The sequence below is a fragment of the Lathyrus oleraceus genome, chromosome 5 (genome assembly GCF_024323335.1).
Source record: "Lathyrus oleraceus cultivar Zhongwan6 chromosome 5, CAAS_Psat_ZW6_1.0, whole genome shotgun sequence".
Lineage (NCBI taxonomy): Eukaryota > Viridiplantae > Streptophyta > Magnoliopsida > Fabales > Fabaceae > Lathyrus > Lathyrus oleraceus.
The window spans coordinates 60,846,851-60,918,939 of record NC_066583.1 but is presented as its reverse complement, the minus strand read 5'-3'; the positions used below and the strand labels follow the sequence as shown (position 1 = coordinate 60,918,939).

The window sequence follows — 72,089 nt, the reverse complement described above, 5'->3', positions numbered from 1 at the left end:
CAACTATGTTGATGATACCAACTCCGTTGGGAATACTGCAGGGAAACATGAAACTTCTGCAGGGAAACAATCACAGACACAATCCACCGTACCACAAATCTACTGGCGAATTATCTGAGGAAGAGAAGGAGAGCTGGGGATCAACCACCAAATGTTGAACCTTCCAAGAAGAAACTACTCACTGCTGAGGGGGAAATAATCACTGCTCTGCTGAAGGGATAAGAGGTGAAAACCTCAACAAGCACGCTGGTGGGGAGATATAGCATAAATAAAGTATATCATGTCAACAACTCCGTTGGCGACTGTACTGAGGAAACAACCGAAGTACCGGGATGTCAACCCACCAACTACCGAATCTTCCAAAAGGAAAACACCCATGCTGAGGAGAGAATATTGCTGGAGAGGAAAACTGAAGTTTCCAACAAACACTCTGCTCTGGGAACAAAATCTCAACAGAAGCTCTGCTTAGGGAAAAACCCTAACAAAAATCTGGATAAAAGAGGATACAACCAATGCCAGGAATATGAACAAATGTCTTACCTTGTTGGAAATCATGCCACCCTTGGGAGAGCACTGAGAAATTCTTAAGTATCCTTTTATCATTGTGAATGTTCACTTTGTTTAAAACAATTTTATGAAAAATTTGTTTAAAACAATGACATTTTATCAATTAAAATATGCAAAACATTTGTCGAATTGAAACAAATAAGAGTGCAAATAATTGGATAAAAGCTCAAATTGATTTGATGGAATGGTAGCCTGCAAATGGCGAGACTCCATAGATCTGTACAAGTTTGAAATCAGTGATATATATTGGAAGAGGGCTACATTGAACATAATGACCCTTTCTCGACCAATTTGAATCCGATGTATTTGAAGCTTCAGTTGACGACGAATCAAAAATCTCTGACGAACAGACGGCTTCAGAACAGAAAGTCTTGTCAGGATGCAGTTACTTGCCAAATCCCTAATTTTTGCCTAGATTGTCCCAGGGTGAGGTACTCAATCTAGCGGGATGCAAATTCATTTTTATTTTATGTCTCTAATTTTTTCCTGGATAGCCCTTTCGGGTTTTCCACCGAGACGCTCATTTTTGCCTAAGCCGTCCTTTCGGGTTTTCAACTTAGCGAGCTATTCTGTTTTTCTTTTTAGGCAAAGTATTTCTTGACTGCATCTGAATTCACAGGACGAGTGAACTCCTCCCCATCCATTGTTGTAAGCATCAAAGCACCGCCTGAAAAGGCTCTCTTAACAACATATGGACCTTCATAGTTTGGAGTCCACTTGCCCCTGGAATCGGGCGCGAAAGACAAGACTTTCTTGAGCACGAGGTCACCTTCTTGGAACACACGAGGCTTGACCTTCTTATCGAATGCTTTCTTCATTCTCTGCTGATATAACTGACCATGGCACATGGCAGTCAATCGCTTCTCTTCAATCAAATTCAACTGGTCGTAACGACTCTGAATCCATTCAGCATCAGTCAACTTGGCTTCCATCAAGACTCTCATTGATGGGATCTCCACCTCTACTGGGAGAACAACCTCAATGCCGTAAACAAGAGAAAAAGGGGTTGCCCCTGTTGAAGTGCGGACAGATGTACGATATCCATGCAAAGCAAATGGCAGCATCTCATGCCAATCTTTGTACGTAACAACCATCTTCTGGATAATCTTCTTGATATTCTTGTTAGCAGCTTCAACAGCCCCATTCATCTTTGGTCTATAAGGAGAGGAATTATGGTGTGCAATCTTGAACTCAGCGCACAACTCTTCCATCATCTTATTATTCAGATTAGGTCCATTATCAGTGATGATCTTATTTGGCACACCATAACGGCAAATAAGCTGATTCTTGACAAACTTCACGACCACCTGCCTAGTCACATTCGCATACGATGCGGCTTCAACCCACTTGGTGAAGTAGTCAATTGCTACGAGAATAAACCTGTGTCCATTGGACGCTTTCGGTTCAATCATGCCGATCATGTCAATTCCCCACATAGAGAAAGGCCATGGTGATGAAATCACATTCAGAAGTGTCGGAGGAATATGAATCTTATCCGCATAAATTTGACACTTGTGGCATTTCTTCACATATTTGCAACAGTCAGACTCCATTGTCAGCCAATAGTAGCCTGCTCTCAGCATCTTTCTAGCCATGGCGTGTCCATTGGAATGAGTACCAAATGAACCCTCATGGACCTCAATCATCAATAGGTTTGCTTCGTGTCTATCCACGCATCTGAGCAAAACCATGTCAAAATTTCTCTTATAAAGCACTTCACCACTGAGGTAGAAACTGCCTGACAACCTTCTTAAAGTTTTCCTATCTTTCACAGATGCCCCAGGCGGATAGACCTGGTTCTGGAGGAATTCTTGATATCAAAATACCAAGGCTTGTCATCATTCATTTCTTCAACTGCAAACACGTGAGCTGGTCTATCCAAGCGCATCACGGTGATATTGGGAACTTCATTCCAATACTTGACTACAATCATCGAAGCAAGTGTAGCAAGTGCATCTGCCATCCGATTATCTTCTCGAGGGATATGATGAAAGTCAACTTCTGTAAAGAACGTTGAAATCCTTCTCGCATAATCTCTATATGGAATGAGACCCAGCTGATTTGTCTCCCATTCACCCTTGATCTGATTGACAACCAAGGCCGAATCACCATACACATCAAGATGCTTGATTCTCAAATCAATACATTCTTCCAGTCCCATAATACAAGCTTCATACTCAGCCATATTATTCGTGCATTTGAAAGTTAGCCTTGCTGTAAACGGAATATGTGTGCCATGAGGAGTAATGATTACTGCCCCAATACCATTTCCGTACTGATTTACAGCGCCATCAAACACCATCGTCCATCTGGAACCAGGTTCCGGACCTTCATCAAGTGTAGGCTCATCGCAATCTTTCATTTTCAAATACAGAATCTCCTCGTCAGGGAAGTCGTACTGAACAAATTGATGATCTTCAATCGGCTGGTGTGCTAAATGGTCAGCCAAGATACTACCTTTGATAGCTTTCTGAGCTCGATACTCGATATCATACTCAGACAACAACATCTGCCAACGGGCAATCCTCCCAGTTAAAGCAGGTTTCTCGAAGATATACTTGATTGGATCCATTCGGGATATCAACCAAGTTGTATGATTTATCATGTACTGGCGTAAACGCTTAGCAGCCCAAGCCAAAGCACAACACGTCTTCTCAAGCATAGAGTATCGAGACTCACAATCAGTAAACTTCTTACTGAGGTAGTAGATAGCAGATTCTTTCTTCCCTGATTCGTCTTGTTGACCGAGTACACAACCCATCGAGTCTTCAAGCACAGTCAGATACATGATCAGAGGTCTTCCTTCTACAGGCAGAGACAAGATCGGAGGTTCAGACAGATACTCTTTAATACTGTCGAAAGCTTTATGGCAATCCTCGGTCCAATCATGAGATTGATCTTTCCGGAGGAGCTTGAATATCGGCGCACATGTGGCAGTCATGTGGGATATAAATATGGAAATATAGTTCAAGCGGCCAAGAAAACCTCAGACTTGCTTCTCAGTTTTGGGTGCAGGCATCTCTTGTATTGCTTTGACCTTTGCAGGATCAACCTCAATACCTCTCTCGCTGACAACAAAACCCAACAACTTGCCAGAACGGACTCCAAATGTACATTTGTTCGGATTCAGACGAAGCTTGTACTTCCTCAAATGCTGAAAAAGCTTCAACAAATGTTCAACATGTTCAACTTCCGTTCGGCATTTAGCAATCATATCATCAACATAGACCTCTATCTCCTTGTGCATCATATCATGAAACAAGGTAGCCATAGCACGTTGATACGTGGCTCCGGCGTTCTTCAAACCGAAGGGCATCACTCGATAACAGAATGTTCCCCAAGGTGTGATGAATGTTGTCTTCTCCATATCCTCGGGTGCCATCTTGATTTGGTTATAACCGGAAAATCCGTCCATTAAGGAAAAGACTTTGAATTTAGCTGTATTGTCTACCAACATATCAATGTGTGGTAGAGGGAAATCATCTTTCGGACTAGCTTTATTCAAATCTCTGTAATCAACACACATACAGACTTTTCCGTCTTTCTTAGGCACTGGCACAATATTGGCCACCCATTGAGGATATGTAGAAGTCACCAGAAACCCTGCATCAATTTGCTTCTGAACTTCCTCTTTGATCTTCACTGCCATATCTGGATGAGTTCTTCTGAGCTTCTGCTTCACAGGCACGCACTCAGGCTTCAAAGGTAGGAAATGTTGCACAATATCTGTATCTAGACCTGGCATGTCTTCATACGACCAAGCGAAGATATCAGAATATTCTCGTAGCAAGCTGATCAACCCCTTCTTGACAGACTCTACAAGGAGTGCCCCAATCTTCACCATACGAACACAATCTTCAGACCCCAAGTTGATTGTTTCCAGATCTTCGAGATGCGGTTGAATGATCTTCTTCTCGTGCTCAAGGCGACGGGTAATCTCGTCAGGAATCCCTTCAACATCATCTTCCTCTGCCTCAAATACAGGGAATTCAAAATTGGGAGATGACGTTGGATCATTATGTTCAATGGGTTTTAGAATCAACCTGCATAATGATTTTGGATAATGAAAAACTTTAGAATTTAAACAAACAAATCATTATGCAGATGAAAAGATTGCTTTTATTCTTGTTTTTTAGGGTTTTTTGTGATCACTGATTTCATGCAAAAGCAAAAAGTGAAAACAAATGTTTAACAATGCATTGATTGAATGAAAATATCATTGTATATATGATGCCGACAATGTCATCACTTCTCCTTTTGTCATGGGAGAAGGGTTTCTGAACAAAGTGAACAAATTACGATGACTTATGAATGACTGTAGGAACATCCACAACGACCCAATTATGGCAGACACCGCCAGGGATAACAAAGTTGCTCAAATCCTCTGCATCCTCTTCCAGAATAGCAGCAGTTTCCTCAGCTCGATCAGCATGGATGAAACCTCCACTCTTGAACAGCCCTTGCTCGTTGAATGCCCCAGAAGAATAGCCAATGCCAGCCCGGGACTTGTTATCTTCAAGCTCAATCATCTTCCCTAAACCAGCAACTGCACCACATTCAATGGCCAGTTTTGCATCACGATAGGAAGCAAATGAAGGAGACTTCTTCTCAATTGGCTCAGCAACAGACAAAGCTTGGAAAGGCGTTCCAACTTCATCTTCAGCATCAATATATGAGAAAGAAGACAAGTGGCTAACCATGAGAGCCTTTTCTCCCCCTACCACAACCAGTTTCTTATTCTTGACGAATTTCAGCTTCTGGTGTAGGGTGGATGTCACGGCGCCAGCCTCGTGAATCCATGGTCTGCCAAGGAGACAACTATAAGATGGATGGATATCCATAACCTGAAAGGTAACTTGGAAATCACTTGGTCCAATCTTGATTGGGAGATCAACTTCCCCAATCACGGTCATACGCGACCCATCGAAAGCTTTCACAACAACACCACTTTGCCTCATGGGAGGCCCCTGATATGACAATCTCGAAAGAGTGGTCTTCGGCAATACATTCAAAGATGACCCAGTGTCCACCAGCACGTTGGACATGGCATCAGTCTTGCAATTCATGGAAATATGTAAAGCCATGTTGTGGTCTCTTCCCTCCTTAGGGAGATCAGCGTCACAGAAACTCAAAGTGTTGCAAGCAGTAATGTTTGCAATTATACTGTCAAACTGTTCAATAGTGACGTCGTGATCGACATAAGCCACGTCCAATACTTTCTGCAGAGCCTCCCTATGGGGTTCTGAATTCAGAAGCAAAGATAGCACGGAGATCTTGGACGGCGTTTGTAGAATCTGGTCTACAACATTGTACTCACTTTTCTTGATGAGCCTCAGCATCTCATCACAGTCTTCATTCACAATGCCACTCGGGCCAACAGAAGAAGCAGGAGTTTTTTGTACAGAGGAGGGTTTAGCAACAGCAAGTGCCGGGTTCGGAACATTCACTACAGTCTCAACCGGACGCTCAGCAGAATCAGAAACAACATGAGGCTTCGGGGGTGCAGAAAATACACGACCACTACGGGTCAACCCGCTCACATCAGCAATATTTACCACAGAAGTTGAAGGCAAAGGCACTTCTTTCCCATCTTCAACAGCAACTGGATTATAGCGGAAGGGAATTGCTCTATCTGAAGATAAGGCACAGAGCCTGCAGGTTTAATCACCAAGGAAGGAGAGACCTTCGGCTTGCTACCATCATAACGGATGACAGCAGGCTCAGGAATCTTGAACACAGGAGAAATCACATTTACTTATGGTTCGTCTTCACCAACATTTCTGTTTTGAAGAATCTCAATAGTCCCATCATCCAACAGCTCTTGCAGCTCTCTGCGCACTTGGCGACAACCCAGACGATTGACAGAGCAGATACACATTTGTCATGGTCGTGCTCCATATGACTGTAATCACACAGCAGACGATGCAACTCAACCAATGACTGTCGAATATGGCTTACATATTTGACCTTATATTTGCCAGGGCAACCCTGGACCATGTTAACCGACTTCCCATGCTCGGGCAATGGGTTCTTCGTAACGTTGGGGCCTGAGTCCTCAAAGCTCAGAATGCCGCATTTCATAAGGTCTTGCACCTTAGTCTTCAACGGATAGCAGTTTTCTATATTGTGACCGGGAGCACCGGAATAATAAACACAATGCTGGTCGGGCTTGTACCACCACTGCGGGTTAGCAGGTACAGCCGGAGGATCTCTCGGGGTAATCAGTTTCCGCTCTATTAAAGAGGGATATAGATCAGCGTATGACATAGGAATGGGATCGAAAGTGATCTTCTTCCTATCATAATTCAAATTAGCCTGATTACTGTTGCCACGAGGCTGGTAAGCTTGTTGCTGTGGGCGATGTTGCTGTTGATACTGAGGTTGTTGCTGATTATGCTAATTGTTGTCTCTGAAGATAGGTGCTATGTGAGCCACTTGATGCTGATTGCTGGCATGACGCACAGGCTTCCTCTTGGCAGAGGGTCTTCTGGGTTTAACATGGGATTGCACAGCATGTGCCTCCCCATCTTTCTTCTTAAACGCCCCATATCGTTTAGAAGAGCCTTCATCCTTAGATAACCGTCCTTCCCGGACTCCTTCCTCCAATCGCATCCCCATGTTCAACATCTCGGTGAAATCAGAGGGAGCACTAGCGACCATCCGCTCATAATAAAATGAACTAAGAGTTTTCAGAAAGATCTTAGTCATCTCCTTCTCTTCCAGCGGAGGAGTAATCTGAGCTGCCAGCTCTCGCCACCTCTGGGCGTACTCTTTAAATGTCTCTTTGTCCTTCTGGGACATAGCTCTGAGTTGATCACGGTCAGGAGCCATATCCACATTATATTTGTACTGCTTGACAAAGGCTTCGCCAAGATCGTTGAAGGAACGGATGTTTGCACTATCAAGGCTCATATACCAACGAAGAGCTGCACCATACAAACTATCCTGGAAATAATGAATCAGCAACTGATCATTATCTGTTTGAGTAGACATTTTCCTGGCATACATAACCAGGTGACTGAGAGGGCAGATGTTCCCCTTATACTTCTCAAAGTCAGGGACTTTGAATTTGACGGGTATCTTAACACCGGGAACCAAGCACAATTCAGCAGCAGACTTGCCGAACAAATCTTTCCCTCAGAGGGTCTTCAATTCCTTGTGGAGCTCAAGGAATTGGTCATTCATCACATCCATCTTTTCATTAACATCTGGGCCCTCAGACGGCTCAGAATGATAGATGGTGTCGTCTACCCTGGGAATGGTATGAACGACAGGAGAAGGCATCGTAAGGACCGGGATAGATGCCGGCATGGAAGCAAATGTAGGAGCTGGAATATCAGGCATAAAACCAGGAGGCATACCCCACGTAAACCCGGCTGGCATGGCATTCGACATAAAGTGGGCACTGGCAGGTGGCACAGTCGAGGAGACAATCTCTGAAATCACAGTCCTCTGGGGAGGAGTTGCAGGAGGTGGAGATGGTTGATTCTTGGCAGCCAAGAATTGCTCCATCAGAGCGCTCAGTCTGGCGACCTCTTCTTTCAGCTCACGGTTCTCTTGCTCAAGTTGATCCATCACTCTTGCAGAATTAGCTCGGGTGTAGTACCGATGAGTCAGCTTGTCTTCAAAATAAATGAAGATCACAGAGTTAGGCCACAGACAAGAAGACCAGAACAACACCTGCTTATGCAAAATGATGCATGCAATGCTTGTGCATATGCTTTGTTTTTATTTCAAGGAACTTTTAGGGTTCTATTTGCAATTTTGAAGTTTAAAACATTTAATCGCATATGGAAAATATCTCATCAAATATATTCGAGACAAAGAAGTACAACATTGTTGATCATATTACAAGGGAAAAGGAAAATAAACATCCTATGGATCCCTAGAAGCTCGAGATGCTGGAAGACGAGATACACAAAGCCTCTTGATCTCTCTCTCATATGCTGCTTCCATATCCGCTTTCTCCTTAGCAAGTCGATCATGCTTCCTCTTCCAGAATTTGGAAGACTGAGGAAGTAGATAAGTCCAGGTATCATTCGGATCATCTATCACCTGATGCTCGAGAAACTCGATCAGAGCGTCTTTCTCCTTAAGCTGTTGAAGCAACTCTTCTCTTTCACGGATCCAGGCACGTGAAAGGTCTTCTTCTCTCAACTCCTCTACGCCTTGGTTAGGGAGGGTTGAAGGTCCGGCCACATCCAAAGGTGTAGGTCTCGGATGATCATATGGCATAAGATACTCAGATGCTCTCTGTCTGACCCAAGAAGTATACGACTCCAAAGCAATGCAGTTCTTCGGCCCCAACTTATTTCTACCCTTCTTGTGAATCTTGCGCCAAGCGCGGACCATCCTGGCTTTTAGGCCTTGGGGATCTTTACCCTCCTGAAAGAACACATCTTCTAACAGAATGTTATGAGGTTTATCCTTTAGGGGGAACCCAAGCTGACGACGTGCTAAGATAGGGTTGTAGCTGATCCCACCACATGTACCAAGAAGAGGCACATTAGGGAATTCACCACAATAATCAATGATCTGAACTGTATCGTACACGCGATCATACCAAGAGATATCATCATTAGTGAGAGACATAAGTCTCGTAGACCACCGTAGACATCCCTTGTTCTCCTTGAAAGCGACCGTCTGCGGTAAGTGAGAAATAAACCACTTATACAGCAGAGGCAAACAGCACACAATAGCTCCTCCACCCTTTGCATTCCTCAGATGCAAAGAGAAGTAGGTATCACCCAACAGAGTTGGAACGGGATTAAGAACAGAAAAGATCCTAATGGCGTTCACATCCATAAATTTGTCGATGTTGGGGAACAATACTAAACCATAGATGAGCAGCACGAATATGGTCTCAAAGGCATCTTCACTCATGGCCTTCCCATAAACGGTAGCTTGAGCGATGAGGAAATCAGAAGGAAGACCCTGAATTCCACCTTTGGTGGTCATATGCGCTTCAATAAGGGATTCATCTATGTGCAACAAGTCTGCGATCTCTCGAGAAGTCGGAATACTCTCTAAGCCACTGAACGGCACCTGATCCATAATAGGAATACCCACAAGATGAGCATACTCCTCAAGCATAGGCAACGACTGAAAGTCTGGAAAAGAGAAGCAGTGATACAGAGGATCATAGAACTGCGCCAAAGTACTCATCAACCCTTCATCAACCTGAGTAGTCAAAAGAGGCAGAAGCTTCCCATAACGAGCTTTGAAACCCAAGGGATCTAATACATAAGATGTCAGATTCCTTAACTCTTTCAGATCGGGCTGTCGAAAGCTGTACTTCTTTGTATGCCTTTTTGGTCTTTCCATGTCTGAAAATTTTGCAAATAAACCCTTTAAATTCCTTGAAAATTTTCTCATTTTTCTGATGACATGAATGCAGATGAATGCATGAATGTATGAATGCAGCAATCACACTCAAGGATCAAGCAAAACACACCAGACAAAGGTCATGGGAAAGTTCATAGTATCCTTAATATCAATCATCCATTTTGGTGGATTATGGTTTTCACCTTATCGACACCCAAGTTCCATTGATATTAACGATACATGAACCGGCTCAATCATCCTTAATATCAATCATCCATTTTGGTGGATTATGGTTTTCACCTTATCGACACCTAAGTTCCATTGATATTAAGGATGTCTGAACGACTCAACCACGAATCACGGGTTTGTTGAGAGTCACGAGCATGGAGTCTCGGTTAAGAACCACCTAAAGGGAGTGTACTAGGGTTTAAACCTTTCGAACATGTTCTACAAAAGGTTCCCATAGTCATCATCCCATCTTTCGAATATTATCGGAGGAACGAATACTCGTATTCCAAAAATATTCTCAAGAGAGACTCTTATGAGTGTAGTATCGCGTAACAATCGCATCAGATCTTACATCTAAACGACCTTCGCACTACGTCCTAAAATAGGCCAAGATGGGCTTGGTAAACTAAGGTCCTTGGCTTCTAAGGCACATGATTGAAAGAATAATGCCTAACCACAAATAACTTGTGTGACATTATTAATCCAACATGACCTCCACCAAGTGAATGGACTCGCAAGTCAACTTGCTAAGGAATACTCCACACAAGTCGACGAGACTATGCCATTCTCCTATCCTAAGGTGCACTCGAGTTCGGGTATAGAACTCATCTCACAGAGATCATCAAGCAAACAGCAATTGTATATCAAGCAATTCAAACATTACAATCAATACAGTAATCCCAAATTGTACAAAAATATGTCATATAACAGATAAACAATATCATACAACAAGGGTGAAAAGTAGGCAAAACCACCAAAGAGATTTTCTCCCCAGCAGAGTCGCCATTTTTCTGTAGCGGTGTATTCGTCACTTTATGATTTATTGATTAAATCAAAAGCAAAGCATACAAAGAATCGAGTCGCCACCACACTTTTATTTATCCAAAGGAATGGCTAAAAAGCGAACAAAAGCCTAAGAAGTTTTACACATAGAAAACTAATGAAAAGATCAGAGATCTGGGTAAGGGGTTAATTACGCAATGGGAAGGTGTTAGGCACCCAAAACGTCCTAGGTACTCCTAGGGAGCCCTTTTCACAACTTGTTGTACGAAATGTTATTTGTTTATGAAATATTTATTGTGCAAACATGGATTGAAGGGATGAGAAAAAGAATATACAAGTTATTATTTTTGTGTTTGAACGGATGAACCCGTTGCCTACGTACCTTTCCATGGAAGGTAAGGATCAAAACGCCGTAGTTCGGCTAAAAGATTTCCAAAATATGAGTGGGTTCATTTTTAAAATAAAAGCCCTAAGGTCTTTCGTTATCCACGGGAGAAAACTCAACCTTATACAGACAACAAGTCCACCATGTGAGAAAAGCTTCAGCTTGCTAGTGAGGGGTTAACCCTATAATAAGCAAGGAAGTCTTACAATTCAATCACTAAGGACAAAAGGTGAGCTTAACATCAACCAACTAGGATAAATCAAACCTATGGCTAATGTATGAAAACTTATCAAGAAAGTGGACTAAGCCACAAAACAATTGAATGAGTGAAATTAACTAATTAGGATTTATTCACAAAAGTGGTCAAGATATGATTAGAATTCAATTCAAAAGAAGTATTATGAAAATGAAGTTTGAAAAATCAAAGGCTTAAGGCCTAGGTTTCTAATTTGAAAAGAAGTGAAAATGTTCGCACAATAATTTTCAGGTTTTGGGTTAACATGAAAATGGAGGTTTAAAGAAACAAAATGTGGGAGGGTGAGGAAGTAAAACTTCTTAGATGTTCACCTCTTGAGATCATATGTAGATGATTCAAGTGATTCCTTTGGAATAGGCAACAATGCAAATAACAGATGAACAAAGTAAATGGATACGGGATGCCAATCAATGGACTTATTCCAATCTCCTAAAACAAAGATGGATACCGGATGCCAATCAATGGACTTACACCAATCTCCCAAAAGCAACATGAAACATGGATACCAGATGCCAATCAATGGACTTATACTAGTCTCCTACCATATCATAGGAAAAAACTGCCAATCAATGGACTTATGCTTGCCTCCTCCATGGACAAAACACAATGTCACAAAGTAATGAACAATGATTATGAAATGATATACAAGTAATGATGATACATGCACCAAGGCACACATAAGCAAATATGCACAGATGAATCAAGTAATCAAACAAACAAGTCAATTAGCACACACTATATACAATCAATTAGGCTCAAGCAAGGTTAGGCTTTACAGCCAACTGGAATGGGGTATTTTGAGCTCTTAACCCTAACATTAAGAGTTAGGGTGAAGCAAATGAAATGGAGATGAGGGGTATGCCTCATAGCTCTTATCCCTGGTCAGGGAGAGCTTTGATTAATGGAAAGTGTGGGAGTTCAGAAAGTTGGAACTCTTCTCCACAAATGGACTCTATAAGATCTTGGGTTATTATTCACAATGCATCAACACATGGTGTGAGCAAAGTGAATGACACAATGAGTAGCAGGAGATGGATTACACATCTCTTTTATCTGCCAATTGCCTCATAAGAGGGCTTTTCCTGCTTGGCACAAAAATTAAACAATCACAAGCATTGCCTCTTAAGGAGGACTTCAGACAGGTGCCTACCAATAACAGTAGGTCTTCCAGACTACATGAAGATTAGAGATTATACCTAAGTGGTTAAGCAACCAAGCAAAAGCAAAGTTCAAATGAACTTAAAGCAACTTAGGTACCTGTGGAAACAACTAAACAAATCAGTACAATACTCAGACAATCAGACAACAGTCAATAAGCAACAGACAATCCCAATGTACAAAATGTGTAAGCCAAAAACAAAACTCAAATGAGTTAGCATCAACCTACAAAACACACAAGTGTTAGTAATCAAAAGCAAACATCAATTCTCAAATGATGGAGCATCATCAATCATGACATTTGAATGCTTAAACCTGAAATCAAAGCTCAAACATAAGCAACAAACCACTAGGTCAAAGCCTAGGGTCAAAGATGGAGAAAACATTTGAAACAGGAGCTGAAACTTAACACAAAGTAACTTCAAACACATATTGACATATTCCAAAAGGTCTCACATCAAAATCAATCATCAAATGCATTTCATGATCAAATGAAGTTCAAGGCAATTTCAAAGCTCATATGTGATCAACATGAATGAAAAATTCAAATCAAAATAGAAATGATTCAAATAAATTTGGAAAAATTCATGCACATTCAAGACGTCTAACATGATCCACATACAAAAAATCAAAAGCATTGGACATCATTTGGCATGGCAATCACTTGGCACAAGTTGAACATTCAAAGGTGTGACACAAATTGTCACACCAAGTTAGCACAAGCATAAAACAGCAATGGTAATTGAGAAAAATGTCAAACCAAAACTAAAATGTCATGCGATGTGTCTAGTTTCATCATGCAAAATTTCAAATTCATTGGATAAGAAACAAGCATTTCATGATAGGATAAGCAAGGCAAGGTCACACATGCATACATGCTCACATAACCTAGCACCAAATAAAATCCAGCCAAGCACAACTTTGGAAATTATGATGATAAAGTAATAGACAAAACAAGGATCACAATGCAAAAAATTGGATATCAAATGATTTATTTTTCAATTTGTTGTGATTTTTCTAAGTTGAAGAAGAAATAAAAAAAATGAAATGGACATGTAATATGAAATGTGGAGGGAAAAGAGAAAAATAATGAAGCATTTGAATAAAAGCGCCAGCCAAGGATCGAAGTCAGTGCATATTCAAATTTGCGCGCTCAACATCAAAACGACACCGTTTAGACTTAAACCCTAGCGCGCCCAAAAATTCGTAGCTAATTCAAAGTTTCGTAGCAAAATCAAGGCAATTTCGTAGCAAATTCTGGAAATGGTGAAGTTCATAGGTTGAAGATGAAGATCATGATGATCTTCATCTGAATTTTCCAGAAAAATCAAAAAGTGTCCAGAAATCACAAACAAGCACAGAATTTGAATCATCATCACATATACATTCAAGATCAACAACCAAAACACGCAAAATCATCAAAACAAACTCGGATCGAAGAAAATCATTTCAACATGTCAAATGTTCAAACATCCATAACTAACTCAAAACAGCACCAAATCACACGATTCAAAGCTCAAATTCATCAGGACAACAAGATCTATAACAACATAGCAATGGATTTTGAAAATAAGAGATTCAAATTGTGACCTCTTGAAGTGCAGATCCTTTGAATCGCGCTATCCAAGGCTTGTGATAGTCCAAAGCTCCTCTATGATACTTGTGGAGATGATTGCAGGAGAGATTGAAGCTCAATTGCACACAAATCCAGTAGATTTTGAAAATTTCATGGATGCTTCAAGCTTTGAGTATGAACCAAACAGGCACGATTTGCTTCGAATTCACGTCCAATCTTGCTCAACAATGCCTCAGGATCATGAATCAATCAGTAGAAAAGGTTCTTGTGTGAAGAAAATTGGAAAAGATTTGAGAGAAAAAATTTGATGATTCTTAAATCTAGATCTGAAATGAACTGTTAATGGCAAATGCAGTTAGGTTTATCCTTATATATATTATGCTAATCATGCTTAAAACCTGTTTAGGCCAAATGCAAATGAGATTAGCAAGTTATGGAGTGTATGTGCAAAATGGTTTTTCACCTCATGCACTTCATGCATGCGTGAACAGTGCACAATGCTGGTCCAAAACCTCTTAAACAAGGCCCATGTACACTTTTGAATTGGTTTTGTATGCATACAATCATCCAAAATGGTTTTATGAAATTTCTCTTCAAAAACTTCATGAATGAGCACATGATAATGCAGATGGAATTCAAGCCATGTAATGAGATGCTAAGGAACTACAAGTCATGAGGAGAATATTGCAAAAAGAACCACCCATTTTGGAGCTTTGGTTGAAAAGTTATGCTCATTTGAAGTCCCATGCATACTTTGCCATGATTTGATCATATCTCCTCAACCACACATTAGAAATTCATGATCTTGGACTTTTTGGAAATGGGAGAGAAAGATCCACAACTTTCATGTTCAACAAAATTTCATTTGAAGCTTTCTTGATGATGTAATATTGAGTGGAAGTTGGTCCAAAGTCTTTCCATTTTTGGAAAGTTCAAATTATAGGTCACTTGCTATTTTTGGAAATTCTTGACCTGACTTCAAATTCTTCAATGTGAGTGTTTGAAATGTCAAATGAGACTTGTTTGAACATGAATGAAGTATTTCTAATCACTTCCCACCTCCAAATCCACAGTTGGCTTTGTAGTTGACTTTCTAGGTCTTCAGTTGACTTGAGAATGTTCTGATGAAATTCAAGCCTCTACCACTTGGGATTTTGCTTCAAAATGACATCACAGTTCATATGAACTCTTGATAATGATTGTGGGGTCCAAATATCAAGAATGACCACCATCTATTGCTCAATGAATGCCTTTGATTGCTTTGACCTGTTAATGCTTCATCTGCAAGACAAAGGTTAGATGACATATTTTTGTACTTTTGGTTAGTGATAAAAGGAAAAGCAATGATATACAAATGCAAACAATGCTTGGTGATCAAGAACCACTCTCAAAAGGATGACCCACCCACAGGGAAGGAAGCAAGGTGTCCAATGATCCTTGAGGCAATGCAATGTTATGATATGATGCCATGAGGGATCTTAGGGACAAAATTGGGATCTTACACAAAGAAACACACAACATATGAAATATATATATATTATATATATATATATTATATATATATATATATTATATATATATATATATATATATATTATATATATATATATATATTATAATATATATATATATTATATATATATATATATATGGTATATCTCTCTTTTTCCTCTGTTATGTGTTTCTTTGTCTCTTTCTGCTAGAAAGTCCAGAACAGGAGAGCAAAGATAAAGTGTATGGATATGTTATCGAAAATGACATAACACATTTATACGATTCTGATATGGCTTAAGTACATCACGTGTCTTAATGTGTATTTCATATAAACTTAATGTGTCTATGCAATTCTGATACGACTTAAGCACAATCCATGTCCAACTGCATATCCGATACACACTTAACGCAATTTGGCGATTCTGATGCGGGTCAAACGCATACCTCACATGCGGGACCTATTAAACACACTTTTGTGTAGCTGGCGTACCACCTCAGATCTAGCCAATCCTACGACGTAGATCGTAGAGCCTGGAGGCGTCCACCTCGATCCTAGCCAAGCCTGCAAGGTAGGAACAAGGATCCTACTCTTGACCGGAGAACTCATCTGTAATGCAAAGCATAATACAAAATATTACTACATAACCTCGACTTCTCCGGTCCTAGGCATTGCCCGTAAAAAGCAAGAAAATCGCTTTTCTCTCTCTCTCTCTCTCTCTCTCTCTATATTATATATATATATATATATATATATATATATATATATATATATATATATATATATATATATATATATATATATATATATAAACATTACACTACTACAACAACTCTAAAGACAGTGAATAAGTGAAGCAACCAAAAATAATAGGCAATATCATTCAACGCTCCGAGTTGCAAAAAAGCAAGAAAAATCTATAGACACTCTCAATATCTCATTATAGTCAAGTGTGTTGTTTCTTTTGTAAAGAAAAAAGCAGTCAAGGTTGTCACGTGCAAAATAGACATCTTGACGTAGCTAGTAAACATCTGGACCTAATCTCTAAAATGAATTAAGACTTTACAAGGCAAAAGAGCAAGCCCGAGGTAACAATGAAAAGTTTGAAAAATGAAAAGTTGCGAAAACTTTCGTATATTCAATTTAGCATATTTATAAGCAACGACAACTAAAAACTGAAAGATCAAGATCAATTTTGAATAGATATCACAAAATTAACAGTCAGAATTTCACTCATTGAAACACACCAAACTCATGTGCACTTAAGCACTATATCAATTGTGTCACACCCTAGTTGGGCACGTTATCACACTTGTCAGGAATGAGTGTCAAAGTGTCTCAACGATACTTAAGTCTTCGCCCGGCTCCTTTAGTGTCCGAGAAAGCCTTGGGGATAATTGTTTTGGTCCGACCAAAAGACCTCATTCACCAAGGCTCAATCCATTTCAAGTCTACTCTACTCGATCCAATATAAAACGGTTTACATACTATGAAAAGGTATCATCTCTTATATCCAATTTCGATTTACTCATATTAAATCTTAAACTGACTTGGGTGTTGAAGGGCTAACCATGCAGATCCATCTCACGCCACCGTAAAAGAGATCAGGGTCATCGTTCAAGGTAAATAGTTATTCAACTCTCATCATTTTTGCTTCCTTCGAAGAAGTAGAACATCCATTTCTAATTACTGAATAGAACGCTTAGTAAAAATATTGTTTTACATTTTATTTAATTTTTAAATATGAATGAATTGATTAACTATGGACCCATTTGCTTTAGTTTTAAAAAATAGAATTTTTTCGTATTCTAAAAATTGATTTTTATAAATATTTTTTTCAATTTCATTTTTTATTAATTAAAAGATGAATTTTGACATCTAATAACATAAATATATATTATTGAAGTTTAAAACATAATCAAAATCTTTCAAAAATATAAAATTATTCAAAACAGTTTCAAATTTAAGTGACTTTTTTTTAATTTTGATATATAAAAAATTATAATAAAAAATAAAATATCTAAAATAATACTTTAAGATTATTTAAATCAATTTTTAAGTTAAAAAAATTATAATTTTTTAAAAATATATGTAACATTATAAAATCATTTTTAAAATATTAAATTTATTATTTAAATTGATTTAAGTAATTATTTTTTAAGTAGTACAATTTAAATGTGACATTTATTTTGTTGGGCACCAAACTCACGGCTTTCCCCTCTCTCTATCTATCTCTTCACATGAAAACAAAAAAAATTCCAATATATTTCTATATTGAAAAGATGAAATCTATTACCTAAAGCAAAAGGGAATCATGCTGAAGCTTTAAATATTTAAATGACACTCAGAAAATCATTATTGTTTCTTTGTTTGTTAGACGAAGGTCATATTTATTGTTCTCATTGTCGAAAGGAAAAGAAAGAATAATGTTTGTTGGTGAGCTTTGATAAGATTCCAGATTTAGTACTCTTATTTAAATTTTTTTCTGTCAACTCTTTATAACATCTCAATATTTTTTTTTACTATTATACTCTTAGTTATTAATTCTCATTTTATTTAACTATTTCATTAATTATAATTAATAAAAAAATTTAAGAAAAAATATTAGTTTTATTATTAAAATCAATTTATCTAATCATTTCCATAAATAAATAATTAAACCGGGTTGAGTAGAAGCCAATGTGGAAATTAAGATGCCATGTCTATCTCTTTATGGTCTTTGATTTTGACCACATGCAGTAAAGATACTAACGGTTGTGATTCACAATAATTAGTGTCTTTACTATTTTTGTGAATCTTTTATACCATTATACTTTTTTTTCCAAAATACCACACATTAAAAAGTAATAATTCCAAGATGTCATATTTTTAATTTTTTTATTAAAATTGTCTTATACCAAATTTTGACCACCGTTTATATATTTTTTAATACCACCTTATTTCAAATAAATGAAATGGCACAATTATAAAAGAGCATATTATTTGGAGTCAATTCTACATTGAATGAACACAATGACTCATTTGGTAGAGAAGTATGTTTAAGAATTGTAAGAGGAAGATATTGAACTCAAATCTTAGTCTTGTCACTTTTATAATTTTTATACTTCTTATTTAACTGGTGATTCAAAGGATAAAATGAGGTACAAGTTGTGCAGTAAAGGGAAAAAAAGACGATAAAAACAAATTCTATAAAGTTCTACAACTTTGACGACGGAAGATTCGAAAAAAAATTCAAACACAAGGAGAATTGTTTTCACACCGAGATTAATTCTCATACAACCCTAAGCCTCTTCCTGGTAGCTTTGTCATCGACATCCACACCTCGTTGTAGCAGAAAAGAAACTTAAGAAACAATTCGAAGGAAAACAAAGAGGAGCAAGAACGGAGAAAGTGGAACTCCTTTCCGATAACTTTCCGGCCGATAAATTCTTGTCTTACGAACCTTAATATTATGTTGTGTTGTACGATATAGTTTTCCGTAAGAAATTATAAAACTCTCATAAATCTTTGTTTATACATTGTAATAAGTAGAAACTATAAATCATAAGTCATCATGTTTTTATAATAATTTTTTTGAGTCTTGATTCTTAATCAATAGTAATATGTAAAAACTCAAAACAATACTTTGTCTCTATATCTATGTTCCTGGAAAATCTAAAACCCCATTCACAACAAAATAAATCACAAATATTGCAACATAACAACACCCAAAAATAGAATCACATCTAAAAAACGAAAATTAGATCCACAATCGCATTAAAACCGCAACTGAATACCGAAACCGGAAAACTCCTCGAAATTTCCGAAAAAATCCCCCGATGAACGCCGCCCTTCCTCCCTGCGATTCCGTCGCACACGGCTATGAGTCCTCTGCCACTCGCAACCACACCGCTGCTGCTCTGGTCGGTAGCATATCATTTTTTTTCTATTGTGTTGGATGAATATCTCAATAGTGTTTGATTTGTGTGGGTACTCATGTTTGTGTTGTTGATCTTAAAAAAGAAGAAAAATATCTTGTGATTTTCATGAAAAATGAAAAATATTTTTTTGTTGTTTTGAGAGAAGAATAAGAGATTTACAATAATGAATGAGTGGAATTATTTGTTTGTGCATTTATTATATTTTATTCTAAAAAATACGCATTGAATATTTATATTTTATGCTAAAGGGAATTAGTAACCAAATACATATATTATAAACAACATAAATGGTAGTTTGAAATAAATTTTCGGGGATGAATTTTTCTAATTATTATTATTTCATCATCTCAAATTAATAGTTGTAAATGATGAATATTTACATGATTTCTATTTTCAAAATATAATTCTTATCCCAACTATATTTTGCTTTTTTTTCAATTTAAATGTGTACAAGATTCTCTGATGTAGGATTTTGAATGCTCCAACGTATATGCTTACTGTTCTATTTTTTCTTTTTAAAACTATTTTATTTACTTTTGCATATAATATATATTATAATTAGGATAGAGTTTTGGGCTTAGCCCAATAAACGTGCTTTCCACACATCTCTATTTTTTTTCTTAATTACAAATACAACCTCCTGTTTTTTAATTATTTTAGTTAATTAATTATTTAATTAACTATTAATTGGGATTTATTTATTTAATATTTGAGATTTATTCAATTAAACTAGTAATTAGGATTTTCTAATTTTAATTTAGTTTGATTTATGTTTGAGTTATGGTCTAACTTATTTATTTATGGTTTAATTAATTGGGATTAATTCTATTCTTAATTAATTAGAATATTCTTATTTAATTACTTAAGGATTTAAATTTGGGGTTAATTAAATCAAGAAACATGGGATAGAATTAGGGATAATTTCTAGGGGTTTAAGGGATAAAAAATGGGATAAAATTGGAATATGGGATATATCTTATTACATCTAATTTAATTTATTAAATTAAATTATATTTTCAAATCTAATTAAACAATTTTTTTGCAAGGGATAAATGGATAAAATCAATTCAAACTCACTTCAAATTGTAAGACCTCTACCCTAATGTATTGAGGCATTTTCTCTAAATCAATTACTTCTCCGCCCCCGATGCGTGAGAATTTTCAAAGGATAAAAACAACAAATAAACAAAATACTTTCTACCAGAACTACGAGACTCTGATCCTTCATTAAAAGTGAGGGTATGTAGGCATAGAGTTGTAAGACTCTAGCGAGTATAATAATCAAAAACCTTTTTAGGTCTTTTCCTCTTAATAAATTTTCTTTTTATTAATAATAAAACATTTTTTTAATAAATATAACAAATAATTAAACAATTAATCTATATCAAGCAAACACCCTAGAAACACACATTAACCCTATAATTGAAGGAGGATCCCATTGAGTACAATGGAGGTAATGGGTGTCTAACACCTTCCCCTTACTTAACCGACTCCCAAACCTAGCATCTCACCCTTAGTCTATAGGTTTTATCATTATTTTCCTGTTTCTTAGAAACGAATAAAAGATGGTGGCGACTCTGTCATTTTTCCAACCGCGACAAAAATAATGAAAAAAGTCATTTTTAAGGACATGTAAGATAGACTATATAGTACATGGTCCAAATTACGACATGATTAAACTAAAGTTAAATAAGGTCTCATAAAATATTTGTCACTGTAAAACTGTGATTAAATAAGATCTCTATTTATTTTATCATGATTAAACTATGACTAATCTATATAAAGTCTCCAAAAACTTAAGACATCTCTGATAAGGAGGTTCGACCATTGAATATACGGAAGCCCATTCAATGTTTGTATGTTTTTTCTTCGTTTTCTTTACCTACATAATTTCTTGTGGGTTTTAGCAAAACTTTTTGCAAGAAACATGTTCCATATGGATTTTTCTATGAAACATCCCGAGAAAAATTATTGTAAGATCCAAGTGACAAAATCAACAGGAAAATTTATTTGGTGGTTCAATAACACATCTAACTCTATATTAGGCTCGTTACTTAGCGAAAGGTCCTTAAAGTCCAAAGTCCTTGGTTGATAATGTATGTGATGATCCAATAACACATCTAATTATGTATTAGGCGCATTACTTACCGAAGCCCAAAGGACCGTCATATAGAAAGTAAGGATATCACCATGACGTCAGGCGGGTGACACATGAAGGCATCATTATGCTAGCAATGGACTCAAAGAAGATTCTAGGACATCCGAAATAAGTGTGAATCTACTTAAGGAAAACACCTAATACACGAAAATGATTGGAGAAGGACCATAGAATAAATTATACTTTGTATCGTCCATTTAGCCAACAATCCCAATCTAGAAGATTTTAAGTCCATGAGAAACCTTGAAACCTCCTATAAAAGAAGAAGACAAACATCAAATCAAGATATACACATTTTTACTTAGAAATTATCTATTGCCTCCAATAGAAACTTACTTGATTGTTGGAGTACTTGCAGGTATCACTCTTCATCGAGCTATCAAACCACCCCATTGTTGGATCTGGTCTGACAAAAATACGAATAAAGCATGGGATCACAAGTGGCGGTTTTAAACACTCACACTATATAAAACATAACATGAGCCATTTCAAGTAATATCTCATCCAAACGCTGAACTTACTATCTTACTCATTCACTGACTTGGACTTTGGATTAATAACATTGCAATTCCACCCTCACTATGTCGTACCAGAAGCTCACTTAATCCCATTTGAACTATATTTCACTCTCGATCTCTACCAACTTCTAGTTCTCATATGAAACAATGGCGCTATTTTTGGGAATTAACATTTAACTCCTGTGAATCTCCATGGAGAACCACTGTCTCTTCACCATAAATTTAAATCACCGATCTATTTCTATTTCGGATTGTCGATCTTCTTCTCTAATAGAGTACTAATCTCTTCCTTTTATGGATTTTTGATCAAGTTCGTACAAAAATGACAACATCGAACCCTACTTGTTCGGTTACTACATAACTAACAATCTCGATCTCATGAGGGAGATTCATCTTTCTCCTCTGATTGAAGATGTTCGAGTCTTAGTTACTCCTTCTTCAGTTCCAGCACTGTAAAATTTAGTACCTTTGATGGTTGGACAGAGCACCTTCCAAACTCTCACAACCTTCCAACCTTCCTTACAACCACTCCACGGTTATACACCGAAGCAACCTTTGTCACAACCTTTAATTCTTGGTCACAAAATGATCTACAACCTCTAGTAACTACAAGAAACTTTAGGCATGCAAGGGGAAAACAGTCTGCTTTATAATATCTATAATCTGGCGCAACATCATAATTTTAACTTATTCTCTTAAAGGATACTCTAAATTGAATAAAACTTGCAAGTCTCTCCCCCAAGGATAATTTTATGAGTGATATGTGTCATACCCCAAAATTTGCCCATTAATATTTTAAGACATTTTTCAGGGCATTCCAACTCATTTTTATGACACTGATCTTAAAGGAACAAAGGCCCAGCTCACGAATGGCCCAATCCAGAAAATGGCCCAAACTGGCCTGTTCGCTACACGTTCGCTACACGCTCGCCTAGCGAACGTTCGCTACACGTTCGCTACACGCTCGCCTAGCGAAGCTGACAGACAACAGAAAATTTCGGGCTTCATTCTGAGCCCATTAGGTCATCAAAGGAGTATTATAAATACCCCAACTCCAGAACGAAAAGGGGAGAACGAAAAACCGAGACGGAGACGGCCGGAAACCCTGGCATAGCAACCCCGGAGAGTAGCCCAGAGAAGTCGGAGTGAAGAAACCCTGACGGCCGCTCATTCGCACCGAAGTTACCGCCGCCCAACTCAACCCGATACCAAAAGTGACTTGCCAATTCAGCATTACCACTCCATTGCAAACAGGTTCACATATCCCAGGAAAAGAGTGCTGTTTAGGCCTTCCACTTTATTTGTGGGATACCCTTATGAAGATCCACCCTAAATTGCTTAATTAATTTTAATGTATTAATTTTAATGTATTAATTTTAATGTATTGATTTTAATGTGGAGATTCATCCTAATCACCTAATTGACTTTAAAATATGACCTTTAAACATGTGATTTTGGACCTCTCTTTGCTGCCCTACGGTATTACGGTATAACGGTCATGTCCCGCGAATGTAGGGATACACTTAGCAAAGACCCTTCGGTTAAATCATCATAAAATAAATCATGGTCCCTCGGATGTTGCTTTCGAAAATACGATTTTGTCCCTCGATGACCCTTCGGTGTAGCCTACGGTTAAATGATGATCGTCCCTTCGAATGCTAAGGTATCCTTACAACTGTTGCCTTCAATGACCTATCGATGACCCTACAATGACCCTTTTACATCCAAAGGATAAAACTACTTACTTCTCAATAGTAAGGACAGTTTTACCCTCATAAGGATAGGAAATGCCCATAACGACCTTAGGAAGGTACAACTCTCAATTACTGGATCATAACCTAAAACATTTTCCACCCCTCACACTTTGCAAGTCCTAGAAAATCACCACTTGGTATACATTCATACTAGAATCATTACCAAGTTATATCTTTCTAAACTGTTTTTTTCAAAATCAAACGAGATAAATACTTTGTATACATTCATACGAGAATCATTACAAAGTTAAACTCTCTTTTCGAAACATTTTTAAACAATTCACCAACACTTTTCAGACAAAAATATAAGTGATCCAGCAATTAAGAGCCCATGGATAACCATGGATACAAAGGGTGCTAATACCTTCCCTTTGTATAATGTACCTCCCGAACCCAAAATCTATTGAGGTCTTTCCTGTTCTTTTCCACCTTTCCTTATTGGATAAAAGAAAAGTCGGTGGCGACTCTTGCTATCCGCGACATTGCGATAAAAAGCAAAATACCCCAAGTCAGTTCACCGTATGACAGAACTGGCGACTCTGCTGGGGACGATTACAAGAGAGGTTACCTTAAAAAACAAGATCACTTATTTAAAATTGTCTGATTTACTTTTAAGGGATTGCTTGGGTATTCTTGAGTGAAAGATCCTACACCCGGATCTAGTGTACCTTAGGTAAGTAGCAATAGATCATCGCGACTATCCGGCGTATACTGGAATGGTTAAAATGATGGCTACGGTTAATGTGACACTTTGGATTGTCCTGATGTTCCTCATGTTTACTTGAGGAAAAATTTGGCATCTGCGTGGTGTCATTAAAGCATTAACCAGACCTTTAGAACCCTAATTGACTCATCCTGGCCATTAGAAAGTAGTGAGATAACTGACTTCGGTTCCGACTAGGGTTGGTTGAGACTCGATACTACACTCTTTGAGATTGGACTTTAGGGAAGCTTCGGTCAACCACTTGGTGTTGCACTGAAGTGGACTTAAAGGAAGGTCGGTGATTTGAGATCCTTCTAGAACCCGGTTACTATTCTAGGACAGGTTGAACCAACTAAACTTCAGTGGGGAGGGTACTTACCTATGGAACTCATGCAAGCCTTAAAACCTAGGAATGATGGTTGTGTGACTTGCTTGTGCTTGTTATTTATTTAACCTCATAACATCATAACATCATAATATCATGACATTATAACCATTTCAAGGACTTAGGGATTTAACTTTGCTCTGTTTTGTAAAGCTATGGCTCCCAGGAAGACCATCCGGATTAATCTTGTAGCAATCTCTCCTCAACTCAAGAACTTAGTGTCAGAACTTTCCGATCATGCGCAGTTCATCAAGAGACATGGTTCTCTTCTCAATTTAGTTACCACTGGGTTCAAAGAAGATATGATGAGAGTTTTATTCCAGTTCTTCGACCCTAAACATCATTGCTTCACATTCCCAGATTATCAGTTGGTACCCACATTGGAAGAATTCTCCAGACTGCTTGGGATACCTATCCTTGATCAACTACCGTTCAGTGGTTTAGAAAAGGTTCCGAAGTCTGAAGAAGTTGCCGCGGCTTTACACATGACGAAGTCCGACATTGAAGCTAATTGGGTAACAAGGAGTGGAGTTAAGGGTTTACTTGCCAAATTCCTGACAAATAAGGCCCGAGAATTCTTAAAAGTTATGAATGTCCGTGCTTTCGAAGACATCCTGGCATTGCTAATCTATGGCTTGGTGTTATTCCCTAATCCAGACCAATTCATAGACATGAATGCTATTAAGATATTTCTCACTCATAACCCTGTACCTACCTTGCTGGGAGACATTTTTCATTCCCTCCACACTCGTACCATGAAGAAGCAAGGGACTCTCATGTGCTGCATACCTTTGTTGTCTAGGTGGTTTATTTCGCACCTTCCTCAATCGGTCTTGAAGAACGAGCAGAATTTGAAATGGTCTCAAAGGATAATGTCGCTCTCCCATTCAGACATCTGTTGGTGTCCTCAGTTCAAGGAAAATGTTACCATCATTGACCGTTGTGGCGAGTTCCCTAATGTACCACTCCTAGGAATAAGAGGAGGTATTACTTATAATCCTGCTTTAGCTCTGCGACAGTTTGGTTGTGCTCGAAGAGATGGTCCACATGAAATGATCATCGAAGGCATTGTGTTCGACTATGACAACGATTCCCAAGGCCTCCGTCAAAGATTTGTACGAGCTTGGGGCATGGTGAAGAGAGGTACGTTAGGACAGAAAAATTCTATTCCTATGGAACCTTATCTCAGATGGGTACGCGCCAGAGCTCGTGAACTTGTCATGCCATATCTTGCAATCGGACCTCAGATTGTCGAACCTGAAGCTGAAGGAGGTGCTCCTCAGATCATTCCTTATCCAGATATGCCTACCAATGTTGAGGAACTAAAGAGATCCTGGATCCAGTTGAGAGAAGAAAGGGATACTTTCGAGACTCAGTTCGTCGCAGAAAGGAAGAAAGTGTTAGAACTTACTAGTCAGCTTAATGAGGAACGAAGACTCAATGCGTATCTTCGCCCAAAAAGAAGCCGCCCCTGGGAGACTTGAGCTTTCATTGTATTTTTATTATTATTCCTTTTGTAATGAACATTGGTCAAAGAAATTAGCAATAAACATTTCTCTCTCGTTGGTGATTTACGCAAAGTTAAATTCCAAAAGTCCTTGAAAACATTTCATACATTGCATAGCATAACATAACACTGCATAACAGGTATTCTACAAGTTCAATGTTCTCACGGTCTTCCTTCTAAACAGAAAAATGGATCTCGAACAAACTGTCAAAGATCTCCAGACTCAGAATGCTCAATTCAAGGAGATGATGCTAAGCTTATCCAAGGGGCAGGAGGAACTGAAGGCTCTTTTGCTCGAAAAGAAGAAAGACAAGAAAGTTGTGAGTTTCATTAACCCGGGAAGAAGGCGTAAAGGACAGGCCGCAGGAGTCAAGTTTGGAATCCCGAATGGTCCAGAAGAGGGGGCGGAGAATGATTCAGAGGAAGAGAATGCTGATTTCTCCAACCCTGAGGATGACGATGAAGATTATGAAAATGAACAGTACTCTCCAAGAGATGATAAGTACAAGTTGCTGGAAGAACGTGTGCTAGCTATGGAGGGTCAGAAGGCGCCCGATCTGGATTTCGAAAGTTTGGGTCTGGTCTCCGATGTGACCATTCCTCGCAAATTCAAAATCCCCACTTTCACTAAGTACGATGGTGCGTCCTGTCCTCAGATGCATCTGAGAGCTTATGTGAGAAAGATTCAGCCGCATACCACTGACAGGAAGCTATGGATCCATTTCTTCCAAGAGAGCCTGTCTGGCACACAGTTGGAATGGTATTATCAGCTCGAGAGCTCTGACATCCGCACCTGGACTGATTTAGCAACAGCTTTCTATAAACAGTACCAGTATAACTCTGAACTAGCACCTACTCGGCTACAGTTGCAGAATATGACTATGGGATCTAAAGAAAGCTTTAAAGAATATGCTCAAAAGTGGAGAGATTTGGCTGGCAGAGTCAAACCCCCTATGACTGATAGAGAATTGGTGGACATGTTCATGGGCACACTGACCGGCCCATTCTACAGCCATCTACTGGGAAGTTCTTCATCAGGTTTCACTGAACTTATATTAACAGGTGAACATGTTGAAAGCGGCATCTGAAGTGGAAAGATACAGGCGGCTACCTCTGCAAGCACCAAAAGGTCCTATCAGGGGAGGAACGAATCAAATGCTGTGTACGGTCAAAAGGGTCGTAACAAGAAAAACCGCGACCACGACATTGGAGCAGTTACGATTGCAGCACCACCATCTCAAAACTTCCAGCCCAAACAAGACAGGCCAAGAAGGCAGTTCACCAGGATCAATATGACCTTGGCACAGGCACTGCAGGGAATGCTAAAGGCAAATTTGATCACCCTTAGAGATCCTCCTACAAATCCCAACACTACCTCTTCTCGTTATAATCCCAATGCCAGGTGTGCATATCACTCCGATAGCCCCGGGCATGATACAAACGATTGCTGGTCATTGAAGAATAAGATTCATGATATGATCGAAGCTGGAGAAATTGAGTTTGAGCCTTCGGAGACTCCTAATGTCATCACTGCTCCTATGCCTAACCATGACAAGACTGTTAATGCTATGGATGACGATTCTCACATTTCCAATGTGGCGGACTTAACATCTCCTCTCCCGATCATAAAGAGGAATTTATTGCAAGCTGGTTTATTTCCAGGTTGTGCTGAAGATTGCAATCTCTGTATATTCCAACCAGATGATTGTTGGGAATTGAAGAATGGTATTCAACGGCTGATGGATGATCGTACAGTTCTCTTCGAAAAGATTCCTAAGGCGGAAAACCCTATTGAAGAAATATCTGTGATTGCTAGGTCCAAAGTTCCAGTGAAGATTACCGCTACTAGGGCGCCTGTGAAGATTACTGTTGAGCCCAGGGTAGCTCCCCTAATCATTACTGCACCTGGCCCGATCCCGTATTCCTCAAGCAAAGCTATTCCGTGGAATTATGGCGGTGATGTTTACGTCCATGGCGTAAAGCAAATTGACAATCCTACTAATCCTAATGGCATCGTTGGGACTAGTAAAATTACTCGAAGTGGAAGGATCTTCTCTCCAGAAATCTCACCTCCTGTCCTTGAAACTCGAGGAAAGGAACCAGTCAATCCTTCTCAGTCAGAGACACCGGTCGAAGTTACTCCCGAAGATGTTGCCAAACAGGAAATGGAAGAAGTGCTGAAAATCATCCGCAAGAGTGATTTCGATGTTGTAGAACAGTTGGGGCATACCCCGTCTAAGATCTCGATGTTATCCTTGCTGTTATCTTCTGAACCTCATGCCAATGCATTAATAAAATTCTTGAAGACCGCTCATGTACCTCAGGAGACATCTGTCGATCAATTCGAACATTATGTTGCTCACTTGGCTGTTGACAATGGCCTGGGCTTTTCCGACGCTGATCTGACACCAGCAGGAAAGAGTCACAATAAAGCCCTGCATATCTCCATTGAGTGTAGGGGAGTCACTTTGTCTCATGTGTTGATCGATAATGGCTCTTCCTTGAATGTGCTGCCGACAGCCGTGCTGGATAAGCTGGATTGTAAAAGCATTGAACTGAAACCTAGTGACATTGTGGTACGTGCTTACGATGGTGCTAAGAGTGTTTTCCATGGTGAAGTGGTTCTCCCTATCAAAATAGGACCTCAAGTCTTCAACACTACCTTCCACGTAATGAATATTCGTCCTGCCTATTCCTGCTTGCTGGGACGCCCTTGGATTCACGGGGCAAGTGCTGTAGCTTCGTCTCTCCATCAAAAGCTGAGATATCCAATAGAGGGTAAGATCGTCACTGTGTGTGGGGAAGAAGAGTATATCGTCAGTAGTGTGCATACCTTCAGATACGTTGAGATGGATGGTGAATTCTTCGAGACTCCGTCTCAGTCATTTGAAGTGGTTCCTCCGCCCAGCCCTGTCCATAAGCCAACTCCCCTTATGCCCGAGGTTATTCGAGCTCCTCCTGCCATGATTTCTCTGAAAGACGCTCAAGCTGTGGTCGAAAATGGTGGTCGTACTGGTTGGGGTCAACTGATCAACATACCTTACAAGTCTGATAAATCTGGTCTGGGATTTAACTCTGAAAAGAGGGTCAAAGATCAAATCAATGCTGTAGAAGATGCTGATAGCGATTGCGACCTGGATAGATGGATTTTCCCAACAATTGGCGACGGACTCAATAATTGGAAGGCTGAAGACACTATCCCGATTTCCTTTAGTCAGGAGTAATTGTTATTGTCTGTTTTAGTGTTGCAAATTTTTTAATTTTAATGTTTACAATTGAACTTCTTAAAGCATTGTGTCTATGCCCGGGGCACAATAGCTAATTTGTTAAGGGTTTGTCATTTCATAAGCATATTCATATTCAATAAATTAATGGACGTTTTGCATTCAAATATTGCGCTCTTTATCTTTCCTGTCATCTTCCAAAAAAGCTATGTTTTCTTACACACACTCACGTAACGAATTGCAGATCCATACCCACCCTGGATCCTGTTGATAATAGTTCTACTACTGTTCATTATGAATCTGAAAATCCGATCTACCAAGCCGAGGATGGAAGTGAGGAAGATTGTGAAGTACCTGGAGAACTTGCCAGACTGTTACTGCAAGAAGAAAGGACTATACAGCCGCATGAAGAGTCAATCGAAATTGTAAACCTGGGTACTGAAGTGGACAAGAAAGAAGTCAAAATAGGAGCAGGCTTGGAAAACAGTGTCAAAGAAAGATTGATTCAGATGTTACATGACTATGTAGAGATTTTCGCTTGGTCTTATGAAGACATGCCCGGATTGGATACTGACATAGTAGTGCATCGTTTGCCAACGAAGGAAGATTGTCGGCCTGTCAAGCAAAAGGTTCGCCGCATGCGTCCTGAAATGTCTGAGAAAATCAAAGCCGAGGTTATGAAACAATTCAATGCCGGTTTTCTGGCTGTTACTTCTTATCCTCAATGGGTTGCTAATGTGGTACCAGTGCCGAAGAAGGATGGCAAGGTGCGAATGTGTGTAGACTACAGATATTTGAATAAAGCAAGTCCCAAAGATGACTTTCCACTCCCGCACATCGACGTTCTGGTAGATAACACCGCTCAACACAAAGTATTCTCCTTCATGGATGGATTCTCGGGTTATAACCAGATTAAAATGGCACCTGAAGACATGGAGAAAACTACGTTTGTGACGCAATGGGGCACGTTCTGTTATAAAGTAATGCCATTTGGTTTAAAGAATGCAGGGGCAACGTACCAGCGTGCTATGGTGGTTTTGTTCCATGATATGATCCATCATGAAATAGAAGTGTATGTGGATGACATGATAGCCAGATCTCATACTGAGGGAGAACATCTCGATCATTTATACAAACTGTTCGAGAGGTTGAAGAAATACAAGTTGAGGTTGAACCCGAACAAATGCACCTTTGGAGTAAGATCCGGCAAACTCTTGGGCTTTATTGTCAGTGGTAAAGGGATTGAGGTTGACCCGGCTAAGGTGAGGGCTATTCAAGAAATGCCAGTTCCCCGTACAGATAAAGAGGTCATAGGTTTCTTGGGACGCTTGAATTACATTGCCCGATTTATCTCCCATTTGACCGCCACCTGCAAACCCCTCTTCAAGCTACTGAGGAAAAATCAAGAGATGATATGGAATGAGGAATGTCAAGAAGCTTTTGACAAAATCAAGAAGTATCTTCAAGAACCTCCAATTCTGATGCCACCAGTTGAAGGAAGACCTCTAATCATGTATTTAACCGTGTTAGAAAATTCAATGGGGTGCGTGTTGGGACAACATGACGAGTCTGGTCGAAAAGAGCATGCCATATACTACCTTAGCAAAAAGTTTACCGACTGTGAAACAAGATACTCACTGCTCGAGAAAACTTGTTGTGCTTTGGCCTGGGCTGCTCGCCGACTGAGACAGTATATGTTGAATCACACCACTTTATTGATTTCTAAGATGGATCCTATCAAATACATATTTGAGAAACCCGCTCTCTCCGGAAGAATAGCAAGATGGCAGATGATCTTAACAGAGTATGACATCCAGTATACTACTCAGAAAGCAATCAAAGGAAGCGTGCTAGCTGATCATTTGGCTCATCAAGCGGTGGATGATTACCAATCTATGAATTTTGAGTTCCTAGATGAGGATGTCATGCTTGTTACTGATTATGAAGAACCTGGACCGGATGAAGGACCCGAACTAGGATCCCGATGGACTATGGTTTTCGATGGGTCTTCTAATGCATTGGGCAATGGTGTTGGTGTGGTAATCATTTCTCCTGAGGGTTACCATACGCCTTTCACTACTAGACTATGTTTTCATTGTACCAATAATATGGCTGAGTATGAAGCATGTATTTTGGGACTCAAGGCTGCTATAGACCGGCGGGTCAAGTTTTTGAGTGTGTACGGAGACTCAGCATTAGTAATCAGTCAGATCAAAGGAGAATGGGACACTAAGCATCCGAATCTCATCCCTTACCGAGAACGGGTGATGACATTAATCCCATACTTTGAAGAGATTACATTCGAACATATCCCACGAGAAGAGAATCAGTTGGCAGACGCATTAGCTACCATGTCATCTATGTTCAGAGTCAGATGGGACAATGAAGCTCCCAGGATCACCATTGAGCGACTAGATGAACCGGCATACTGTTATGAACTTAACACTAAGGGAGTACGGGAAAAACCTTGGTTCCACGAAGTAAAAAGATATTTAGAAGCTCAGGAATACCCTGAAGGGGCATCCATCAATGACAAAAAATTCCTGAGGAAGTTCTCCGCTAAGTTCTTTCTGAGTAATGGAGTATTATACAAACGTAACCACGATTCGACTTTGCTTCGCTGTGTGGATAAAAAGGAAGCAGAAAAGATTATGGGAGATATGCACGACGGTATTTTTGGGACTCATTCTAGTGGACATACGATGGCCAAGAAGATTCTGAGATCAGGGTATTATTGGTCTACCATGGAAGCTGATTGCCACCATCACTCCAGAACCTGTCACAAGTGCCAGATATATGCGGATAAAGTACATGCACCTCCTGCTCCATTGAACGTGTTGACCGCGCCTTGGCCCTTTGCAATGTGGGGCATTGATATGATTGGGGAGATTAAACCTACTGCTTCTAATGGACATCGCTTCATCCTTGTCGCTATTGATTACTTTACAAAGTGGGTAGAGGCCGCCTCATTTGCTTCTGTCACCAAGAATGTGGTGGCACGGTTCATCAAGAATAGTCTTATTTGTCGGTATGGTATCCCTGAAAGGATTATCACCGACAATGGTACTAATTTGAACAACAAGATGATTACTGAACTCTGCACGCAGTTCAAAATAAAACACCATAACTCTTCATTGTAGTTCAAACATTCAATAGCCTCGTGGGTGGAAAGGATACTTCAAAGAAGTTCCAATATTCAATAGTCTTGTGGACAGGAATGATACTTCAATGATTTTTCATCATTAAATAGCCTCGTGGGTGACATATATACTTCATTGAAGTTCCACCATTCAATAGTTTCGTGGGAGGAAATGATACTTCATTGAAGTTCCAACATGTTCAATACATCCAACCTCACCATTTAAACAGTTCTTAAGATAGAGCGCCTCATTAAAAACGCTTAACCACGTGGAGAAAATTATGCTACCTTGTCCCTTATATTGGAAAATCAAAACATTTAGAGAGCTCATACATCGGTGGGCCAAAACCTCTCATCTTATTAAACAAGAAACACTAAATGACTAACTATAATAATATCTCAACTAACTAAGTTCCAAGTCCTTGGAATGAGTTTTCCATCTAGCTCTTCGAGTTTATAAGCCCTATGAGGTAGTTTATTTCATACATGATATTGGTCTTCCCAGTTAGGTTGCAATTTCCCTAAGCAAGCTAGTACGACCACTTGCCTAAACACGATTGTCATACCCTAAATTTTACCCTGAGTTTTTCACTTGCATCAACATAGCATAATCATTCCATTTTGTCGAGCATTTCATCAGTTAAAAGCATTTATCAGGGTTTAGATGAACAATTAGGAGTTCTAGTATTCCATCTGGTCTTGACAATATTCATTCAGTCGTCTGTTGATTAAGAGGTTGAAAGGCTTGATTTATCAATCTCAATGCATTATTCATTCAGTTGCATTTTGTTTCACAGATTCAAAAGGTGACAGTCAAAATTATTATCTTCATTTAAATCTTTGTAGGTTTTTTTATTGTGTTTTAGAATCAGAAGCAAATGGTCCAAGAGTGATTCATTTGCATCTGATTATCCATTCACAATTATTCGATCAGCAAATCAGCGCATTTACAAGACATCTGCATTTTATATTCATCACATCATGCATTTCATCTTGTATAATGCTCGAAATGTCACTCGAAATAACTTTCCAGATCTACAGACAGACCGGTTGAATAAATTTTCAGATGTACGTCGAATTAGCGGGCAAAAAATTTCAAAATCAAACTTGCTGATGTCAGTATTCTTAATCTATGTTTCGCATAGTTTAATCTGGTGTGCTCGTCTTAATGTTTCGACTATTTTTTCGGTGGCGTTTCAATTAGCTTGAGCCTTTTGAACCGATCGATTTTTATTTCAAAACTTGATCAAAACCTGTATGTTTTCGAGAAGTTTATTTTGCGTTGATCATTTTGTTGCATTCAGTTTATATTTTTGGGCACTATTATGTCCGATTTTTATTCATTTTTATCAGTTTTTTTTATCCAAAATAATCGTTGGAATTAAATAGAATTTTCTATTTTTTCGTTTCAAATTAATTTTGATTATTTGGAATAGTATAATTTTATTTGATTTAGTTTTCTAAAATTCTTTTTTTCCCACTAATATATCATTCATTAAGGGTAGTGTTGGCCATGTGTTAAATTAGAACCCAAATTTTCGTTCATATATGTAATGGTTGCCGAGAGTAAAAGATTCAACGACCACACAAATACTAGCATGTGACGCTAAATGGATGGTAGCTTTCAAAAATCAAAAAAATTAAAAATATCCAAATGAAAGAGGTATTCTCTCTCACATTATAATACCCCGTGCTTCATTAAATACTCAAAATTCATATCAGTTGAGATCAACTGAGTTTGTATGTGCTCTAAAAGTTATCAATTGAGATAAATAGAGTAACTAGTGAACTCAAATTGACTTAATTAATATTATTTGGAACTGACATTTTATTAATTGGGATATTTTGATAACATTAATAATGAGTCAGTTGCTCTAGTAGAATAAATATTAAGTATTGTACCACTTAATATATTTGTTATTACTTTTGCCATTTGCTTGTTGACCACACAAATTCTAGTAACCATTTGTGTCCACATGTTTACTACTCTTTGGCCAATTCACCACCACATGTTGAAATTCCTTGCTATATGGTATTTCTATGTATCATTCATTTCCAACTTATCAAAATAAAGGAAGCATAGAGATAAAAAAGAGAAAACCTTGTGGAAAAGAAGAAGAAGAAGGAAAACTTGAAAAAGGGAAGAACTTGGAGGAACAAGAAGAACAAGATCACCATCATCATCATTTCATCTCTACATCTTGTAACAACAACTTATTCATCTCATTAGCAAGGTGGGTTCTAGTTATAAACTCTATGATTATTAGAAATTAGGGTTTTGAGGAAATATAGAATAGATGTGATGATTCTTGATATATTGTTTTACATTCTTCCATTATTCATGAGAAATTACCATGATCATTGTGTTTCTACATGAGTGAATGTTAATGTTGTTAGAATGATGAATATTGGTGTGTTATATCATAGAAATCTTGTTCCTTATGGATGGTTGCTGTTAGATGAACTTAAGGATGGTTAGGAATGGATAGAAACATGTTTCAGCAGGTAATTTTGACAAAACTTACAGTGACAATCGATTGTCACTGTCTTACAATCGAGTGCACCTTTAAAAAAAAAAAGTTGAAAATCCTAATTCAGGAGTAGTGCAATCAATTGCATTGTTATAACAATTGACTATTCTTTAAAAACAGAAACAGAGAGTTTTCAGACATTGGTTTTTGCAAAAATCATGTTTTATATGGTTCCTAAACCATCCTAAGGGTCATGTAACATGTCCTATGATATGTGGGCATGGAATTATCATTGATTCAACTATATTCTATATATGATAGCATGATGAATATTTTATGATTTAATTGATGCATGAATGTGATAATATGATTGGAAATTCATAATGATTGGTGAGGAAACCTTAGAAGCAAGACTAATTGAATGAATTAGAAATATAATTAGGGTATGATGAATGACTTTGATGACAATGCTTGTATACATCGATACCTAGGTGTGTGTCATGGACAATTAGTTGTCTAACTAGGAATTCTAGGCATTGTATGGAACATGTGTTGTTGTTGTGAATGTCATGGTGAATGTAATCACCTTCTAATTGTCGAATACAATCATGTTGTCTTTTATCTAATCACATAGTCGGAAAAAAAAACCTTGATTGTGTCATTCCAATTTGCGATGCTTATGTAGAGTAAAATTGTGATGTACGCATCGATACTTGAATGACCTGGGTTTGATTCCCAAAGGCGGTGGATCTCATGGTGGGTGGAAATACCATATGGGTAAAAGACTTAAAATGGGTTTATAGTCCCATAGGAAGCGATGATTCTTAAGGTGGATGTTATCCCTTAGAATCTGAAATCCATGTGTATGTCAAAGAATGTGATAGGAATTTGTGACCCGAGTCAATAACCCTAGATGTAGGGTTTATCGAGGAAAGATTCCTATGATACAAAGATATGTGAACCGTGTCGATAACCCTAAACATAGGGCTTGCCGGGGAAAGATACCTTGATATGGTTCCTGATTAGTGATTGTTTGAGTTAATGAACTCAAGAGACATATTTCCATACATTATAAGTTGTGTGTACTCAAGTCTTTTCCCATTTGCGACTTAAGTTAGGTTTGGATTAGAACCTTGTAAAGTCGAGTGGACCCATAAGATAGGGAACCCACTAGGATTATTATCTCACCCCATGTTGTTAGTTATTTTTCAGGTAGTTTTGAGCAGGTGAAGGGTAAGGACAAGATATATTCATGTCCTTTCTTGTTTGATATTTTGGATGGTTTTCCGCTGTGCTTATGTCTATTTTGAGATCATTCTATAATGATATAGTTCCTAGTTTTAATTTGGGCACCCTTGTATATATATAGTGCCATGTTGTATTTAATTTTGGGCATGTAATATGTACAATGTTGCCACTAGGTACTTATATATTTCAATCCCAACATTATAGCTATGTATAATATGTAATTATGGACATGTATTATATATGGGTGTTATAATTGGTATCAGAGCAAGTCAAATCCTCGACCTAGCCATGAAATATTATGAGTATTTACTTCAACCTCATATGTATGTTGTCATCATCGTTCTTGATGTCATATTCATAGTGTTGAGCTTGATCAACTTAATCCTATTTGTATGAAATTCAAAATCATGGACGCCAGATGCAAGGGTCCGGGTAGGCCAAGAACTCAGAGTTCAGACTCAGAACCACCAGTTGGCAATAGTGGTGTTAAGTGGCCTTAATTTGTGCAGCAAATGCAGCAGCAACATAATCAATTCATGATACAAAAGTGGTATGGTGGTCTTCAACCTCAAGTGATTCCACAAGAAGCTATATGTGGTAATTCCCAGGATTTATTTTATATGAATCCTTCTAAATTTTATGGTGGATTGAATCCTTTGAGAGCTTATAGCCGGATACCCGACATAGAAAGAGAGTCCATTACCTATGCAGAGTTGTAGAGGCAATGTTATGTGACTGATAATAGTTTGAAGAAGGTTCAAGAGAAAAAGAGCCAGTATGGAGTTGGCCAGAAGAACCAAAGAAGACTAAGTCATCAGTTTAGGCCCAAACCTCAACCTTTCAAAAGAAAGCAAGCGTATCATGCAAAACCTACCCAGTCTCCCCAGTGTCAAGTGTGTAAGAAGTTCCACTTTGGAAGGTGTACTAGTGGTGTAATTAGGTGTTTTAATTGTCAAAGGGGAGACCATATGTCTAGGGATTATCCTCAAAATAAGACTCTAATGCAGGGAAAGAGTACCAGTCGGGTTTATACTTTGGATGCAAAGAAGTCTAAGGGTGACAATGCTTTGATTATCAATATGTGTCACGTAAAAGGTCATCCTTATTTTGCATTGTTTGATTATGGAGAAACACACTCTTTTGCGTTGATTTAATGTATGAAGCATCGTGGTTTGTGAGCAATTCCTTTGTCTCCTCCTATGGTGGTAACTACCGACATGGATGATGTTGTAGAGACACCATTGATTTGTGAAAATTGTTTACAATCAGTGAATAATAGAGTTTTCCAGATTGATCTTTGTTGCCACTTAAGAAGGTTGATGTAGTCTTGGGGATGGGTTGACTTTCTATCAAATCAGTGTTTATTGGATGTGAAGATAAATTAATCATAATTCCATCTAGTGAAGCTTCTCAAAAGGGTGTATTAACTACTATTTTGGAAGATACGATTGGCATGGTTAATTTCTTATTCGAGAAAATATGTTCTCTTGGTTCTCACCAAGGAATCAAGTGACGATCTGAAGGTTGTGAAAATTCCTATAGGGAGTGAATTTCTAGAAGTTTTCCTCGAGGGTGTCACTTTTCTCCCTCTCGAAAGGGAAGTTGAGTTCTCTATTGATCTGGTAAATGGAACGGCCCCAATATCCATTTCTCCATATCGTATGGCACCACTCGAGCGGAGAGAGTTGAAGAATCAATTGGATGAGTTATTGACCAAGCATTTCATTTGACCTAGTGTTTCACCATGGGGAGCTCAAGTGTTACTAGTAAATAAGAAGGATGGTGGTATGCGTTTATGTATTGATTATCTCCAGTTGAATAAAGTCACCATTAAAAACAAGTATCCCCTACCTAGGATAGACAATTGGTTGGATCAATTAAAAGGAGCCTGTGTGTTCTCGAAGATTGATTTGCGATTGGCCTATCATCAAATCCGGGTTAAAAGTTCTGATATACCAAAGATCGCATTTAGAACCAGATATGATCATTATGAGTTCCTTGTAATGCCATTTGGTGTAACTAATGCTCCGACTATTTTCATGGATGATATGAATCAGATATTCCAATCTTACTTGGACCAGTTTGTGGTAATCATTATTGACGACATTTTTATTTATTCTCGTACTCCACAAGAGGACGAAGAACATCTAAGAATTATTCTATCAGTCCTACAAGAGAAGAAACTTTTTGCCAAGTTAAGTAAGTGTGAATTTGGATGACCGAAGTTAAGTTTCTTGGTCATGTCATATCACAAGGAGGAGTAGCAGTGGATCCATCTAAAGTTGAAGCAGTTATTAATTGGGAAAGATCGAAGAATGCTTACGAAGTAATAAGTTTCTTAGATTTGGTAGGTTACTATCGAAGATTCATCAGAGGGTTTTCTCAGTTGGCTTTACCAATGACTATACTTACACGGAAGGAGATTTCTTTTAGTTGGAACTCAAAGTATGAATAGAGTTTTATGAGTTTGAAGGAAAGGTTGACAACTTCTCCCGTTTTAATTATTCCTGATCCTAGTAAGTCGTATGAAGTATTTTGTGACGCCTCTAAGAAAGCATTATGAGGAGTGCTACTGCAGGGTGGTCAGGTTGTAGCATGTACCTCTCGTCAGTTGAAGACTTATGAAGAGAATTATCCAATTCATGATCTTGAATTAGCAACTATTATTTTCACCTTAAAGGTGTGGCGTTGCTACATGTGTGGAGTATGTTTTGAAATGTTTAGTGACCACAAGAGTTTGAAATACTTGTTTGATCAGAAGGAGATGAATATGCGTCATAGGAGATAGATGGAATACTTGAAAGATTTTGACTTTGAGCTAAAGTACCATCCAGGTAAAACGAATAAGGTTGCAAATGTATTAAGTCGAAAAAACATACACAAAGCTGAGTTGATGATATTAGAGTATGCATTGTTAGAAAAGTTTCGAGATCTTAACCTTCAGTTTACTTGGACTCAAAATGGTGTGATAATGGGAGATTTAAATGTTACTTCCAATCTAAGAGGAGAAATCCAACATGGGGAAATGATAGATGAGAAGTTGAAAGAGATGTTAAATCAACCAAGTTTCACTTTAACTATAGATGGCGTTGTTCTTTTAACCAAAGGATTTGTGTTTCGAATGATGCAGAGTTGAAAAGAAAAGTTTTAGAAGAGGCTCATAAAGATGTGTATACCATGAATCTAGGTTCATCAAATATGTATAAAGACCTATAGAAGGACTATTGGTGGCCTGGAATGAAAAAGGATATTGCAGATAATGTGTTTGAATGTGTGGTATGCCAACATGTCAATGTTGAACATCAAAAGCCAGGCAGTTTGTTGCAACCCTTAAAGATCCATTATGGAAATGAGACAGTATGTCAATGGAATTTGCAGTTGGGTTACCTCACACACAAGGTGGCTATGATTCTATATGGGTAATTGTAGATCGGTTGACTAAGTCAACATATTTCCTAGCTGTGAAAACTACTTACAAGGCAAGTCATCTTGCACGGTTGTTTATTTTAGAAATTGTGAGACTGCATGGTGTCCCCAATAGTATTATATATGATAGAGATCCAAAGTTTACTTCAAGATTTTGGAAGAGCATTTCAGCAGGCCATGGGATCTAAGTTGTATTTAAGTACGTCTAATCATCCTCAGACAGATGGTCAGACTGAGAGGACGATACATACACTGTAGGTTATGTTAAGAGCCAATATGCTTGAAAGTGGAGGAAATTGGAAAGAGCTCTTACCATTGATTGCATTTGCATATAACAATAGTTACCATGTAAGTATCAAAATGAATCCTTATGAAGCTTTGTATGGGAGGAAATGCAGAACACCTTTGTGTTGGACGAAAGTTGGTGAAGAAAGGATTTTAGGACTGGAAATTGTTCAGGAGACTACCGAAAAGATAAGAATGATTCGTGATAAGGTAAAGAAAGCACAAGATCGTCAAAAAAGTTATGCAGATAACAGAAGAAGGCCATTAGAATTTGAGGAAGGTGATCATGTATTTTTGAAGGTTACTCCAAGATTGAGACTGAAAGGACCGTTTAAGTCACGTAAGTTAAGTCTAAGATATGTGGGACCATATCAGATTATAGAGAGGATTGGTGAAATAGCTTACAAATTAGCCTTACCAACTTCTCTATCTGAGATGCATGATGTTTTTCACGTAACCCAACTCCGGAAATTCATTCCTGACTCTCTTTAGCCTATTCTTCCGAATTCAGTGAAAGTCTAAGCAGACCTAACCTTTACACCTCAACCAAGTCGTATTATGGGAAGAGAAACTAAGGTGTTGAGAAATAAGGCGATTCCTCTTGTTAAGGTTCAGTGGGATGAATCACATCCCGAAGATGCTACTTGGGAGCTTGAGTCCGAGATACGAGAAGCTTATCCTCATCTTTTCCAGGTCATATTTAAATTCGAGGATGAATTTTTATTTAAGGTGAGAGGATGTAATACCATATGTTTTCTTAAATACTCAAAATTCATATCAGTTGAGATCAACTGAGTTTCTATGTGCTCTAAAAGTTATCAGTTGGGATAAATAGAGTAACTAGTGAACTCAGATTGACTTAATTAATATTATTTGGGACATTTTGATAACATTAATAATGAGTCAGTTGCTCTAGTAGAACAAATAATAAGTATTGTACCACTTAATATATTTGTTACTACTTTTGTCATTTGCTTCTTGTCCATACAAATTCTAGTAACCATTTGTGTCCACATGTTTACTACTCTTTGGCCAATCCACCACCACATGTTGAAATGCCTTGCTATGTGATATTTCTATGTATCATTCATTTCCAACTTATCAGAAGAAGGAAGCATAAATAGAAAGAAGAGAAAACCTTATGGAAAATAAGAAGAAGAATAAGGAAAACTTGAAAAAGGGAAGAACTTGGAAGGACAAGAAGAACAAGATCATCACCATCAACATGTCATCTCTACATCTTGTAACAACAACTTCTTCATCCGATTAGCAAGGTGGGTTCTAGTTAGAAACTCTATGAAATTAGGGTTTTGAGGAAATATATAATAAATGAGTGATTCTTGATATATTTTTTTACATTCTTCCATTATTCATGAGAAATTACCATGATTGTTGTGTTTCTACATGAGTGAATGTTGATGTTGTTAGAATGATGAATATTGGTGTGTTATATCATAGAAATCTTGTTCCTTATGGATGGTTTCTATTAGATGAAATTTGGTATGGTTAGGAATGGATAGAAACATGTTTCAGCAGGTATTTTTGACAAAACTTACAGCGACAATCGATTGTCATTGTCTTACAATCGAGTGCACCTTTACAAAAAAAATCTGAAAATCAGAATTTAGGAGCAGTGCAATCGATTGCACTATTATAGCAATCGACTATTCTTTCAAAAATAGAAGCAGAGAGTTTTCAGACATTGATGCAATCGATTGTGGTCTTTGTGTAGTCGATTGTATCCTTTGGTTTTTGCAAAAATCATGTTTTCTATGATTCCTAAGCCATATGAAGGGTCATGTAACTTATCCTATGATATGTGGGCATGGAATTATCATTGATTCAACTATATTTCATATATAATAGCATGATGAATATGTTATGATTTAATTGATGCATGAATGTGATAATATGATTGGAAATTCATAATGATTGGTGAGGAAACCTTAGAAGCAAGACTAATTGAATGAATCAGAAAGATAATTAGGGTATGGTGATTGATTTTGAAGATAATGCTTGTACACATTGATACCTAGTTGTGTGTCATGGAAAAGTAGTTGTCTAACTAGGAATTCTAGGCATTGTATGGAACATGTGTTGTTATTGTGAATGTCATGGTGATAGTGATCACCTTGTGATTTTCAAATACAATCATGTTGTGTTTTATCTAATCACGTAGTCGGAAACAACCCTTTGATTATGCCATCCCAAGTTGTGATGCTTATGTAGATTAAGAATTGGGATGTACGCACCGATACTTGAATGACCCGGGTTTGATTCCCAAAGGAGGTGGATCTCTTGGTGGGTAGAAATCCCATATGGGTAAAAGGTTTGAAATAGGTTTAGAGTCTCATAGGAAAAACGATTCTTAAGGTGGATGTTATCCCTTAGAATCCGAAATCCATTTGTATGTCAAAGTATGTGATAAGAGTCAGTGACCTGAGTCGATAAGCCTAGATGTAGGGCTTGCCGAGGAAAGACTCCTATGATACAAGGATTCGTGACCCGTGTCCATAACCCTAGACGTAGGGATTACTGGGGAAAGATACATTGATTTAATTTCTGATTAGTGATTGTTTGAGTTAATTAACTCAAGAGACATGTTTCCATACATTATAAGTTGTGTGTACTCAAGTATTTTTTTCCCATTTGTGACTTGAGTTATGTTTTGATTAGAACCTTGTAAATTCGAGTGGACCCATAAGATAGAGAACCCACTGGGACTATCATCTCACCCCATGTTGTTAATTATTTTTCAGGTAGTTCTGAACAGGTGGAGAATAAGGACAAGATAGCATGATGTCCTTGTTTATTTGATATTTTGGATGACTTTCTGTTGTGCTTATGTCTATTTTGATATCATTCTCTAATGATCTATTTCCTAGTTTTATTTTAGGCACCCTTGTATATATATATAGTGCCATGTTGTATTTCATTTTGGGCATGTAATATGTACAATGTTACCACTGGACACTTATGTATTTCAGTATCAACATTACAACTATGTATAATATTTAATTTTGAACATATATTATATATAGGTGTTACGCACGTTTTGAAGAAAGGGACCCTCTCCCATAGGGATGGCAATCGGTACCCTTTGGACAGGGTACTATAATGTTCGTCCCCATACCGACATTTTAAAAAAGCGCCCGTACCCGAGTCCATACCCTCATGGGCGACAATTTTAAAGTTCGTCCCCATGCCCTTTAGGCATCTCATTGCCCATACCCGTATCCATTACCTGCAGTTTAAAAAAACAATAAATAAATAAATAAAAACATCACAACTAAATTTAAATGTGATTCAAAATCCTTCAAATTAACTCATAAAATATTGTACGCCATAGTATTTAGAAAAATAAAACACATACCAAATATGTAAATAAAAGTGTATATTGCAAAAATATGAAATATAATAGAATTATGTAATAAAATATAAAATATAATCATTAATTCGTGACTCCTGAACTTGCATTCTCCATATCCTGAAAAATAAATAAAGACTTTATACTAAAAAGTTGTAGTTAATATTTAAAAAGTATAGTCATAATAATATTTTTTAAAATTATTTTACCTCTTCTTCATAATCAGAATCTTGAAAAGAATACAATCGCTTGTCTTTCACATGCAAATATTAGTTTGGTCCGATCATACCAATAGAAGCGGAAACAAAAAAAAAGATTAAACAAAAGTTTCATTGAAGAAATATATAAATATAAATTTTTTTACCTTTCTTTTCATTCTTCATCCAACTTTGTGCACACATAAGTGCCTCCAAAGTATCTTCATGAAGCTTAGAACGGCGAGGACACAATAACCAGCCACCTGTGCTAAAAGCAGATTCTGAAGCAACCGTTGAAATTGGGATGGCCAAAATATCCTTAGCAATTTTTTGCAAAGTCGGATACTTAATCCCATTTATTTCCACCATCCAAGTATATCAAATATAACACTCCTAGGTAATACCTTCTCTTCCAAGTAGATATCTAGTTCAGATTTTAATTGTATATCATTAGTATCATTGACGAATGAATCATAAATACTAAGATAATTGTTATTAGAAACATTATCTAAATATGAATTAATATCATTTGACTTTTTTGTTGAAGTTTCAACCATCATGTTGATTTTGGCTTGATATTCTTCAAACAATGAGAAGCATAATTGTTTGATGTTGTTAATTTCAGTTGAAGATGTACTTCCATAAAGTAAAGGAAAGAAGTACTCTAATAACTTAAATTTATATCTTGGATCCAAAATAATTGCAATGCCCATAATTCCATGAATAACCAACCAATATTTGTTAAACTTACCTATCATTTTTGAAGACATATTTTTAATTGCCTCAATAGAGCAAGTCTCCCACTTCTTCAAAGATAGTTTTATTTCACAAACTAAAGGAAAAAATATGTGTGTTGTGGGATATTGTGTACCTGAAAACATCTCAGTTACACGATTAAAGACTTCTAATCTATTACAATTTTTTTTGCAGTTTCCCACTCGCTTGTTGTAGGCAAAGATGTATACAAATTCTCTCTTATTTTCAAACGAATAAAAACATCTTTATAAGGAAATGCAACAACAAGCATGTGATAAGTAGAATTCCACCTAGTTTTACAATCAAGAATTAATTTCTTTGTGACTGAAACTTTTATTTAGCGTGCTGCTTCTCTAAAAGTTTGTTCTCTCTTAGGTGTGGCTGTCTAAAAAGTCACACTATTTCTAACCTTCTCTATGCCATCTCCAAGAACACTTAAACCATCTTGAGCAATTAAATTTAAAATATAAGTGCAACATCTCATATGAAATAACTGACCTTCAAGCATAAGAGTATAGCTATCAAGCTTGTTTAGCAACATACCAACAACATAATCATTAGTGTTACAATTATCCAAACTGATGGTTGACAACTTTATATCAATATTCCAAGCCATTACACATTCAAACAACTTGTTTGAGATGATTTCAGTTGTATGTGGACATTCTACATACACAAACCTATTATGCAATATAATTTATTAGATATTAATACATTTTAAGATTCTACATGTAAGATAAAGTTAACAAAAATCTTATAAATATCATACCTTAAAATACGACATTACATATCCCAGTCATCATCAACGTAGTGAGCTGTAATCATCATATACCCTTTCTTTTGGTTGCTAGCAGTCCATATATCTGACGTTAAAGCAATTTTACTCTCAATCTTGTCTAAAAGTCTCATAGTTTTCAAATTTTCATTTTCATATATTTTGATAATATCACTTTTAACCGTGTTTCGACTAGGAACTTTGAACAAAGATTGAAGACCTTCTGAATATACTTTAAAACCCAAATGATCAACTATTGAAAGTGGATATTCATGAATTATTATCATAGAAACAAGGTCATTTCTTGATTTCTCAGGATCAAAATGGTAGTTACTCAGATAACTAGATGACCCGTCTACCTTTTTATGTTCTCTCACCAAGATTGATTGTCTTATATCTTTATATGGCATTCTTTTACAAGCTTAAAAATGTCTACTCAAATGTTTACTTCCATCATTTCTTCTACCCGTCAAAGCTTTATTGCAATAATTACACACAACTTTTTCCTCTCCATTAATTGTTTTTCTTTTGAAGTGATTCCAAACAAATGACGTCAGTTTTCTTTTGCCATCTTTGTTCATTTCATAAGCATCAACATCACTAGTAATAGGAGGAACACTTTCAGATGCCAGTTGAGATAGATCATTCTCAGAATTGCTCATGCTATTAATAGGAGTGTTTTCAGGTTGCATGGGAGAAGAGCTAATTTCCAATTCTCTTGATTGGATGATAACGAAAGAATTTTCCATCTAAAAATAAACAATTATTAATAATTGATATTATGTTTTGGCTCACATATAAAAAAAAATATTTATAAAGACCAAAACAGAAATAATAATTTACCTATATCAAATTTTAAAAAGAAAACTTTTTAAATAAGAAAATTCTTGCTACCCAATTTAAATCATTTTTTTAGAAGAAAGTAACAAGTTTAATATTAATACACATTAAAATAAAAATAAAGAATATTATATATATATATATATATATATATATATATATATATATATATATATATATATATATATATATATATATATATATATATATGAGTCAAAAGTAATACTCTTAGTCAATAAATGATATTTTGTTGACAGAATAATTAAATGTTAATAGTTTCTAATTACTTCTGCTATATTTACATGTTCTTGATATTGACACAATTAAAATCAGACAAAAAAATAATATTTAGTTTATGACACTAACATGTATGCCTATTATACCGACCATATAAACAATTTTAATTTTATGATATTCTATATAAATCCACAAATTAAGATTTTGCTAATGTGAACTAGGCGTTTTATATATATATATATATATATATATATATATATATATATATATATATATATATATATATATATATATATATATATATATATAATATATATATATATATATATATATATATATATATATATATATATATATATATATATATATAAAGAAACGTGAAAAAGATAATCATACTGTAAATTTGAGATTGTATCATACATCATATACACATGTATCGAATAATTTCAAAAGATATATATCATACAACTAAAACAGTATATATATATATATATATATATATATATATATATATATATATATATATATATATATATATATATATATATATATATATATATATATATATATATATATATATATATATATATATATATATATATATACTGTTTTAGTTGTATGATATATATCTTTTGAAATTATTCGATACATGTGTATATGATGTATGATACAATCTCAAATTTATAGTATGATTATCTTTTCACATTTCTTTATATATATATATAAAAGGAACTACAACAATAAAGATATATATCATGTAAAAAAAATACTCAAATAAAAAATTTGTTACTTGTGTTAGATTATACTTCAAACATAGATTGGAAATATGACGACAATTTGTCTTAAGAAACTTTTAGGTTTAGATTTTAATATTTATAACAAAAATTTATATTTTAATATACCAATTATAACTATAATATTAAATAAAATTATAAATAAATACACTTGCGGGTTGGGGCGGACTAGGTACTAGAGTGCCCGTACCCGCATCCATATCCTTTTAAATTTGCGGGTAATAATCCGAGTCCGTGCCCATACCTAATAAAGCGGGTATTTTACCCTACTCATTGCGGGTGTCCAATGGACTTGGTCCAATTTCCATTCCTACTCCCCTGAAAAACTGCATATTTTCTGAAAAAACATATCTTCACTCTCTCATTTTTCTAAAATAAAATAAAATAGAAACCAAGAAAATGAGATTTTGTTTCTTCTTCTTCTGAAACATGAACTTGCCTTACTCCCTTTACTATTCATGTAAAAAAAAGCTTCTCATCAACTTTCCATAACCAACGTCAAATACCACCATCAATTCATCAACACATAAGCTTCCTCTTTCTCACGGTTGAGCCCTCCCCACAAAACTCTTCATTGCTATTATTCACCTCTTCTTCCCGATACGCCCTTCCTGCAACATCACCTTTACCATCATCAATTTTGTTTCAACTCATCTTCCTCCACGAAAACAACTGTGAAAACTCACCACCGCGAAGCACCAACTAAACCGCTGGAAAACCACTCATCCACCCCCCTTTTGTTCATCGCAATAACAACTCCATAAACCAAAACAACAACTTAACACGTTTAACCATGAACACCTCTAAACCGCGCCTGACCTCCACATACCACCACCCACAACAACTATGAGCTTCTCCTTGCTTCATCGTCCCCGACCGCATCCTCACTATAAACTACCCACTTAAGCTTCACCTCCACCTTGGGACACCAACAAACAAATTCACGCACCATTTCCATTCACATCACACGACCGTACTATCCTTCATCTACACATTCCATCCTTCATATCCATACAACACCAACCCCTTCAGCTACATTATTCATCTTCTTCATCATCCAAATATTCACCCTTTGACCTCCATGTTGAACACACCGTGAAACTCCAGTCCCGAACCGCAACAACAACTCCTCCTCACCTCCGTCAACGACACTCATAAACTATCCAACAACAGAACTGGACACCATATTATTGTAATTTATTAAATACAAGTGTGTTCCAAAATGACAAATGGTGGAAGTGAGTTAATGCTAATAAATGCATGAGATAATTCTTCATGAATTTTGAATTTTGAATTTTGAATTTTGAATTCGGAGATTGTAACTCTTCATGAGATGTTGCAAAGGCGAAACCATGCAACTGTTGGTGAAACATGCTACAGGCCAACCATTATGATTATTGGAAAAGGACATTGCTTCACCAAGGGTCGCTACCTTGTGAAACAATATCAACATGGCCTATAAAAGCATAAATTCAAATTCAGAATACAACACACAAAATCCGAAAATCCTCTAAATAATTCCAGACGCTCTTCGCTGCATTCGGGTTTTCGCCGGTCTTGCTCAAACTCGATAAGGCTGAATTATCCTGGGTATTCCTGCATCAGAACTCTAAGACAATCGAGAGTGCTTGAAATACTATAAGGAAAGTGTTGCGTTCACAATTCAAGCCTGGATCCCTTTAATCTTTCCGAAATTTCTAACAGTCTTATAGTATCTAAAATCATGGCCACCGACGCTTCTGTTTCAAGCATCAAACTGATGAATCAAGACCTTGTTAAGTTAGATCGTTTCGATGGAACAAACTATACCCTCTGGCAAGACAAAATGACATTTCTCCTGACCGCCCTGAAAATTCAATATGTCTTGGATCCTGATCTGGAGACAATTCCAGAACCAACTGAGAATGACACTGATGAAGTAAAAAAGGAGAGAAGGAAACGAAAAGAAGATGAACTGCTTTGTCGTGGACACATCTTGAACACATTATCTGATCGTCTCTATGATCTTTACACCAATACTGCATCCGCAAAGGAAATCTGTAACTCACTCGAATTCAAATTCAAGGCCGAAGAAGAAGGTACGAAAAAGTTTTTAATATCTAAATACTTTGATTTTAAGATGTTGGATTCCAAGCCGATTCTTGCACAAGTACACGAGTTACAAGTTCTCGTGAATATAATAAAAGCCGTGAAAATTGACATTCCTGAAGCATTCCAAGTCGGTGCAATAATAGCAAAATTGCCACCTTCGTGGAAAGGATACAGAAAGAAATTGCTGCATAGTTCTGAGGACTTTTCTTTGGAGAAACTTCAGAAACACCTTCGTATCGAGGAGGAAACGAAGGATCGAGAAAAAACTGAGTCTGCTGGATTTGCTAAAGCAAATGTTGTTACCGCTAAAGGAAAGAAAAAATATGATGGCATGAAAAACCATCTCGGCCCAAGGAAAGAACACAACAAGTTCAAAAAATTCTGGCGGACCAAAAGGTACTAAAAATGGTTGTTATGTATGTGGCAAACCCGGACATTATACTCGAGATTGCAGGCACAATAAGTCCAAAAATGAGGTCAATGTTGTTCATGCCGATGAGGACATAATCGCTACGGTAAACGAAATTATGGCAATCAAAGGCAAAGTGTAAGGATGGTGGTATGACACATGTGTAACTGTGCATGTATCTTATGATAAAACAACATTCAAAACCTATACCGAAGTCAATGATGGACAAGAAGTGCAAATGGGAAATGAAGTGCGATCTAAAGTCGTTGGAACAGGATCCGTCGAACTCAACTTCACTTCCGGAAAGAAAGTCACTCTTGTTAATGTGCTTCATGTTCCTGATATGAATAGAAACCTTGTTAGTGGGGACTTATTGGGAAAACCGGGTATTAAATCTGTATATGAATCGGGCAAATTAATATTGACCCGTAATGGTATATTTATAGGAAAAGGATATTCCGCTGAAGGAATGATCAAACTTTGTACTACCGACAATATTATTAATGAAATTTCTAATTCTGCTTATATGCTTGAATCTATTTCCTTATGGAACTCTAGATTGGCACATATTGGTATTAGTACTATGAGTAGACTAATTAAATCCGGTTTGATATCATGCAACATTCATGATTTCGGAAAATGTGAAATATGTGTTAAATAAAAAATGATAAAGAAACCTTTCAAAAGTGTTGAAAGAAAAACAAACGTGCTAGATCTTGTGCACTCTAATTTGTGTGAATTTAATGGTATGTTGACCCGTGGGGGAAACCGTTATTTTATAACGTTTATCGATGATTGCTCTAGGTTCACACATGTATATCTCTTAAAGCATAAAGATGATGCTTTTAATGCCTTTAAGACATATAAAGCAGAAGTAGAAAATCAATTAAGTACAACTATAAAAGTACTTAGGAGTGATAGAGACGGAGAATATTTCTCAGCAGAATTTGATGCATATTGTGAAGAATATGGCATCATACATGGATGTTCTGCGCCCCGCACACCACAACAAAATGGCATGGCCGAAAGAAAAAATAGAACATATCAAGAGATGATAAATGCTATGTTAATGCATTCAGAATTACCATTTAATTTTTGGGGTGAAGCACTATTGTCCGCATGTCACATAATGAACAGGATTCCTTTAAAAACAACTGGTATTTCTCCATATGAGAAATGGAAAGGAAGACCACCAAGTATTGGTTATTTCAGAGTGTGGGGGTGTGTAGCTTATTACAAGAACATGGATCCCAAAAGGACAAAATTGGGTCCTCGAGGAATCAGATATGCCTTCATAGGATATGCACCAAATAGCAAAGCATACAGACTTCTAAATCTAGAGTCTAATGTAATTGTTGAATCCAGAGATGTGGAATTCTTTGAAAATCTCATCACAAAGGATAAGGGACCTGAAAATCTCACAATTGAAGAATCTAGTGACAAAGATTCGACACGAATTGTTGAAACATAATTAGAACCAAGGAGAAGCAAAAGGGCACGAAAAACTAAGGATCTAGGACCAGATGAAATCAATTCCCAACTCATTTCTCTTTATTTAGTTGAAGAAAATAGCAAGAATGATGTTCATAAAATTCCTATTATTCTTCCAGTAGAAGATGATCCTAAAACATATAAGGAAGCAGTGGCTTCTAGGGACGCTTCTTTTTGGAAAGATGCTATCCAAGATGAAATGGATTCAATTATGTCAAATCATACTTGGGAACTAGTTGATCTTCCGAAGGGATCAAGACCCATTGGATGCAAGTGGGTGTTTAGAAAAAAGTATCATAGTAACGGTACATTAAACACCTACAAGGCTAGACTAGTAGCAAAAGGATTTAGACAAAAGGAAGGTGTCGATTATTTTGACACATATGCACCGGTAGCAAAAACTACGACAATTAGAATCCTGTTTGCACTAGCTTCCTTGAATAACCTTATTGTTTATCAAATGGATGTTAAAACAGCATTCCTAAACGGATATCTCGATGAGGAGATCTACATGGAGCAACCAGAAGGCTTCATGCTTCCTGGAAATGAACAAAAGGTATGCAAACTTGTTAAGTCTTTATACGGTTTAAAACAGGCACCAAAACAATGACATCAAAAATTTGACACCGCTATAATTTCAAATGGGTTTGTTCCAAACTCTTGTGACAAATGCTTGTACACAAAGGTGCGCGGAAGTGTTGTGATATTTCTATGTCTATATGTTGATGACATGTTGATTATCAGCAATGAAATGAATGGAATATTAGAAACAAAGAAATTTTTGACTTCCACATTCAAGATAAAAGATCTTGGACTAGTTGACACTATACTAGGGATCAAAGTAAAACGAAATAGTGGGGGTTATGAACTTAATCAAACACATTATATTAAGAAAATGTTGGAAAAGTTCAAACACCTAAACTTTAAGGAAGTAAACACTCCATTCGATCCTAGTGTCAAACTTCAAAAGAACAATGGGAGAACCGTGGCACAACTGGAATATGCAAGTGCAATTGGATGTCTAATGTACTTAATGCAATGCACCAGACCTGACATAGCTTTTGCAGTTAGTAAGATGAGTAGATTTACTAGCAATCCAAATGATAAATATTGGAAGGCCATAACTAGGATTTTCGGATATTTGTTAAAGACCAAAAATCTTGGCCTTCATTATGGTAAGTTTCCTGCCGTACTAGAAGGATATACCGACGCAAGTTGGATATCAAGTGTTGGAGATTATGAATCTACAACTGGGTGGATATTCACATTAGCTGGAGGTGCGATTTCTTGGAAAAGCAAGAAACAAACATGCATTACTCTCTCAACCATGGAATCAGAGTTTGTGGCTCTTGCGTCTGCTGGACAAGAAGCAGAATGGTTGATGGACCTCTTATTGGAGGTTCCGTTAGCTAAAGACAATGTTTCAAAAGTATTGATACATTGTGATAGTCAAGCCACCCTGGCTAGAGCATTCAGTGAAGTGTACAATGGAAAGTCTAGACACATAGGTCTTAGACACTCTCTCGTGAGAAAAATGATAAAGGATGGGATCATTTCACTAACATATATACAAACAAGCTATAATTTGGCTGATCCATTTACTAAACCACTGGCCAGAGATTTAGTAAAGACTACCTCGAAAGGTATGGGATTAAAACTCCTTGAATAAGGGTTCCGACAATGATAGCAACCCAATCTGAAGTTAACACATCTTAACCTAAGATTCAATGGGTAACAACAAGTCGTTGATTCGGAAGGTTATGCAACATTCCGCGATAATGTTGACGATTACAAACTGAGGGTTGAGTTTTCAAAGAAACTCTTAATGAAGTTCTATATCAAGGAGGATACGTATCTCAAGAAATAGATACGAATTGAACTTCACCTATATGAACTTCAAGATGGTGCCGTCTTAAGGTGAGAGTTGGAGTTTCTCTCATGAAAAATTCATGAAAACAGGAAAAGCACATGGCCATGAATAGTGCTAGGCGAGATATGTAGGCGAAGAACCTCTAAAAGTGTGTGTATAGCAACGCCGGTCTGATCACATGGGATAATGGTTCAAAGCATAGCTACCTAACGTTCCGATTAGGCTTTGCGTTGTCTTTACTAAGGTTAAGTTCAAATCGAAAGATACCTAACTGTATTAACACTTTTTGCTTTCTATATTCTGGAATTGAATTTGTCATTATTAGAACAAGTGGGGGATTGTTGTAATTTATTAAATACAAGTGTGTTCCAAAATGACAAATGGTGGAAGTGAGTTAATGCTAATAAATGCATGAGATAACTCTTCATGAATTTTGAATTTTGAATTTTGAATTCGGAGATTGTAACTCTTCATGAGATGTTGCAAAGGCGAAACCATGCAACTGTTGGTGAAACATGTTGCAGGCCAACCATTATGATTATTGGAAAAGGACATTGCTTCACCAAGGGTCGCTACCTTGTGAAACAATATCAACATGGCCTATAAAAGCATAAATCCGGATTCAGAATACAACACACAAAATCCGAAAATCCTCTAAATAATTCCAGACGCTCTTCGCTGCATTCGGGTTTTCGCCGGTCTTGCGCAAACTCGATAAGGCTGAATTATCCTGGGTATTCCTGCATCAGAACTCTAAGACAATCGAGAGTGCTTGAAATACTATAAGGAAAGTGTTGCGTTCACGATTCAAGCATGGATCCCTTTAATCTTTCCGAAATTTCTAACACATATTACTCACCATAACTAACCTTCTCAACCACCGAATCATCATTGACACCCGCCGAAGTTTGTTCGATGAAGGTTCTCTCATGATTGTTCTTACTTATGCGATTTTAAGATTTTCTCTTCTGTAGAGAAGAGGTTGTTATTGTGTTTGTTTTTACTTTTTATTTTTTATATATTATTTATTTTAATTCCTACCACTTGTCCAAATTTTAGTGGATGTTTTGTTTGAAATTTGAAAAGGAATGACAACAAACAGCAATAACAACGTTTACTCTTGGTTACAACTTTAGTTTTTTTGTTTATTTATTTATTTAGAATTGAGGAATGTATTTGTGGATTTGGGCTAGTTCACTCTAGGCCCATTAATCACTTTGCATTTTTCTATTTTGTAGATAATTTTGTTAAATTTTTAATTAGTTTTAGATTGTGTCGTTGTTTACATTTTGATTTATTAAACTTTGTTTTCTCATATAATAATATGCCTGATGCTTTGTGGGATTTTGCACATGTGTTGCAATTTCAGAGTTAAAAATTCAATTTAACTTCAGAAATTGATTAAACGCATAAAATTTTATTGGTCGATCTCAGATAGAGTGATTCCTAAATGAATCGCTTTACAATTGCTTAACATAACACTAAATTTTTTAGTTTAACTATCGTTTGTTCTCATTTAAAAAATGTCGCTTAAAACATCGGTTTTTCACCGATGCATTGCAATTTCGGAGTTAAAAATTCAATTTAATTTCAGAAATTGCTTAAACGCATATATTTTTGTTGACCGACCTCAGATAGGGTGATTCCTACATGAATCGCTTTACCATTGCTTAACATAGCGCTAAATTTTGTAGTTTAAATTTCTTGATTTTTATTTCGAGTCCCTTGACTTTCTCTTGGGTCTTCTTACAACAAGATTCTTTTATTTACAATTGTCTTTTAACTTATATTATTAATTGTTATATTGTTTCCCTATTTGACAAATTGTACCCCCATTCCCGTATTGTGTAATAAATTTACCACTTTCATTTATTTTTATTATATCATTTGATTGCTAACCAAAGATTAAAATCAACAACGTTCAGAAAGAAAAAAAAAAACACTCGATCCAACATCGAGAATTTATCCCAAAACAAATCCAAATCGAACACAAAGTCGAGCATTACCCCTGCCATATCCAAAGTCTTCTCATAATCAAACCCTAAGTCAAACTCATTTTCGTAATAAACTTGGACGAAAAAAGAGTTGGTCTGGAGTCTTCCATTCCCTTCCCCGAATACTTGAATATGAGTAGCTTTACTCGGCCATTCGAGTATTTGTCGTCCGTCCAAAATACATTAACCTTATCTAGATCCTTTTACAATTAGGATAAAAAATGAGATGGTCTAGAGTCTTCTATTCCTCTTCTCGAGTACTTGGATACGAGCAGCCTTACTCGACCATTTGAGTAATCGTCATCCAAAAAAATCCTCAACAAATCAAACTTGTTTTTCGCCCTTGCGCGATTCCGAAAACATTTTCAGAAACAAGGATGTTTTATCCATATCCAACGTGAAACAAACAAAGACTCCAGCCTCCAAGAGCGAGCAACAAGTAAAAGTTTAATCACTCGATATGTCTAAAGGACCACTCCTTAAAAGCAATCAATCCAGTAGTTTTCTTTTAATAGAACTACGTAGCTTTGAGCTCTCCATAGCACCTAGAGATACGTAGGAGTAGGATTGAGAAATCTTGCCAGACACATTAATGTTAAAAAATACCCCTTTAATAAAAAACATTTTCCTTTCTTTCTTTTTCTCGCTCAGTAAGTAGAAGATAACAATTAGCATAAGCTAACACTCTATTGCAAATCTAACTAAGAGGTTCTAGTTGAGTACAACGGATGTGAGAGATACTAATACATTTCCATTGCATAACCGACTTCCGAACTCGAATTTGGTTGTGACGACCATTTTCTTCTTGTTTTAAGGGTTTTATCGATATTTTCCCTTTTCTTCATTGAAATAAATAAAGTTCGGTGACGATTTTGTTCGAACATCTTTTCTGCGAGCGTGCAAACGCCTCACTAAAGATCGCATTTTTCGAGATGCGACAGCTGGGGACATCTTTTCCGCAAACACCTCGCAAAAGATCGCGTTTTCGGATATGCGACAACGATGTCTCCTTGCATATCCCTTGGGACTACTTTATAGTTGTATCTTTTAACAACTCTTTGTTTAGTAGTGAATTCTCTAATATGAGTAAGATCACGGATCTAAATTCTATATCATTAATGAAGATTGATATCGTGACAAAAACTTTAATTTCACCTATTTTTTAATACCAATAATTTAAAACAATGTTCTAAAAGCATTCAATAATATTTTTTAAGGTGTCTTGAAAATAGAGATTTTGAAGAGACAAATTCATATTTTAATATATATGCCAGTCACGTTTACCATTACTTAACACTACTTAGTCCTCACTAGATCTGGTTTTTCATATGCCACTCAAGTCATCATGATTGTTGAGTAACTCTACCAAAATGGGTCCAGAATTTTTCTCTTTATTTCACCTTGAAAGAAACAGATTCTTATACCTTATTATTACCATTACCTTTGCACTCATTTTTGTTTTCCAATACTTTGACCTTCCCTACGGTAACATTCTAGTTCCCTCTAAATTTCATGCTGCAGATCTACCACCATCTGCACCTGAAATATATAACAATATCACCCTTTTGAATCAAACATATCCACAACACCCTTTTCAGAAGGTTAGTGAAACTAAGTTGTATGAGAAAAATAACACTATTTCTAGAACTGATATAGGTGTGAATTTGACAAGAGATGTCAACAATACATATGTGAATTTTCATTCCCCTTCTGTGAATGCTGAGAGGTTCAAACCATTACAAGATGATGTCAATGTAATTAGCAGCAACCAGTCTTCTATCACAGACACAGTTTTGCCTAAGGAGAATAAAAGTTCTCTTGTAAAAGTTCCAGATACAATATCAATTTCAGAAATGGACAAGTTATTGCTTCAAAATTATGCTTCGTATCGATCTACGGTATACAAGTTAATCTAAGTTGGTTTATTTGCTTTATGAATATTGCTTATTCTTGTGTTCTTTGCTTATGTTGTTAACTTGTGTTTAGAGGCCAAGGTGGTCTTCAGCTGTTGATCAAGAACTACTACAAGCTAGATTTGAGATTGAAAATGCACCTGTTGTAACTGATCTTGGAAACCTTTATGCTCCTCTTTTTCGCAATGTTTCCATGTTTAAGAGGTATCATTTCATAATCCTTGAAGTTAGTTAACTCTTTTCACCTTCTTATTATTCCATAACCGTCTAATTATCAGGAGCTATGAGTTGATGGAAAAGACTCTCAAAGTGTATGTATACACAGAAGGGTCTAAGCCGATAATGCATTCGCCATATCTCTTGGGAATTTACGCTTCCGAGGGATGGTTCATGAGGTTGATGGAAGCTAATGAAGCATTTGTTACTAAAGACGCGAAGAAAGCGCACCTGTTTTACTTACCTTTCAGTTCTCGAAGGCTCGAGGAAACTTTGTATGATCGGAATTTACATGGTCATCGGAACCTAGTGCACTATCTGAATAACTATGTAGACATGATTGCGGGAAAGCATTGGTTCTGGAACAGAACAGAAGGTGCTGATCATTTTCTTGTTGCTTGCCATGATTGGGTATGTTTTTATCAATTCAATGGATCAGTCTTTTCTGTGTAAATTTGTTAAGACAATGTTTAGTAAAAATAGTTGGTAGCCGATAGTTGATGACTGATAGCTGATAAATTGAAACTAAATTGATCTATCAGTCACCATCTTTGGACTGCATTATGCAGGCACCATCAGAAACAAAGCAGCGGATGGCGAAGTGCATAAGATCTCTATGTAATGCAGATCTCAAAGAAGGTTTCATGTTAGGGAAAGACGTGTCACTTCCCGAAACTTATGTCCATGCTCAGAATCGGACCAGCGACCTCGGTGGAAAACCACTTTCAAAGAGGAAAACTCTTGCATTTTTCGCAGGCGGTATACATGGTTCTGTCCGTCCGATTCTTCTACGTCACTGGGAAAACAAAGATCCTGATATGAAAATCTTCGGAATGATGCCAAAGTCAAAAGGAAACCGGAACTACATCCAGTACATGAAAAGTAGCAGGTACTGTATATGTCCAAAGGGATATGAAGTTAACAGTCCAAGAGTTGTCGAGGCCATCGTCTACGAATGCGTTCCTGTTATTATATCGGACAACTTCGTGCCGCCTTTTTTCGAGGTTCTGAATTGGGAATCATTTGCTGTTTTTGTTTTGGAAAAGGACATTCCAAATTTGAAGAGTATTCTTGTTTCCATTCCAAAAGAGAGGTATCTTGAAATGCAGATGAGAGTTAAAAAAGTGCAACAGCATTTTCTTTGGCATAGGAGTCCTGTTAAGTATGATATATTTCATATGATACTTCATTCTATTTGGTACAATAGAGTATTCACTGCTAGAATTAGATAACATAATTTTATGACTTCAGAGACACTCCTCCAAGTACTGTAAAAAATGCAATTTTTCTGTTGATAGTTGAAAGTTAAACAATTTTTAAATTAATATTTAATTTAATTATTGACGTGTTTATTTATGCTATTTTGGATTTTGAGGGTTTTTAGAATATATTAATAATTTCATAAAATATTGGAATTATAGAATTGAGAGTGAAATAATAAAATAAGATTTATTTAAATTATTAAAGATAATTAAATATTTTTAATTAATTAATAATAATTAAAAAAATAGAATTATTAAAAGTAATTCACATTTTTAAGGATTTTTATTAAATATTTATTTAATTGAAATTTTTATTTAATTAAAGTAATAGAAATGTATGAATTGTGAGATATGTGATAAAATTAGAACTTTAATGAAGTTTGAGTCTCAAGGTGTAATAGTCAAGAATCGAGGGAGAATTAAGAATTAACCAAAAAGTTATATAAATAAAAAAAAAAGTGAGAGATTGAGATTTGGAGTGGAAAATAGATAAAGAGGTAAGGAATCCTAAGGATCTCTGGGAAGGAGAAGTCATAATCAAAAGGTTAAGAAATTTTACAATTACAAGGTAAGGGAAAGAATTTTTTTAATGATGGGAGATCATCCAATGTGGTGAGGGGTCTTTACCCTTCCATAAGCTCCATATGTACTTTATATATTTTCCTTTAATTTCTTGCGATATGTGCAAAACTCCATTGACATCAATCGATAAATAATCTAATTTCTGTGTTACTGTGTTTGGCGAGCAAAACCCTATTAGTGACCAAAAGGGATTTATAATAAATACTTTATGGTCATCATAATAGTATTTGTTGTTGATTGTAATATCATTTGTTGTTGATTGTAATAAAATTTATTGTTGAATTGTGTATATCTTTTGTGGTTATACCTTTGGAGTTTTTGTGTGATGTCTATGAAATTTGAGCGACCTTATTTGGCATGTTTTTCTCAAATATATGTGTTTATCGAAGAATCAGAAAAAATTGGAATTGTTATCGAAAAATCAAAAATAGAAAAAACGCAGAAAATTTGCGGGTAGACATAGAAGGGGTTTGACCATCTTATTTCATGGTGTCGTCAGTTGCGTTAGAAAGTTAACGCAATAATATTTCTTTTAATATGGGGAAATCGGGTCTAGGGGTGCTAGTTCGCTGATTTTTATACTAGAAGCGTAGTCAATTTCAGTCATGAGTTGGTCATCATGTTTCATAGTTTCATAAAAGAGGGTTTAATGATCTTTTAAACTGGAGAATTTCATAATTTTATCATGAGTATATAATTTTTAATGCTATTTTGAAGTCAGACATTTTGTTTTAGAGTTTACGCAGGAATTGCCGCGATATGACTGAACTGAAACGAATAGAACTGGAGTTTTGTAACTCCACTTGAGGTGCGATTACGTCGTTTAAAAGATGGTTTAAATAAATTTCAAACGGTAGAGTTTCATAACTTTATTATAAGTCTATAATATTTGATGTTATTTTCAAGTGAGACAATTTTAGAGTTAAGTCTAGAGTTTTGGGAAACCCTTTAGCAATTTAAGGAATTAAACATAATTATTAATAAATTAAAATTGAGTTAGTGATATGTTTTAGAGTTGATTAAATTAGGGGAGTTAAGTTGTTATGATTCTAGAGTTGTTAACATGTCCAGTGTTGAATTTGAGTTCGAATATGTTTAGAGTAGTGAGTTAGTGTTGTATTTTGAACTACTGACATATTTAGAGCTAAGTCTGAAATGGTTGAGTTGACTCTAATGTGCTCAATGAGTTAGTTTCATGTGTTTTGAATGTTATGTGAATTACATATTTTTGAGTAGTTCTGAGGCAAGCTGTAACCCCCTTGGAGTCCAATAGAGTTATCTTCTATGAATGATTGCCTGTAGAGTAATTTTGAACACTTTAGAGTACTTTTGCATACTCTAGATGCATTTTGAGAGTTAAGAGATGTTGCTGAGTTGTTTTTGAGTCTTTTGAGAACTCTATTGAATTATAAATAATATACTAAAATTTTGAGAATTGATGAGTAAGTTTTATGAGTTTAGAGTTGTTGAGTAATAATATAACTCTACTCTATTTTAATATAATTATATTTTTAAAAATTAGTAATTCGGTGAGATTATAGTAAGGTCTGCTTATTGGAAAAAATTATATTTTTAAAAATTAGCAATCTGGTGGGATTACAGTAGACCCGTTTATCAACAAAAATTGTATTTTTGAAGTTAGTAATCCGGTGGATTACTGTGAGGCCTGATATTGACAAATTTGATTCAAGAGTGAAACCTATTTTTGATGATGATGATTTTTTATGCTTATTTTGATGATGGTTTTGATGATTGCTTGAGTTGCATGCATGTTGACTATACATAATCATGCATGCATATATTTTAGAGTTAGGTAGGACTTCGGTCCAGTTATGGTCAGGTTCAGAGAGGAACTATGACGGTCTCATGTACATAGAGGAACACGGTTCAAGAGGAATAAGAGACATGGGCAATCAGTGACAAACATCTTACCCCAAAAATCCGGTACCACATGCATATTAACGAAGGAGTTGGTTGCATTAACATTTGCATAATAAATTCGAATGTGATTGTGTTTTGTGAGATTATTATACTTATTGTTGTTGTTTACCATCCTGCTATTGATTTTCACCATTATCATTTGTAAGGTGTATTCTTACCCCTTTTTATTGTTGTGGTATCTGTGCTCCTCTGGAGTACAGATAACCAGGTACTCAGACGGAGTAGTTGCTTGTGAGTTGGAAGATGGCCTTGGAGGTTGTCTTTGTTTATTTTTATATTTATTGCTATTTAGTTGGTCTATATTCTTTGATCTATAACATCCGGAACATAGGGTGTTATTTGTTTTAAGCTGATGTTTGGAGTTATTTTGCTTTAGTATTTTCTTCGAATAATTATTATTTGATGTTATGAGATAATTTAAATTCCACTACAAGATTTTGAAAAACATTCGTGAAGTATGTACGTTGAGTGTTGAATAATTTCCTAAGTTTTGAAATTCTCTTTTATTTTAAGAGTCGCAGTTTAGGGTTTTACATAGTCGCCTTCAGTTTGAATCCATTCCCCAAATCCAAAAGAGTGTTAAGCGCGAGGAGTGTATTGGGAAATCCCAAGTCCCAAATTTGTTGGTGATAAAACATTGAAATAGTTTATATAGAGTGACACCTCTCACCTTACAAGTTAGTTTTGTAAGGACGATTTAATCCAAACTCTAGTACCCTTAGATATGGTGTTTAGATGACCATGTTTTATGAGACACTTAGTCGAGTATGTCATGCAAGGCGCCTAGAAGAGCCTGTTTAAGAAGACCCTTAGTCCCTTAAGTGAAGTGTTTAGATGAGCTTGTTTGATAAGAATCTTAGTCGAGTCCGTCAGGCAAGGTGCTTTGATGAGCATAACTGATGAAACTCTTAGTCCCTCAAGGGAAGCATTTTGATGAACTTATCTGATGAAACTCTTAGTCCCTTAGGGGAGGCATTTTGATGAACTTGTCTGATGAGACTCTTAGTCCCTCAAGCGAGGTGTTGAAATGAGCCTATCTGATGAGACCCTTATTAGAGTCCCTCAAGAAATGCATTCAGATGAGGTGATGCTCTAACATATAACCCAATCGCGTTGCTCATGAGGATGACAAGGATCTCCATGTAGAAGTCCAACATATGTGTATTGCCTTAAGATGCACTAAATATCTTCCTATGGAAATCCAACATTCGTGTATTTCCTTAAGAGGCAACAAAGATCTTCTTATGGAAGTCCAACATTCATGTATTATATTAAGAGACGACAATAATCTTCCAGTGGAAGTCCAATGTTCTTGTACTACCTTAAGAGGCGACAATGAACTTGTGAAGACAAGCTTCCAATATATTTTGATGAAGATAATAAGTCAAGTACAAATTTCCATATCAAAAGAAGAAGGAAAAAGGAGGATCAAATCATGGCTTTGCTCAAGACGTTTTTGATCAAATTTTCAAGGTATATGAAATTCTTGTCATATACAATCTTAGTGTTCAAAGGTTTTTTTTATCATGCATCTTTACCCTTAGTAAAACATTTTGCAAAGTTTCCTTATGGCCTTGGTTGGAAAATATTTTACTACATCTTTTTGGTCGTTAAAACTGTAAGTTTTCAAGTAAAATGCACCACCCGATTGGGTTATTGGATAAATAGATTGGTTGAATGCACTATTTTTGAAAATCACTTTTTTTGCTGAACCAATCGATTGGCCAGTTGTTACAATCGATTATTATGTGGCATTGGTTTCAAATAATGTTCATTTTCATTGAGCCAATCGATTGAGCTTGTGTGTCAATCGATTGTGCTAGTTTAAAGTTTGAAAAATTGATGAAACAAAATCTCTTTTGAGTCACTCATTTTCATGGTATCTTTTCATCATTGGATACATTCTTTTTCGGCATAATTGAAACCAACCATTGCATTATTTTGTGAAGTGTTTCTTTACTCTATAAATTGAAATTTCAAATTCATTTGAAAACACCTTTTAAAAAAAATCTCTCTACATTTTTTCTTCAACAATATTTTCAAGTCTTAGATACTTTATATAACCAAATCTTCATATCCTTTTTAAAAAGTATCCTTGAGCACATCAAGAGTATTTGCATCAACATCTTATCTTTCCAGGATTGTTGGAAATAAGATTGTGTGAGTCTTGTAATTTTTTTCTAGGATTGTTAGAAACAAATGTGTGAGAAAAGAAAGGTTTATTTTCTTTTCTTGTGTTGTAAATCATAAGAGGATTGTTCTTGGTGATTTTGTTAGAGTCTTGTATAGGAAGACTAGGATTGTCTTATCCAAAATATCTAACAATAATAAAATCTCTTACATATGGTAAGGGGACTGAAGTACTCTCGAATTGTAAGGGAAACTAGGATATATCGTCGATGTTCTTTACTTTTCCGAATTTTATCGCTTTCTAAGCGCTATCAAACCAGAAAGTTAAAATTAGCATTTCACTAAACCAAAAATCCATCAAAGTACCTAATTCACCCACCATCTTAGGTGCACTTTACACTTACATTGACATTAGAGCAGGTTATAAGTAACTTGTTCCTAAAGATCCAGAATGAGTTTCGCAAATCCAGTTTTCAAAGATGATGCCAACATCAATTGTCATACCCCAAAATTTGCGCTACCTCATCATTCAATTTGCCTGACTTATGGTTTTGTTCATTTGCATACATTTGTATATTCGATCATGCATTTATGTCATTCATTGACATTTTCATATTGTAATAAATTTAGGTCAAAGGTTCGGTAATAATGGATTTAATCAATTTAAGTGGATTTTCGAGGCGAATATTATTCAATAGTTATTCAGGTTTATTTCTCATATTACTTATGGTGTGAATCATCTCTTTATTCGAGATTCATGGTTAGTAGGGGGATTGGAATGATTGTTACTTAATTCGAAAGATTTCTTAAATTCAAATAAGAGGGCAAAGTTGGAATAAAGAGAAGATTTCATTCATCTATTGGAAATTTATGGTACAATGCATATTTCTTGAGATACAAAGCAAAAGAATGAATTATAAGGAAAGAGGGTAAACAATTACATCCTTTTGGGAACAATTTACTTTTTTCAAACGATTGACTTTTTGGTCAACTATTGACTTTTAATCAACCGTTGACCATTTACTCGATTTTGACTCCTGAATTTTCCTAGACCTATTCCACAAGCATTTGATCAAGAGAATCAGCATCATTCATCACAAATGATTTGTGTCACGATTATGTCAAGTGCTAATTTGCAACAAATTCTATCTTCCGTCAAGCTTCACTTCCATGGTTTGTTCTTCACTTTCTAATGATGTTTCAAGGTCATTCTTCCACTAAAATGATTACTTTGCTACAAGGAAGTAGGTACATAAAGTTAGACATTCATATCATGGAGTTAAATCATCAAAAAATCATGGAAAAGTCGTGAAAAAACTCAAGGAAACTTAGAAAAATTATGCGCTACGTAGAAAATTAAATATTTGTTTTTCAACACTTTCCAACATTGATTTATGCCCAAAAAATTCAAAATTCGATCCATGAGTTTACACCATTCAAAAGTGCTTATTTTCAACATAAAATCACTTAAAGTCATGGGTTAAGTCACTCAAAATTCAAAGCAAAATTGGTGAAAACCCAAAGGCAAAAGCATCTAAATTCAAGTTAATTACTAGTGAACCTTTGCCTTACATCCTAACTTGATACTTCTTCAAAATTCCAACACTTCTAACTCTAACTACCCCATTCCTCACAAAACTCTCAATTACCCAATTAACCCTTAACTACTCTAACTACCAAACTAACACAAAACTACCAAACTAACACAAAACTACCAAACTAACACAAATCTTAACTTCCATTTTTCATTCAATCCTAACCATTCTTAACAATTAATCCAAGGGTTGAAATTGATGATCTGCAACTAATGATAAAATTAATTTCTAGTCATTGATAAACTCATTACTTGGATCGCAATCCAAGGGTATTCATTCACTTGGAAACTCTATATAAGCATGTCATTTCTCACATTTTTTGACCTAGCTAACCTAACTAACCTGACTTAGAAAAACCATACAAACTAACATAACTAATTGAATCATCCTTTTTTCCACTATTTTTTCTCAAGTTCTCTCTCTTTTCTTCACTCATTCACCATCACCAAATTTCATATTCATCACCATTTAGAACTTCATATTGAAGTTCTAAAATGGTCGAACTTAGCCACAATCCAATTTCAACAAATTCTCAATCAACAATTCATACATTATCATCAATGATCATCATCTAAAGTTCATCAAGATTCACCAACATTATTATCCAAAGTTCGTCTTCAAGTTTATTCATCAATATTCTACATTCAAGATTCATATTCTATATTCATTCATCATCAAGGTTTGAAGTTAATTGGATTAAAGAAGCTTATTCTTGAAATATTTCGGGTTTCTTTTCGGCACTCTGATTTTCAATATTAACTGGGGAAAACCTCTGCTTCATTGGTAATCCTTCATCTCTTCCACACCCATGTCATTAATTATTGGATGTTTGTTTATTGGTTAATTTAAGCCACTATTGTGAATTAGGTTATTAGAATAATCACTTATTTTGTCATGGGACACATAAACTTGAAAATAGTGATTCTTTAATTCTTAATTATTAGTAACATGTGAATATATCACTAGAAGATAGTTTTTGCATGATTCCGAATATGTGATTATTTTTTCACGAATCATTATAACGAATATGAATTGATCGGTTTTTTATACACTTTACTTTTCACCTTTTCACTTGTTTCTTCAAAATTCATGGCTTATTTGTAAAATTCGATCGCATATTCAGATTCCTTGCGAAAAATCGAGCCCGGTGATATATAATTTTCATATTATCTATTTGATTTGATAATTTTGGTAGATTAAATTCAAGAAGCGATGAACAATTAAAGGACAGTGACGAATAAAACTAGAAGCCACAATATGCTGACACGTGTACTAGAAACCTTTTCCTTTTTTTCCTTTTTCTGAACCGCACAATGTGGCGCAGTATTATTGATGTTGCATGGGCATATACGACAAAATATGTGAAGACAAAATAGAGTGATCCCACACATTGCAGGTGTAGCACACGAACATGATAATGGTCTTCAGATCTACCTTGGATCTCATCAAACGGCCTGCATTGTTCCTTTTTTCTCGCTTTAATTTTTTTCCTCTCTGTTGACCGCTGATTTTTTGTGGACTAGGCCATTAGGCCCATTTTTGGCGCCTATTGGGCCTTTTTTGTTGCTTCCATCGCCATTTCTATCCACACAATCCTTTACTGCTTTTAAACCCCCTGTCAGATTTACATTTTTTTTTTATTTTTTTATTATTGCTTAAATTTTTCTTTTAATCTTTGTTTCTAACATATTAAAATAGGCATTTTAGATATACATGATTCATTGGATTTAATTTTTCTTAATTGTATTTAATTTTGTTAGAATTTAATTTCTAATTTTTATTAATTAGGATTAGCTTTTAATTAAGTTTAATTGCTACTTTCTTTTTTAATTTCATTTTATGGTTAATTAGAAAATAGAGTTGACATGATTATTTTTAATTCTTAATACCATTATTTTTCTCATTATTCCATGTGCTTAGTGTATGTTTTGGGCATGTTTCATCCCCTTGATTAGTTGATCAAGATCATTCTTGGTCAATTAATTACATTGACATTGTAGCAGTAAATTCATGACAATCAAGCTATGGATAAGCTAGACGTCAATTAAACCAGAGTCGTCATCACGCTTTTATTGTTTCCAAGGGAAAAGGGAAAAGTACGAACAAAACCCAAAGATAAGAAGTTTTAAAATCAAAACTAATAAAATGCTAGAGATTACAGGTAAGGGGGTTGGTTACACAGAGGAAAGGTGTTAGCACCCAAAGTGTCATAGGTACTCCTAGGGAGCCCTTTTTTGTGTGCATATGTGTTTTTGTACAAAATGATGTTTGCAATAAATAGAGTGGAGGGATGAGAAAAGAATTCATTAATTATATTTTTGTGTTTGACAAGACCTTCGGACTTGTGCCTACGTACCAACATAAAATGAGGGATCAAAACCCCGTAGTTCGTGGTATCAATTTCAAAGTGACTGCATTGCTTTTAACAAAAATTTAAGTTTAACAAAGGCACAAAAGGCCTAAAAAGATTTGAATGAGTGTTAGTTCTTTTTGTCTTTTGAAATTTAAGTCAAGTATAGTTAAATTCATTTACAAATTTGATTAAGAAAAGAGTTTGAAAATGCAATGGCATAAGGCCAAAGTTTCTAATTTGCAATAAGGTCTAAGTTTAGAAAACACAAACAAAGAAGATTTTAAAAGGAGGGAGAGATTTGAAATTAAAGAAGTGGGGAGGAGATGAAGAGACTAATCCTAAGCACAAATTTAAAAGTTAAGAGTTGAAAAGATCTGACCAATGGGATGCAATCCAATAGACAAGAATGTCATATAGAAAACCCAAATTTCCCTTGTACTTTAGAATAAAGCAATATCAATACACAAATAGCAAGATGAAGAACAAGGCATCAAATAAAGACAGCCCCATCCAAGCTTAGCAACTCCATGATCTTCTTCACAATCTCCCATGTATCAGATGACTAATCCTTGAATGGCTCAGAGATAGGTATTAGATATAGGTTCAAAGTAACAACTTCATTAAGACCATGTAGCAGATGAACTCAAGAGGGATCTCAATACTTGCTTCAGATGAAGGTTCACTTCACAAGCACTTGGTTTCATGAAAGTTGGCATTGGCCAAGTCCTTTTGCATAGGGAATATTTCCTAATTTTAAGTCTAATGTCTCAGATCAAAACCAATAGTCCACACAAATCCCTTTTTAGAGTTTTTGTTGTTATTATGTACATTAAGGTCAAAACACCCCAAAACAAACAAGATACACAAATATATACAAGATATGGCTCAAGTGAGCAAAGTGGAAAATGACATTAAAGTAAACAAGTTAAATGGTATGAATAATGACAAATGAATAAAGACTTGAATTTAAAGTGCATAAAAGTAAAGTGCTTGAAATTAAATGTTAGTTGATTAGAAGTTAGTATTGCTTTTGCTTTTTGTTGTTTAATTCATTCTTTGGAGAACACTCAACCCACTATTCACAAGCATGAAGCCTTGAACTAAGACATCTTCCATAGGAAGGAAAAAAGGCCAAGTTTCCACACAATACCATGAAAGAGGGGAGACTTACAATCTCACTTACTAGAATGTTATGCCTTTTGTGTCAAAATTTAGCGCTATGTTAAGCAATCATAATTGGACTTATGTAGAAGTCACAACTATTTGAGGTCGGGCAATAGAAATTTTAGTGTTAATGCATGTTAGAGATATGGTATTATGAACCATACTCCTAAAACATACCACACTTAAAAGAAAAATGCAAAAGGGGTGGACCTAATCTCATCCATACTTATGTTGATTTTGCAATCAACTAGTCTTAGGATATTGAGATATCATAGGTCCATGAAATGAATGAGAAGAGAATGGGATTGAGATGAAGAGGGAGGGAAAATGGAATCAACACAAATTGGTCAAAGGAGGACTTTTATAAAATTAAAATCATTCATTCATTTTGGGAGATGAAATGTACATTTCATCAATCCCCTAAATCCAATGATTTTAACTCAACAAAGTCAAATCAACTTTGACCAATGCCCAACAACAATAGTCAAACTCAATAAGTCAACGCAAATAGCTCAACACAATTTATTTTCAATTAAACAATTAAAATCAATTAAAAAATACATTCAATTAAAAAAATGCATTAAATTAAATTATGGTTGGTCAAAATCCTAAAACCTCATCAAAGTACCAAATAAATGGCCATGATATTTATCATAGGTCAAACAAGGTCAATAGACATTGGAGAAAAAATTTCATTATTTTTGGAAACTTAAAACTATTTTTAAACAATTAAAAATATGCACAAAAACAAATAAATCATGAAAAATATTAATAATGATCCAAAAATAATTTTAATTCAGAAAATGAAAGAGGAAATTATATAAATTTTTTTGGTGATGGTCTCATATTTTTTGGATCAATATTAAAATTAATATGAATGAATGAAAATAGGTCAAATAAAATGAAAATCAGAAAATGCTAAATAACGTGGACCACTTGATCTCCCTCATTAATTGAGGTGGTATATCAAGTGGATCTCAGTGCGCGTTCCATGATGGACTCAAGTCAAAGCGCTGCACAAGTGGTAATCAAAACCAACACGCGAGATTAAAACAAATTGCAAGGATCCTATGGTTTGAGACATGCCAACGCATCACCGAAGCTGTAACTCCGGTCTTCTTCTCCGGTGGACCTCACCAGACTGGTCCACCTTCAACCATCACCAAAATAAAAAAGGAGGACATGAATTTAAAGTAAAAATGCTCAGGAGCTTGAATCTGGCCTCAATTTCATCTAACTCCAAGTATATTGAAAAATAAAGGGAGTTGAATTTTGAGGATCATGATCTGAGTTGCTTCGATTTAACCTTAAAGCAACTCAACCTTCTTGCCTATATTGGTAGGACTTCAGAAAACCAAAAATTAAGAAGAATTATGGAGAATTGAGTGAGAATCAAAGAAAAGAAAAATTGAGAAAATCACCTCCACTGCAGGTTCAGATGGCCACGATCTTGCTTCCAATTTCATTTAGCTTTGCCCTAGATGCTTGATAGAGTAGAATTGAATCAAAAAGGGAGCAGGACTCTTGGAGATTTGAATCTCAAAACAGTGGAGATTCAAACTCGATTTCCAATGGAAATACTCAAGGTTATCCTTTGAATGAGAGGGTTTGGGGCTAGGGATTCAAAGCTGGCCCGCAAGTGTCCTTGATTCTGATCATGGAGGGCTCTATTTATAGCCAAAGCATTGTTAATCGCACACTTCTTTCAAAACACCAAAAATAGTAATTTTGCTTTGCATGGATGCATGGGCATGTGATAGGCCCATGTAATCATTCAATCAGGTCCAAAATTGTGTACAAACATTGCTGAAGTCATGTTAGCAAGCCATGCATTTGTGTATGGAAGATGCAAGTTCACTTATGCCAAATGGTGATCTAACTTCAAGCCATGTGCAAGTCACTCATACTTTGTCCAAATGGGACGAAATTGGACTTTTTGGAAAGGTTAGATCAATAAGAACAACTTTAATGTTGAAAACTTTTTTATTTGAAGCTTGGATCATGATGAATTTTAAGGTGGAAGTTTGGAAAATCAAACATATAAAAAAAAATTCTAAGTGTCAAGCCATATGTTCACTTCTTCCACCTTGATTAACTTTTTATGTGAGCTTCAAATGATAAAAGTTCCTTCATAAAGGTTGTAGCTCTCTAAAAGTACTTCAAAATGGTCACAAATTTGACCTCATTTGGATTAAGTATGAAGGAGTTATGCATTTTAGAAGTTGAGGAAAATCATTTGTTCAATGGCATGGGTCCAAAATGACCTATAATGTCTCCTCATATCAAATGCATTTAAAAGTTGAATTTGCTCTTCCTCCAAACATCAAAGTAGAAGTAGACATCTTGAAGTTAATTGTGAAGCTTGAATAGCTTTCATCTCATAAAAATTGAGCAAGTTATGGCCTTGTGAAGTTGACCTCCAAATTAGGGTTTAGACAAAATGACCTATAATCTTTCACCATAAAAAATGACTTTCCAAGCAAAACTAGATCTAGACCTCAACATGGAAGTTGTTTGAAATGTCATTTAGAGTAACGTTTATCTTGGAATCATTTTCATATGACAAACATTGTAGGAGATAGGGTCTAGGGAACCCTAGTTTTGATCAAATGAATTCCTCTAGTCAACCACCATGAACCAACTTGCTAGCTTGACCTTCTCTTGACCTTTGGGGGCTCATGGAGGATCATATATGCATAAGATGATGAAATTTAAAGTACCCCTTGAAATATTTGATCAATGGTTGAAGAAGCTTGTTGAAGAAGTTACATAAGATACCTAGATGAATTAGGGTTTCCAAGGCAAATCAACTCCAAACTCTTGATGATTTCTTGATCAAAATAACATGTGAAGATCATGGGGATCCATATATGATGATTAGAGCCATATTAAACCAATTCTTGATTGAGCTCCTTGCGATGAGGGTCATAAACCCTAGATGTGAGCTTGATAGATCAAAGGTGAGCATGTGCCCTACCTACAAAAGAGTTAGATTATACAAAGACATATTTTTGGTATTTTGGTTAGTAAATGATAAAATACAAAGTATGATACAATCAAATGATGGTTGGTGACTGTAGCGGGGTATTAGTTACCTTTAGATTTATTGACTAAATCAAAAGTAAATCATACAATTCGAGTCGCCACCGCACTTCTATTTATCCAAAGGAAAGGTTAGAAAGCGAACAAAAATCGAGAAGTTTTATCAAATCAAAAACTAATAAAAATGTCAGGGATCTGGGTAAGGGGGTTGGTTATGCAATGGGAAGGTTTTAAGCACCCAAAACACCCTTAGTACTCTAAGGGAGCCCTTTTCACTAATGTTGTAAGGTAGGTTGGTATTTGTGAAAAAATATTTGTGCAAACATGATTGGGGAGATGAGAGAAGAATATACAAATTATTTACAATTTTGTGTTTGAATGGATAAACCCATTGCCTACGTACCATCTTAAAAAAAGATTAGGATCAAAACCTCGTAGTTCAGGGTAAAAATCTCAAAAGAAGTTGGTGAATTGATTGGTCAAAAGCCTTAAGGTCTTTTGTTACAAAAGGGAGAAAACTCAACCTAAAACCACAAATCCACCATGTGAGGAGGGCTTCAACA

General features: G+C 36.1%; 3 protein-coding genes and 1 pseudogene across 3 annotated transcripts; 2 read left to right on the top strand and 2 right to left on the bottom strand.

Annotated features, from left to right (window-relative positions):
- Positions 1–45,610: 45,610 nt before the first annotated feature.
- LOC127087089 (zinc finger BED domain-containing protein DAYSLEEPER) lies at positions 45,611–46,264 on the bottom strand. Its single transcript, XM_051027945.1, has 2 exons — positions 46,069–46,264; positions 45,611–45,999 (listed from the first exon to the last, which is right to left on the bottom strand). Exons 1-2 carry the CDS (start codon positions 46,262–46,264, stop codon positions 45,611–45,613), a joined length of 585 nt encoding a protein of 194 aa, XP_050883902.1.
- A 2,932-nt stretch (positions 46,265–49,196) lies between these two features.
- LOC127078723 (uncharacterized) lies at positions 49,197–49,967 on the top strand. Its single transcript, XM_051019156.1, has one exon. It carries the CDS (start codon positions 49,197–49,199, stop codon positions 49,965–49,967), a length of 771 nt encoding a protein of 256 aa, XP_050875113.1.
- Positions 49,968–56,650: 6,683 nt separating this feature from the next.
- On the top strand, positions 56,651–57,536 carry LOC127084014 (uncharacterized). Its single transcript, XM_051024383.1, has 2 exons — positions 56,651–57,226; positions 57,315–57,536. Exons 1-2 carry the CDS (start codon positions 56,699–56,701, stop codon positions 57,474–57,476), a joined length of 690 nt encoding a protein of 229 aa, XP_050880340.1. The 5' UTR covers positions 56,651–56,698; the 3' UTR covers positions 57,477–57,536.
- Positions 57,537–58,406: 870 nt separating this feature from the next.
- Positions 58,407–58,647, bottom strand: LOC127084015 (uncharacterized; annotated as a pseudogene).
- Positions 58,648–72,089: the final 13,442 nt, after the last annotated feature.

What these genes read in the sequence shown, in the direction of transcription:
- LOC127078723 (XM_051019156.1), top strand. Translation starts at nt 49,197, where the DNA reads ATGGCCACCGACGCTTCTGTTTCAAGCATCAAACTGATGAATCAAGAC.
- LOC127087089 (XM_051027945.1), bottom strand. Translation starts at nt 46,264, where the DNA reads ATGAGCAATTCTGAGAATGATCTATCTCAACTGGCATCTGAAAGTGTT. An exon ending in TTGCAATAAAGCTTTGACGG is followed by an intron (nt 46,000 to 46,068) that starts GTAGAAGAAATG and finishes TGCCATATAAAG; the next exon opens with ATATAAGACAATCAATCTTG.
- LOC127084014 (XM_051024383.1), top strand. Translation starts at nt 56,699, where the DNA reads ATGGGTCCAGAATTTTTCTCTTTATTTCACCTTGAAAGAAACAGATTC. An exon ending in ATGCTTCGTATCGATCTACG is followed by an intron (nt 57,227 to 57,314) that starts GTATACAAGTTA and finishes ACTTGTGTTTAG; the next exon opens with AGGCCAAGGTGGTCTTCAGC.